Source organism: Hakea prostrata, chromosome 6 (genome assembly GCF_041222555.1).
Source record: "Hakea prostrata isolate BN-2017 chromosome 6, UWA_Hpros_2, whole genome shotgun sequence".
NCBI lineage: Eukaryota > Viridiplantae > Streptophyta > Magnoliopsida > Proteales > Proteaceae > Hakea > Hakea prostrata.
In genome coordinates this window covers 10,705,388-10,777,476 of record NC_142605.1, presented here as the reverse complement: position 1 = coordinate 10,777,476, position 72,089 = coordinate 10,705,388, and the positions used below count along the sequence as shown (strand labels likewise).

Here is a 72,089-nt window from a genome sequence, read left to right as displayed (position 1 = left end):
TCAGTTGGACTTATGAGCAAGACAACCTAATTGCCAAAGACAGCACTCATTGGTCGAGTGGATTGGTCGACTCCCTCGACCAATCGATCGACCAATGCGACAACAAGACCAAAACAGGGAATTGAAGGCCCAGATCAAATCCAATCCTAAAGGGGTTTTACACACAAGTCAAGTGACTTACCTAATAGGTAGAAATGCCTTCAAACCAAGATAGAGAGCACTCCAAGTCCATCAACTAATTAGATCTTCATCAGGATTCAGTTTCCATAAATAGAACCTCATCATCAACTTTCATGGATTCAAAGCCAGACACCAAGTCCTCTACTGGGATGGCCCAAAGCTGACTTCTTACTTTACTTCGGGTCATCGGACCTACAAATAACAAGGTTTCCGGGTCAAGGTTAGGGCTGGGTTTTACACCTCCGATTAGGGTCTGACATAACGGGACATCCTAGCCAAACACTACTAGACAGTCCTAAATATGTCATCCAACAGTTTAGGAAGGTGTCCAATGGGCATCTCCGGAAACATCCCATAATATTCCCGTAGTAGTCCTAGGACAGAAGTGTCAAAAGGAACACCTCACCTTTCCGAACCATACTTAAGCATACACAAGCATCAATCCATAACATCACATATATGGTAACTTCATATATGGAAAGAAATCAATAATTACATTCAACTTGTGTATAACTGGTAAGTAAATCATACACGAGTCAATTTAATATAAACAAGTAATGCTACTGATATCAAGACAGTACCACAGTAGTATAACATTATAAGAATCTAATTAAAGAAATAAATTAACAAGATTCAAATATAGAAACTAAGATATGCAATTTATGTTGTTAAGGAAGTAACCATCCTTACCTTTTATAACTTGCAAAGGAATCTTAAGAAATCAAGTAAGATATTGACAAACTTGAGAAGAAGGTCCTAGACAAGTGTATACAACATATTAGGAAAGATCCCTAAAAGAAAAGATATCAAAACATCCAAAACATACCAAATCTGGAGTTGCTGTACTCATTGGTCGATTGGATTGGTCTACTGTCCCAGTCGACCAATCAGTTGACCAATGGAGACAGTGGCCTACAAAATCAGAGTTTTAAGACTAAAGAACCGAATTTGGTGGTTCAAAAGGGTACTAAACAAGGGGTAAACTACATTGGTAGTATCCTAATATATAGAGGACCTAAAAACACTAATCGAATCAAGTTTTCAAGTTACAAATTAGGAAACAACAAGTTACCATAATTAGATTAATCATGGTTTTTGAAGAATTCAAGATACAAATCATAGACAAGAACAATAGGAGAATGAATCATTGATTTTGATAAAGATATCATGGAAGGCATACTTAGATCTTCAAGAAAATAGATCTAAGAACATGAATCTAAATAAGGAAACAAAACTTACCATAGATGTATCAGTCATGATTCTTGAAGAAAGCATGGTATGATAGAGGAGAAACAACTAGAGATTGATAGATCATGGATTATGTAAAAAAAACACATCGATTGACTACTAATATGATCAATATAATAGATCTAAGAACATCAGAATTTAAATCAAAGATAAACGAAGACGAGATCATGATTTAGATCATGATTCCTTCAAAAGCTTGCAATGATCATGATTACGGACATTGCTTTAGCCTTTAATCCTTAGGAAGATCATGAGAGATAAGTTCAGAGATGTTTGCAACAGAGAATGCAGCATCTCCTCTACTGTCTCAACTCAAAAAGGAAAGAAAACAAGGATGAAGAAGAAGAAGAGAGTGTAAACATACCTTTTTGTGTAAGAACACGAGTTTTGACGAAGATCCGTCAAGATAAACACCAAGGACGCAAGGGAGATGACTTGCAGAGGTCTTTGGTTCGTTCCAAAGAGTTTGGAGGCAGAAAATACGAAGTAGACTCGAGATTGGACTTAAATAGAGCAAGCAAGACCTAATTACCAAAGACAGAACCCATTGGTCGATTGGATTGGTCGACTGGTCCAGTCGACCAATGAGTCGACCAATCAGTTCAGCAACTTCGAAACAGGGAATTGAAGGCTCAGATCAAACCCAAACCTAAAGGGTTTTGCACACACACCAAGTGCCTTACCTAATAGGTAGAAATGCCTTCAAACCATGATAGAGAGCACTCCAAGTCCATCAACTAATCCGATCTTCATCAAGATTCAGTTTCCATAAATAGCACATTGTCATCAACACTCATGGATTCAAAGCCAGACACCAAGTCCTCCACTGGGATGGCCCAAAGCTGACTTCTTGCTTTACTTTGGGTCACTGGACCTACAAATAACAAAGTTTCCGGGTCAAGGTTAGGGCTGGGTTTCACAGGGGAGGGGAAAGAGGTTTCCTAAATGGATTGGGATTGGAAAATTAGGGTTTGGGGATGGGATGGGGTTGCCGCAAGTTAGGGGGAAGGGGAAGATGAAGGCTGTGATGGAGTGAAAAAGGGAAGGAAGGTAGAGGCTTTTTTTTTTTTTTTTTGGGGGGGGGTTGTGGGGGGTGTGGTTGACTTACTTGAAGAAGTAATGAGCTAGAGAACTTGAAATTTCTGAGAATTCAAAACAACACAACAGCCCAAGTTTCCACGATACAACATAAGAATGTGATAACTAGTCTTGAGACTCAGATTCTAACAATGATTCTATAATAACTCATCCTAGGATGATCCAAATTGCAAAACAAGGGTAGGTTTGGAATCCTTGTAAGAAGTGGATTGCAACTAAGGGAAGTCCTCTCTAATTGGGACTTCCAACTTGTCACATCCACCCAGCCGGTACCCTATCTGGAATACCCGGGAATGTGATCCACAGTCCAAGGATCAAGCATCGAGGGACCATGCCTCCCACATACGCGATAACACAATCATGAACAATGATAATCAAGGTAAAAGCAATAAATGACAGACATCATGAATAAGATAAAAACAGATAATCAGAGTGCGGAAATAAATGATACTAAGTGTATAAGTATAATCATAAGAATGAGAAAATGAGTGAAAATCACTCTCTCAAAGGCAACAGAAAAGTAGTAAAATCAAGTTAAGTTACAATCCCATATCTAAAGAGTAACTCAAAGAAAGTTAATTACATATCCCAAATGTTTAAGAAAAATCTAGGGAAATGGGGCACTAAGCAAGGGTTTCTTCTATCTTAATGATTGTCTCTTCAAAAGTGTGGACGAAGAAAGCCTAGCACGGCTGCTCCCTCACCATAGTGGGGCTAACCCTGGTATGTAAAGTAATCCTCTTCGGCACCAAAACTCTGATCTTCACCGTAGCTACCACCCGAAGGGTAGTATGAGGGATCAAAGTCCATCTCGTAGAGTGTGCCATCGAAGTCTTCAACACCTGTAGGAAAATCTAACAACATTTGCACAAAAGGAATGAGTTCAAAAGAACTCAGCAAGGCAGTTATTCCATAATTCATAATCATATAAATACAAATCATAACATGATGCAATATGATATGAAACACATGATGCAAATATGATTCTAACTCTATGAATGCTAGTCTCTATGGTAGACATGCTTTAAGCCATAGCACCATACTTCTTTGGGTCGGCAGTCACTCCCCCTCAACCAATTCCGTATCTTGGGACTGCCGTAGTAGTTGGGTAAAGTCCTCTCAAACCATGGTAAGGGATTTGGTCACCACTCTCTCACATCACCATTTGGTATAAGTATTGGCGCATGTCAAGGTAAAGCCTAGCCCAATGCAAGTCATCTACTCAGTCGTATCAACTCAGATCCAGATACGTCCATTCCTCGCCCCAGGCGATCCTTTCCCCGGTATCCTTCACACTAGACTCAGCGTAATCCCAGATTACGGACTCATCAACCCTATTGGTCATCCACAACTAGTAAATGGGAAGCTCTCACGTCCTCTCACGGGTTGGTTACCGGTCTTGAGCGCCCGTGAGCCCAAGTCTAGCTATTTGCAACCCTACCAATAAATGGCCCCTTTCGGGTATTCGTAGCATGGTTTATGTCCTCCCCCGGGTTGGTTACCGGTCTTGAGCACCCATCAAACCATACACTACCATGGGTCGTTTTGTCTCAATGCCCTTCCGATTCGGGTCTGACACGATAAGGACAATCCTAGCCACACAACTAGACAATCCTATGTATGTCATCCAATAACCCGGGAAAGTGTCGATAGGCACCTTCGGAGAACATCCCATACTATTCCCTCCGATGCCCAAGGACAGAAGTGTCAATAGGACACTTCCCAATTCCAAGTTATACTTAAGCAATCACATACTCAAGTCCATCATATCTCATACATTTGATACATCATCATGATAAAAGTTAAATCATAACATCAAAATGATCCATCATAAATACAAGTAACAAGAATAATAAATCATTATGACAAGAGTATATGAAATCACAATACTACTGTTCTAAAACATGTATAGCAGTCCTATGATATTCAAAAGCAATTAAGAGACTATGTTCACTAAGTATAAGCACCAAAACATAAGTGCATAGCCTATGTATTTATGGAGATAACCATCCTTACCTTATGTTGAGTTGATGACGAATCAAGAGTTACCAAGGAATGATCCAAGAGTAGTGTTAAGACCCTAAACAAACATAAATAAGAGATTAGAGAAGAAATCGGGAAGATCAGATGTTGAACGGGTCAAAACTGATTGAAGTTGCTGTCAGCAACAAGTTTGGTCGATGCTCTTGGTCGATGGCATCGACCAAAGATGATTGACCAAAATTGTCTTCGGGGCTGCATAATGGGTTTTGGGGATTTTGGTCCGAAATTGGTCTTCCAGGGCTCGGATCGATCCGGAACTTGGAGGGATGCTTAAGAACAGTATGAGGACACTACAAATCAAGAAATTAACATAATCTAATGGTCTAAATAGAAAACCCCAAATTGAGCTACTAAGTTCAATAGACAAGAATCATAGCATGGATTGAAATCAAGTGCATTTGCATTGGAAAGGCATGCATTAGCTAGGGGAACTTATAGGATTGAATTAGGATCATATGCTAGCCTTAAATATAGACATAGCACACTATATACTTCAGTTTATGATAAGAAAGCATGAAGTTAAGAAGAAAATCAAGGAATGCATATGCAAGGCTTGAAATGAGAGCATGGCATCGATGGACAAGGGAGAGAATCATAGTTTAAGCAAGAGTGAACCCTTGGAGTGATGGTTGCAAGGTTGCAGCACTATCTCCAAGGTTTCAACAGCAATAGAAGGAGTAGAAAAGAGTAGAAAAGAATAGAATAGAAAGTGAGAGTGATGAATCATACCTTGTAGTTGTTGATGGAGACAAGGAACAATGATTGACAATGATTTTTGTGGAATCTTCTTCACAAATGCCTAGGAGGTGCTTTGAGAAGCTCTCCCCATGTTCTCAAGATTGATAATGATTAGAATAGGGGTCAAAACACGAGACTAGTATAAATAGAATAGGGAATATTCCAAAGAATCATTAACTTCGAGTCTAGGAAACTTTGGTCGATGGTCTTGGTCGATGGCATCGACCAAAACAGAATTCAATAGAAAATCAAAATTAGTTCAGGGATTTGGAGGGCTATACTGGGTCAAATTGAGTGGGGTTTTCTTCTACATTTCAATCAAGAAGTCTAGTCTTGGGAAATACCTTCAGATTGTGCACAGGAGTCCATTAGGTACTTCAACTAATTCACTCTTCCTCGATGCGCAGATTCTCACTAAACACCAACAATGTACTCAAGTAAGGGGTATCATCGTCAATGTCCATGGGCTCGGACTCCGACTCAAAATTATCAATCAAAAGGGTCCACAAGTCTCTTCTACCATCGCTTTAGGTCTTTGGACCTATAAACAACAATGGATCCGGGTCAGGAACAATGTTAGGATAGGGCTGGATTTTACACAACCTTACTAGGACTCTTCAATAACTTGAACAATGAAAAATCAAATTAAAAACAAATAGTAGATTTTGGATCCTATTAATATACTAGATCCAACTAAAGGAAATAAAAGTAGACTAACTTAACAACCATGGAGTGACAATCAAACTAAAATACAAAAGTAGATTTCGGATCCTAGCTAGACTAACTTGAACTCAGGAATTTTAAGCACCAGATTCCTTTTTGCACAACTGAGACTCTCAAAGCCATTGCTGAAAACCGAAATTTACTTTAGTCTAGTCTACTTTATTCTTACATGATGGGGCACATAAATAATGGGGCATAGAGCCTTATTGTCACATCCACCCAGCCGGTACCCTATCTGGCATGCCCGGGATGTGATCCACAGCCCGAAGATCCATAGTCCAGGGACCACATCATCCACATTGACGATAACACAATTATGAACAATTAATATTAAACTAACAATTGATAATAATAGAATTCGGAAATGAGATACCAAAGGTAATCAGAGTGCTGAAGTAAATATCTTATCAGATAAATTAAGAAGGCAGTGGGCGGAATCCACTCCTCCTCTCGAGCGGAAAGTGAGGTCAAAACTGGTAAATTACAAATCCCAAGTTATGAAAATAAATTTAAAGTTATTACAAATCCTCCAAGTTTAATTGTCACAAAAGAAGGGGGGGGTGGGCAGCTACGCATAAGTCTCCTCCACAATAAATATGTTCTCTTCAATAGTGAAGACCATAGAGATCCAACATGGCTGCTCCCAAACTATCCCAGGGCTAACCCTGATACGCCGGAGGATCTGCTTCGGTACCGTCACCGAAGTCTTCATTGTAGCTAGCCTCCGGATAGTAGTATGAGGTATCCGGGTCCGCCTTAGGGAACATACCATCAGAGTAATCACCTGTAGAGTAGTCTAGCAAATATTGCAACAGAAAAGGAATGAGTTCAACAGAACTCAGCAAGGTAGTTATTCCACAACACATAAGCCACAAGATAATCATAAAATGATGCAGATGATATGAGACATATGATGTGATATGATTCTAACTCAAGTATGCTAGTCATCTAGGGTAGACATGCTTTACGTCATAGCACCATACTTCTTTAGGCAGTCTCAGTCACTCATCACCGGGGGGAATTGGGTCCTACATCCCTCTCGAACAAATCCATGGTTAGGGGTTTCGGTCACCACTCTCTCACATCACCATTTGGTCTAAGTATTGGCGCATGTCAAGGTAAAGCCTAGCCCAATGCAAGTCATCTACTTAATCATATCATGTCAGTTCCAGATACGTCCATTCCTCCCCTCTCGGGATCCTTTCCGGTATCCTTCACACTAGAGTCACGGATATTACTCACCGGACTCATCAACCCTATTGGTCATCCACAAATGGTAGACGGGAAGCTCTCACGTCCCCCTCACGGATCATTTCACTGGTCTTGAGTGCCCGTGAGCCCAAGTCTAGCCATTTGCAACCCTACCAATAAATGGCCCCTTTTGGGTATCCGCAATGCAATTTATGTCCTCACGGAGTGGTTACCGGTCTTGAGCGCCCACAAATCCACACTACTTGTAAAACCCAGCCCTAACCTTGACCCGGAAACCTTGTTATTTGTAGGTCCGATGACCCGAAGTAAAGTAAGAGTCAGCTTTGGGCCATCCCGAGGACTTGGTGTCCGGCTTTGAATCCATGGTTGATGATGAGGTTCTTTTTGGACGAATCCGATGAGATCTAATTAGTTGATGGACTTGGGTGCTCTCTATCTTGGTTTGGGCATTTCTACCTATTAGGTAGTCACTTGACTTGTGTGCAAAACCCCTTTAGGTTGGTTTGATCTGGACCTTCAATTCCCTGTTTTGGTCTTTTTCGCATTGCGTCGATTGGTCGATGGCCATCGACCATCCCTCGACCATGAGTCTGTCTTTGGCATTAGGTTGTTCTTGCTCTATTTAGTCCAATCTCGAGTCCACTTCGTATTTGCTGCCTCCAAACTCTCGACCCAAGACCTCTCGCGTCATCTCTCTTGCATCCTTGGTGTTTTCTTGCGGATCTTCGTCGAAACTCTTCTTTTGCATCAAAGGTATGTCTACTCTCTCTCTTCTCCTCCATCTTTGTTTTTCTTTCCTTTTGAGTTGAGACGTAGAAGAGATGCTGCATTTTCTGTTGCAAACATCTCTCAACATGTTCTCATGATCATCCTAAGGATTTGAGGCTAGACAATGATCTTAACCATGATCATTGCAAGCTTTTGGGAATCATGATCAAACCATGATCTAATCTTTGTTAAACTCCTAATCTGAATTCTGATCTCTTTGGATCTTCTATGTTGATCATGTTAGTAGTTAATTACTGTGTTTTCCTTCCATGATCCATAATCTATAGATCTCTAGTGTTCTCTTCTACCATACTATATGTTCTTCATGATGCATGGTAGTTACATATATGGTAGGTTTTATTTCCTTATTTAGATTTATGCTTCTAGCCTTATTCCATGAAGATCTATGTATGTTTTCATGATACCTTTACCCGGCAATGATCCATCCTCCTATTGTTCTTGTCTTTGTTTTCTATTTCAAATTCATCAAGATCCATGGTTGATTTAATTATGGTAACTTTTTGTTTCCTAATTTGGATCTTGATATCTTGATTGGATTAGTGTTTTGAGGTCCCCTATATGTTAGAATACTACTGATGTAGTCTACCCCTTGATTTGTACCCTTTTGAACCACCAATTCGGATTTCATATCTTAAAACTCTTTTTTTTTAGGCTATCGTCTGCATTGGTCGTCGATTGGTCGACCGACCAGTCGACCAATCCACTCACCAATGAGTCGCAACTCCGATTGGTCTATGTTGGATGTTTTGGTATCTTTTCTGTTAGGGATCTTTCCTAATATGTTGTATATACTTGTTTAGGACCTTCTTCTCAAGTTTGCCGAGATCTTACTTGATTTCTTAGGATTCCTTTGCGAGTTATAAAGGTAAGGATGGTTATTTCCTTAATTACATAGATAGCATGAATCTAGTTTCTATATTTGAATATCATAGATATGATTCCTAAATTAGATTCTTACAATGATATACTACTGTTGCATAACTTTGATTACGGTAGCATTACTTATTCATATTAAATTGATTTATGTATGATTTACTTACCAATGTTATAAAAGTGATTGTAATTATTGATTTCTTTCCATATATGAAGTTACCATATATGTGATGATATGAATTGATGCATGTGTATGCTTAAGTACGGTTTGGAAAGGAGAGGTGTCCTTTTGACACTTCTGTCCTTGGACTACTACGGGAATATTATGGGATGTTTCCGGAGATGCCCTCTGGACACCTTCCTAAACTGTTGGATGACATATCTAGGATTGTCTAGTAGTGTTTGGCTAGGATGTCCTGTTATGTCGGACCCTAATCGGAGGGGTATTGAGACCGAACGACCCGTGGTAGCAATGGGGATTCATGGGCGCTCAAGACCGGTAACCAACCCGTGAGAGGACAGGAATCACATTGTGGGGGCCATTTATTGGTAGGGTTGCATATGGTTAGACTTGGGCTCACGGGCGCTTAAGACCGGTAACCAACCCGTGAGAGGACGTGAGAGCTTCCCGTTTACCATATGTGGATGATCAATAGGGTTGATGAGTCCGTAGTCGGGGACTATGGGGACTCTAGTGTGAAGGATACCGGAAAGGATCGTCGGGACGAGGAATGGAAGTATCTCGGATCGACTTGATGTAACTAAGTAGAAGACTTGCATTTGGCTAGGTTTTACCCCGACATGCGCCGACTTATACCAAATGGTTGTGAGAGAGTGTGTTGACTTAACCCCCGCCAAGGTTTGTCCCGAGGGATGAAGGACCCATTACCAATCGGCTGCTCAAGACCGGTGAAATGATCCGTGAGAGAATCCAAGATATCTTAAATGGTTGAGGATGTGAGTGGACTTTCCTAAAGAAGTACGATGCTATGACTTAAAGCATGTCGCCAATAGAGACCAGCATACATAGAGTTAGATTCATTCATTCATTGCTTGTCTCATATCATATTGCATTTATGTTTGTTCCGGAATCCGCCATTTATGTTATTATGGATTTTTAACGTTTCGAGTTTCTCCGAAACTCATTCCTTTATTGTACAATGTTGTTAGACTATCCTGCAGTGCGAGTACTATGACGGTCCCTATGAAGAAGCGCAAGGCGAAGAGGCATATCTCCGGGAAGGTGATTGCGGTTACCACAATTACTCGAAGATCCCGCGGTGGTTATGCTCCGTACGATGCTTAGTCCGACCATTGAGTGGAAGCGTCCTTGTGCTATTTATGAGATTTACACTTACAAGGATGTTGTTTATAAAGTGGAGAACAATTTAGTTACCCAATGTACTTGCTACTGGGATTAGGTTTTGTCTAGTTTATTCTTTAGAGCTACTTTTCCGCTGGTTGTAAAGTGGGATTTTGCCTCACTTTACTTATCCGTTTGATACTCGATTATATCTATTATTCTGATTCATTTATGATTCATTCTTTCTTTATTGGATCTATGATTTATCTTCCGCACTTTTGTTATGATTGTTCATGATTATGTTATTGTTTATGTGGGAGGTTGATCACTCGATACCTGATCTTCGGGCTGTGGATCACACTCTCGGGTATGCCAGATAGGGTACCGGCTGGGAGGGCGTGACACTACTACCACGGGTCGTTAGATCTCAATGCCCTTCCGATTCGGGTCTGATATGACAGGGACATCCTAGCCATACATCTAGACAAGTCCTATGTATGTCATCCAATAACCCGGGAAAGCGTCGATGGACATCTTCGGAGAACATCCCATACTATTCCCTCCGATGTCCAAGGACAGAAGCACCAGTAGGGTACTCCTCAATCCCAAGTTATACTTAAGCAATCACATGTCCAAGTTCATCATATCAATTCACAAGATATAACATCATAGTAAACATTCGATTCATGACATTGACATAATTCATCATATATTGAAATTGATAAACATAATAAGACATTGAAATAAAACTAATGTAAACTCAAAGCTACTGTTGAGAGACATATGTAACAAGTCTAACATGATAAGAATATGAGATAGAGACTATGTTCATTAGGTTAGGAACACCAAGTCAAAATTTCACATCCTATGTAAATATGTCGATAACTATCCTTACCTTGAATTGGAGAAGAGGATGGTCCAAGATCACAAGCAAGTGGCCCAAATAGTCTTAAAACCCTAAACAAGCATATATGAAGGGTTAGAGAAGAAATCAGAACAATCGGAGATCAAACGAATCAAAACTAGGCAAAAGTTGCTGGACAGCAACTCGTTGGTCGATAGTATCGACCAACAAGCATCGACCAAAAGAATTTCGAACAGCAAGCTTGGGTTTTGGCTTTTTGGTTGCAAGCTGGCTTTTTGGGTTTTGGTCTTGATATAGAGACACTAATTATCAAGGAATTAACATAATCCAATGGTCCATTTAGAAATCCCCAAATTGGCATATCAAGGTCAAGAGTTGTTAATCATGGCATTGGCTATATCTTAATGCAAATTGGGGGAAAAACATAGTGGATTAGGTAGGGAATCACTTAGGAGCAATATTGAAATCATATGCAAGGTATAGATTAGGTTAATCATAGGCTTCATCTCAGTTTTGCTAAATAAAGCAAGTTGGTGAGTAATAAATCATGGAAATGCATGGTTAATGATCAAGAGGTAAGTAAATCATAGCAAGATCGGAGAAAACATCAATGTATAAGGTATAGAAGGCTCATGGCAAGGTGTTTGCAAGGTTACAGCACCTTGGCCATGGTCCCAACAGTAAAATAAGAGAAAAGATGAGTGAGAAAGTGACTAGGAGAGAGAGTCATACCTTGAGAGTAGAGCAAGAGAGTGGAAGTGAGTGGTTGGCAATGATTAATGGGGAAGATGCTTCACTATTACCAAGGAGGAGTTCTTGAGAGGCTCTTCCACGTTCTCAGATGTTGCAATCGTTGGAATAGGGCTCCAGTCTCGAGGAATAAATAAATAGAGTGAAGAATATTCTAGAGAATCTTTAAACCTGGGTTCAGCAATACTGTTGGTCGATACATTGGGTCGATAGTATCGACCAATTCATGTTTCTACAGAATTTTTTTCAGAATAGTTCAGCAACTTTAGGTGTGGACTTGGAGGGCTATACAAGGTCAAATTGCATGGGGTTTTCTCCTACAGTTCACTCAAGAGGTCTAGTTTCAGGGAGTACCTTTGGATTGTGCACAGGAGTCCGTTTGATATTTCAACTGTCTCACTCTTCATCAGTGCGCAGATTCTAACATAGCACTGATAATGTGCTCAAGGAAGGAGCAACATCATCAATGTCCCTTCTACCACCACTTCGGGTCTTCTGACCTACAAACACAACAATGTCCGGGTCGGGTCAAGGTTAGGTAAAAGCTGGATTTTACACTTATGACTTGCAACTTAAAATGGAAAAAGAACTCTTAAAATTAGAAATAATAAAATGAACATGACTCTCCAACAAACTCCTACAGACTCATTACGCTCTTAAAACTAATTTGACTCAAATGAAAAGACTGTTAACTAACTCATTTAACCTGATCTCTTTACCAATAAACAAACCAATGACAAGGGATCCAACATCTATATGACCCATCCCTAGGCTTATTTCCTAGGCGATAGAGGCTGGATCTTCATCAAAGAAATTAATGATTTTTACGTTATTTAATCTAATCTACGGTTTGCCCCCAGAAAATAAAATTCTGCTTTGGTCATCCAAATCAAGGGGGGAAAATGTCACTTTGTATCCTAGAATAATGTTATTTTTTTTTCTGTATTGAAGTTATTAAGGAATAAATAGGGCCATATCTAGTGTACAAGGCTTCCGTGGTTAGCAGGGTCTGGCGAGGGTCCAATGTGAGTAGTTTTTCCAACATTATTTAAATATCTAGGGTTTCTAAAACAAGCACTTTATCCTTTTTCTATCATTATGAAACTCTTGTAATAAAATCCAGAGGTATGCAAATTTTTACCAAATGATGTACTAACCTTTCCTTTTGTGAGTTTTTTGTTCTTGTACCCCAACCATATTTTCTTTGATTTTTGGTTAATTGGCTTGACTAGGACATGGAAGGGCTATTTGCTGCAAAGGGTCCTAATTACACACCAAAAAGGAAGAAGGCTGTTACAGATTTGACTAGAGAACGTCTGCAGAGGTATGTGGGTACATAATTGGAATAAATATAGGGTGTGCATACATTATGGTGGACCAAGTGGGGTTCGATCATCTGATTAATTTCTTCAGCATTGTGCATGTTATATTATACTAAGTAGTGATCTCCTTATCATCTGCTTTTGATAGTCACACCTCTTGTTTTTTTGTCTGTTCATGTGTCTGCATTTTCTAGAACCTACATATATGGTCTTTTTGGGACCTAAATCTATTCCTATGGCTTTCATGATTGAGGCACTTTTTAGAGTTCTTGGTCTCCATGTTGCACAACAATTCAGTGTCATATGTGCCCCTACCCTATGTTTTCACGAGATGTGAATATGAACTTTTTTGGAAGTAGTCATCCTTTTGAAGCCTAGTAGACTTCCTTTGATGCACAATTTGGTAGCCTAATTGATTTGGTGAGTTGAACTGTCAGTTCTTACTATGCTATGAAGAGTTGCCTAATAATTAAACAGCAGCTGCAACTATAGGCTTACTGAAAGAGCTACTTCCATTAGGCCAGTGTGAAATGTTGAAACTTGAAAGAGAGATGTGCCTAAAGAAGCATGCAAGCATATTGTGCATGCGAAGAGAAGAGAGATGTTTGCAATTACTACCAAAAGAAAGCCGCCCTAATTAGAATGTTGGAATTTGAGTAAATAGGGAGGTTTTGAAACCAGAATTAGATGTGGATCAGAGGGAACTACCATATTGCCTGCTACTGACTGGTCTAGGAACTCGTAGGAAAGGGACAACCACCATTCACTGGTGGGGCAAGAAAGTGGAAAGGTTGGGCTGGAGTTGCAGATTGACCCCTTATCCGAGAATAATGATAGGGCATTGAACAGGCAAGCACCAGTAGACAGGGATGCAACTCGGACTACACCTCCCTCATCTATATGCAACTCTACCATGAATGACACATGGTCTGTTGTATCCCCTCAACTACTACAATAAGGTATTGGGTGATGTCACATCCCTCCAGCTGGTACCCTATTTGGAATACCCCGAGGTGTGATCCACAACCCCGAAGATCAAGTTTAGGAACGATCATATCCACTTAGCACAATAATATAATCAAAAGGAAGAACAAATCATTGTATTCAAGTAATTTAGTATACAAAATCAAGAAAGGATCTCAGAAGGATCACAAAAGAATATCAGAGTGCAGATAACAAGATACTAAATCAAAAGACAACTGTAAAGTATAGCGGAAGGTAGGTCGAAATCTAAAGCAAGCTCTAAGCTAATACAAGTAAAAGGAAAAGTCTAGAAGAAAAGAGAAATCTAATCAACATCTTCCATTGGCTCTTCTTCTTCTTCAACCTTCATCTTCTTCACCTTTGGGTTGTGCTCTTGTAGCTTCAAGTCAGCATCTAGCTCACGATCCCATCGGCGAACAAGATGATGCCGGCTGCCATCAATAGGAGCCATCAATGTAGTCCAAAGATGAGTGTTGGCTGCCCCATTGGTCATAACCTTCTCTAGAGACTTTCAGAGCTACATCATATAAGGAAGGGTCCTTCGTACTGTGACATAGGTTCTCTTCCAGACCTGCAAAGTCATCTAAAGACAAGTCCCCCGAAGGGTAAGCTCAAAAGAACTTAGCAAGTATATCCCATTACAATAAGTATCTTCACACATAATCAAAGGCAAACATAAATGCAATGATATGAAACAATATATGCAAGTATGCTTCTAGCTCTATATATGTATGCTGGTCTCTATTGGTAGACATGTTTTAAAGTCATAGCACTATACTTTTCACATCCTCCCAGCCGGTACCCTAACTGGCATACCCAAGAGTGTGATCCACAGCCCTAAAGATCAAGTTTAGGAACGATCATATCCATTTCGCACAATAACATAATCAAAAGCAAGAACAAATCATAATGTTCAAGTAATTTATAATAAAAGTCAAGAAAGGATCTCAGAAGGATCACTATAGAATATCAGAGTGCGGAATAACAAGATACCAAATCAAAAGACAACTGTAGAGTATAGCGGAAATATACCCTACAAACACATGAGGAAGGTAGATCGAAATCTAAATAAAGCTCTAAGCTAATACAAGTAGAGTAAAAGATAAGTCTAAAAGAAACAAAGGAAATCTAATCCACATCTTCAGTCAACTCTTCTTGTTCTTCAGTCTTCATCTTCTTCACCTTGCGCTTCCTCATACGGGCCGTCAAAGAAATCCAAACCTGTAGAGAAGTCTAACAACAGATTGTACAAAAAAAAAGGAATGAGTTTCGAAAGAAACTCAGTAAGGCAAGTTAATCCATAACAACATAAACAACATGAAAGCAAACCATAACAAGATGCAATGCAATATGAAACAAATGATGTATGTATGCATCTAAACTCTATGTATGCTGGTCTCTATGGCAGACATGCTTTAAGTCATAGCACCGTACTTCTTTGGGAAGGTCCGCTCACATCCTCAACCATTTAAGATATCTTGGATTCTCTCACGGATCATTTCACCGGTCTTGAGCAGCCGGTTGGTAATGGGTAAAGTCCACATCAAACCATGGTAAGGGGTTAAAAGTCAACACACTCTCTCACAACCGTTTGGCATAAGTACCGGCGCATGTCAGGGAAAAGCCTAGCCCAATGCAAGTCTTCTAGTCAGTTACATCAAGTCAGTTCCAGATACTTCCATTCCTCCCCTCTCGGGATCCTTTCCGGTATCCTTCACACTAGAGTCACGGATATTACTCACCGGACTCATCAACCCTATTGGTTATCCACATATGGTAAACGGGAAGCTCTCATGTCCCCTCACGGATATAACTCACCGGTCTCGAGCGCCCATGAGCCCAAGTCTAGCCATATGCAACCCTCCAATAAATGGCCCCCACAATGTGATTCCCATCCTCTCACGGATATAACTCACCGGTCTTGAGTGCCCGTGAATCCCCATTGCTACCACGGGTCGTTCGGTCTCAATACCCTTCCGAATCGGGTCTGATATAACAGGGGTGTATCCTAGCCAAACACTACTAGACATCCCTAGGTATGACAACCATTGATTCGGGAAAGCGTCGATGGGCAACCCCGGAAACATCCCATACTATTTTCAATAATGTCCAAGGACAGAAGCATCAAAAGGATACTCCCCAATCCCAAACCAAACTTAAGCAAACACATTCTCAGAACAGTCATGACATACACAACCAGTAGTTCATCATATAAAAGAGAATGTAAAAGCAACATCAAATTAAGCAGTAATAAGTAATTCATATAACATAAATAATGAAAAAGATGATATAAACAAGTGCTACTGTTCCCACAGTAGGAGATCAGAATTAAAATACAATAACAGTAGGTAATCTCATAGTTTCATAGAGTAGAAACCAGAGAACAAGCAATCTATGTAGTTAAGGAATTAACTGTCCTTACCTTGATTATTGCCGAAGATAATCCAAAGATCAAAGAGATAGACACCAAACATGGCAAATAAACCCCTAACAAGCATAGATACAACATTAGGAAAGATACCTAAAAGATCAGAGAGCAAATGAATCAAATCGAGCGAAAATTGAAGCTACTGTCTTCATTGGTCGATTGATTGGTCTACTGACCCAGTCGACCAATCAGTCGACCAATCGAGTCAGTACGGGATAGTGAAAACTGTTTTGGCCATAACTTCTTCGTTTGAAGTCGGATTGATCCGAAATTCGAAGGGGAACTTCCTAGGATGTATTAGAATCATATGGGAAGATAAAATCATCAAGTCATGGTAAAAATATGGGTTCTTGATTTGACCCAAGAAACTAGGGTTTCAACCTTATGGTTCCCATAAAAAGGTTAACATCACAGGAGGGAGGGAATTGATGATTGGCCAATTACAACAAGAAGAATTAAAGAATATTGAATTTAGATCAACCTCCACATTACCCATGAGGTTTCCCTCACATGGGAGGTTACAAAAGGTTTCCAGAAAGATCATACAAGGGTTAGGGTTTCAAAGGTTAGGGTTTCAAGAATTTAACTGGCTGGGGTTGAGATCATGATGATGATCATAGATCTCAAGGAACAAGATGAGATCATGGAGTGGATGGTTGCAAGAGTGCATCATCTTCTTCCTGGTCTCAGCTAAGAACATATTAAAGAAATAAAATCAGAGATGGAGAAGAAAGAAAAGAGAGTAGACATACCTTTGATGCGAAAGGAAGAAGATTACTTCAAGTCTTGTGAGAGATCACCAAGGAATGCAAGGGAATTGATTAGATTAGGGTTCTAACTCATTCCAGAGGCTTAGGAGGCGGAGTATTCCAGAGATTAGACTTAAATAGAAGAGACAGGACCAAATTGGTAAATTCAGACACCATTGGTCGATTGATTGGTCTGTTGGTCCAATCGACCAATGAATCGACCAATCAGGACAGCAAGGTTCAAACAGGGATTCGGAGGGCTATACAGGGTCAAATTGAGTGAGGTTTTCTTCTACGAGTCAATCAAGAAGTCTAGTTTCCAGAGATATTTTTAGATCAAGAATGGGAGTTCATTAGGTCCACCAACTAAGCTCATCTTCTTTGATGCGCAAGCAGGATTTGACAGACATAGTTCAGCAACTTCGGACAGGGATTTGGAAGGTTATATGGGGTCAAATTGAGTGGGTTTTTCTCCTGGAAGTCCATTAAGAAGTCTAGTTTCGGGAAATATATTCGGATTGAGCAGAAGAGTTCATTAGGTATTTCAACTAATTCACCCATCTTCGGTGCGCAGATTCAGAACAAAACTGATGGCTCTCATGGAAAGGCTAGGGGTAATCAAGATTCACCCTAGGGAAAGAGAAACAAAGAATGCACAATATGAAAAGGTGTTGGGAAGTTTCCAACAGATAAAAGAACATTAGGGTCTCAGATATGGTTACCTCTCATAAGAGTTGGTTACCTCCCATGAGAGTTACCCATAATTAACTCTTACAAAAACAACCCAAGATAGATAAAGGAACATCTCATTAATATTTCAAAATCAAGAATGGAATTAGGAAGGGTCTACCAATGAGAGAAAAGAATGTAAATAAATTCAAAGGAAAGAAATCCTAATATCCCATGGGAAGACTAGGGAGAATAAAGATTCACCCTAGGGAATAAAGATAAAGAAATCATAATAAAGAAAGTCTTGGGGAGGATCCAATGAATTAATAGAAAATAGAAGGGTTGCCAATTGGTCCAAGGAAAAACAAGGATCAACTCCTCAATCATGAGGACACAAGGGAAGGTTATGGTAATAGTATGAGACCTTCCCCACAATCATAAAGATAGGTAGAAAATTCAGGGAAAGTATCATCAAGATTGTTGGTGGAATCAAATTCAAGAATCATCGCCATATGGCTTCAAGAACATAGAGTGAATTGGGGGATTCACTCTAGGGCTAAAAGAATTAGAGAAGAGGTCTTTACAGCAGTGTAATACCCTTCTCATAATCAGAATATCAGGAGTAGAGAAGAAAGAAAGAATAAATTAAAGAAGAAATGAATTGAATACTATCCTTTTATAAGAGAAACCGATGAAGAAATCAGAACAGATGTTTGAGGGTCTTCCTTGGCTTCGAAGGAGAGGATCTAGGGCTCTTCCCACGTTCTCCAAAGGCTTAGAACAGATTGTGATTGGAAAACATGGAGTTCCCCTCTTTTAAATAGCACAAAGAGTCCAAGAATTACTAGGATTTCACCAAACTGACCAAATTGACCCTACTGATTGATTGGTTGCCAAAAAGGAAGATCTAAAGTCCTTTCCACGTTCCATAGAGAGTTAGAAACCTAGTGGGAATGTTTACCACGAAATTAAAAGAAATAAAGCTTTTAAAAACCTTAAAAACAGAAAATTACCAAAATGCCACTGCCTGGACAACTTGTTCAAAAATAGGGATTTAATGGACCTAACTTCAATATTTTTGGATGGGCTTCTTTCAACGCATCATACTACTTACCTAGTATGGAGGGATGTCTTCAAACCAGGTCCAACTAAGCTTTAGGTCCATCAACCAAGTTCTTCTTCACCAATGAGTAGTTCAACACCAAATCAATTAAGGTTTCCATAAGGAAACACCATCATCAATATCCATGGGTTTTGGGTCAAACACCATATCTTCTACTGAGATGGCCCACGAAGACATCATCCCTCATTTTGGGACATTGGCTCAACCCTAAGAGAAAGGTCTAACATGGCTTCCTAAGATTTTCAAAGATAGTAAAACTGAAATCACGGTCAAACTTCAAAGTCAACATTAAACAAAACTGAAATCACGGTCCAACTTTAAAGTCAACATTTAAACAAAAATGAAATCACGGTCCAACTTCAAAGTCAACATTTAAACAAACCCTTCTTTACCCAAAACAGATAGGGTGACCTGGCTAGGTTTGGGCTGGATTTCACAATACTCCTTTGAGTGGGTCTCAAATCACTCTTCCCTCAACAATTTTGGTATCTTGGGTTCTCCGGTGGTAATTGGGTCCTGCATCCCTCTAAGACATTCCATGGCTGGGGTTTAGGTCACCGCTCTCTCACATCACCATTGGTCTGAGTATTGGCGCGTGTACAGGGTTAATCTTAGCCCAATGCAAGTCATCTACTTAGTTATATCAACTTAGGGTTGGATACTTCCATTCCTTGCCCCCAGTGATCTTTCCCAGTATCCTTCCCACTAGGGTCATCGTATCCTATGGCTACAACCAACTCGGACTACGAACTTATTAACCCTATTGCTCATCCACAAATAGCAAACGGGAAGCTCTCATGTCCTCTCACGAATATAACACGTCGGTCTTGAGCGCCCATGAGCCCAAGTCTACTACTTGCGACCCTACCAATTAATGGCCCCCACAATGTGATTCATGTCCTCTTATGGGTATAACACACCGGTCTTGAGCGCCCACAAAGACCCATTGCTACCACGGGTCACTCGGTCTCAATTCCTTTCCGAATTGGGTCTGATATAATAAGGTATTCCTAGCCAAAAACTGCTAGACCAACTCTAGGTATGCCAACCGTAAGTAGTCAGGGATGCAACTCGAACTACGCCTCCCTCATCTATTCAGTTTTTCCCAATTTCCAGACAGACCGGATGAAGTGTTCACAATGAAAATATAAAATGGACTATTTATGGGTCCCAATGAATCATCCCTCGTTGGAGGCGTTTTGGCCATTCTACCATTGGATATACATAGGAATTGCTTGGATTAGCCACCTCAAATTTTTTTTTATCCAAATTCAACACTCTTCCACACACCAATACTGATACGAACACTAGTGGATCTCTCTTAATTTTTAAATGTTTTGCCAAACATATCGGCATTGAGCTCGGTTTTTTATGGTTAAGGAGGGCTTGATGCTGTCTACCATGAGGGGGATATGATCGTTGGTCGTCGAATCGATTTCCTAGAGGCGATTACTTGCCTCTTCACTTGTAAGGGCTTGGGTAGGAAAGCATACCAAGCCAAAACATCATAGTTTTTTTTACGTTTGAATCACTTACTGTGGTGTGGCCTGAAACTCATGTTGAGCCACTTAATTGCTCAAAATTATGTTTTGGGGCACTAAGTGAAATTAATACCGTTAAGCTCAATTAACTTTCACTATTAAATGGCCAAAATACCCTCTCGTGAAATTAGAAGAGACTAATGTACTAAAATACCCTTGTTTCTCATACCATACCCATAATAGGGGACCTTAAACCATACATCCTGCTGCCTCGGGACGGCTGCACTTTACATCATAGCAGCACGATCAAATGGAGGGTGGTCGTAAACGCTTAGGTGGGAAGGAATTCTCCCTTTCACCTTGCCAAAAATCACCCACCACCCATTGGCTCCATGACATAAACCAGCAACCACCAATAACCCCCCGGCCAATTGCCAGGAAATTAACCCCGAAGCTTTTGGGATATAAAGGGGTTGTAATCAAGATTTAAAGTATCAGGATATCAAGTATCAAATCAATCAGGGAGAGATATCATCTTGTATCAAGTATTGTATCATACTAGCCAAAACATTTTAGTGCAATCCAACAAAGAGATATGTTGATGTTTATCATTTGCACCCAACATGGATATGCATGAGCTAGTAACGTGTGAGATACTTTAAGCCTCTGTTCTAATCAACATAAAATCTAATCAAGTGAAGCGCCGGTTTAGCATTGTCTAACGCAATCAACTTCGACAAAGATTAGATTCCCAAGATATTTAATCGCATCAATACTTTCTTGGCACAGGACTAGTTGCACGGTAACCTTCAAGCTTAACGAAGTTACAACTACAAATACCATGAGGTGTCGTAGTTTTAAGCTGCTGCATTGTTAAGTCACACTTCCTATTCTATTATGGCTAGGGATAGTTACAGTCAGCAAAGTAAGAGTTCGGTTCCTGTTAGTTTAATTGTAATCTGAGCATCATAAATGATCTCTAGTGTCAGATTCAGATTTATCACAGCTTTAATTGAGTGATGGGGGAAAAGATGTGAAGCTCTTCAGGAATGCTTTCATTTGTATCATATATACGTAAATACAATATGACTTTGGTGAAAAGGAATGATCAAAGAAAGTAATCGAAAAAAATGCCACCTGTTGACATGGATTCCCATTTTGAAGGGGATCTGTTCTAATTACAATCCCATTCAATCCACCGAGCCACTGCATGATTTGAATCTAATCTGAATCTGAAGCATACCTCTTTGGTCCCATGTCTATTTGAAGAGCAAAACTATCATTGCTCTTTCTCTGGTCTGGATCACCTGTACTTCCCAATCTCTATCTTCTTCGTAACTGCACGTTGACCGTGATAAATGAATGCATCGACAATTCCAGCAACTGTGAACATACCTGAAACAGAAGGAAAATTTACACCCCTTATTCTCATGGGAACAGCTTGGAGTGCAGAAAAAAAATGATTATCTCCTAAGAGATAAAAGGAAACCAAAGAGAAAGGGGAGTGGGTTTCAATGTATCTTCTAAGATAGATCAAACTATAAATGAGGTGATCCAGGTGACTTTCCTTTTCATTACTAATTTGGTGAGGAGTTATGTCAACCAACTGTTTTAAGTGTTCATCAAATTCATTCCAAGGTTTACCAAAAAAAAAAAAAATTCATTCCAAGGAGCGTTCAGAGTAAAGGTATTGATCAACATGGGTTTACATATGTAGAGTGCAAGCAGGGAAACGCCCAGCCTGAAGCTGGTATGATTCTGTAAAGGTGATATTTACAAGCTAGATAACTAAACTAATATTTCTTACTGCTCCCCCCATTAGACTATTCTCACCCTTACCTCCAACAATGGCACAGATATTTGTGAGGAAGTGCAACAGTGACTCCTTTTCTTCAGTGAAGGTCACCTGCAATGTTCAATTATAAGACCTGTAAGTGTTCAACAAAGGACAGGAACAAGACCTGCATTTAGGGAAGGGAAAAATAATACGGAGAAGTACTTTACTGCCTTGTTCCTTCAGAACTTCTAAAGATAAGGGCATAAGTTAAATGCACATTATTTGTTCTCTGACCAGAATTGGGAGCCGAAACTGTCTAAATTAACTCAGATTTTCTGTCAATAGAGGTTATTTTAAATCACTATCATGGGTCAATGTGATTCAAGATTCCAGCCATATTACTAAGCAAGATTATGAAAGAATTTTTGTATTTGTTAAGGTTTTCTTAAGAGTTAGTATTCTACAGAAGTAAGGTTTTCTCTAGTTTCCCCCTCCCCCATAATGTAAATTCTTTTAGCATGAACCAATTATTTCTTCCATTTTTAAGGGTATCTTTATAGTAAAACTCTAAAGTATCTAGGTTATATCATAAATAAAGAACGATAAGTAGACAACATAAACAATTAATTATGGTAGATGAGCCGGAAGTGCATGCGCTAAGTATTTTGCATGATGCATGTTTCCTTTAGAACTCAAAAGGAATGATTTAAAAAACGATGTATGGAGCTGAGCCTTTAGCAGGAAAACAATAAAATATAAAGAAACTTAAGAGTCTTTTTTGTATCAATTTTCATTCTCATGTTTTGACAAAGTTTTATTTTTTGCATGTCTGATATCTAGGAACCTATTCTTATTATTTAAAAGAACAAAAAAAAAAAAAAAATCTCATAATCCATAATAAACTTTTAGTCTATTATGGAATTTGAGCAAATATTTATTCTTATCATTTTTAGAGTAGCTCTAATGAGCATGTGCTCATATGACCTGAAAAAACAAGGATAAGAACATCATTTACTCTAAGATAAAACATATCCCTCCCCGCCTATTTCTCTCTTAAATTCCTTAACCAGCTTGCATCCTATTTGAAAAATATTACAGCACTACACTATTTACAGCATTTCACCTACCAAAAATATTTTCATTCCATAGTTTATTCTGCACAATAGTGACCAAATAAAATTTCATTTTTTTTTTCAAAAAGGATTTTTATTATTGATTTCTTTTAATAGAGAAAAAATGATAATGAAAATTGATACCAAAAAAAGCCTAAGAGTAGCTGAAATGAGGAAGTTCAGGTGGATGAGTGGTGAAAGTAGAAAGATAAAATGAGTGGTAGGAAATTACTGCTAATTAGAATTAGCTCTGATACTTGAGATGGCAAAGAATGCACAACAAATGGAGAGGTGATTTTATTAAGATTCAAGGAGGCAAAAAGTCAGGCATAGGCCTAAAATGATTTTAGTAGAAGCTGTGAGGAATGGCATGCATAGCTTAAGACTTGTAACAAGTACGGCTTTGAATGGAACCAATTGGAGAAAAAGGATCCATGTAGTCAAGCAGGGTTAAGACTGACTTGAGTTTAATTTGTACCTTTAGTTCTGGGTCTTTATAAAGGTAAGACCTAGATCTTATCCATGTCTGTCTAAATCCAGCTCATAATTATACCGAAGATTCATGTAAGGAACTGGATCTCACGAGGATATGTATGCATTTGATCCAACCTTAAGGATTGAATTCTAAGATTCAATCAGGGAAGGGATATTGGTCAGAATGGATCTCATATCTGACCCGCTCCTTCGATGCCCTACTTGTGGAACTAATGATTCCTATATCCTTGATGTTGGTTCATATCCTATACTTAAACAATTCAATCTGAATGCTAAGAAGCACAATTCCTCTATTCTATTGTTTTTCTTGGTTCATTCCACTGTTGATTTGGTCAGCAAAATTCTTCCAAAGCCTAGGGTTTTCAATCTGCCACTAAAAAAGCAGCAAGTAAACTCAGGCAATATGCGACCCTCCCTTTTATTGTCCTAAATCACCAGGGAATAGTTTGGTGAAAATACTGAAGGAAAGAAGAAAATAAAAATTCAGAGTCTGATGTATGCTTCTTTAAGTGTGATGGTCCAAAAGAATGCATGATGCTTCTTTGATAGTATGAGACCAATGACAATACGTGAACTGGCAATATGAAAGTTTTCTTCAAGTTCTCTTACCTGTCTATACTTGTTTCTTCAGATACTTCATTTAGTAAAGTTTCTGATTTTCTCAATTCACTGGTTCATTCTAATATAACAGTAGAGTTCATGGTGTATAGGCTATCCAAGGTGTTGAAAGGGAACTGATTGCAGAGGACTAAAAACCCCTACCTACATGACCAAGGCGATACCAGTTGCCAGGGCATAGATGCCAAGGCTGTCATGGCATGCCTCGACAACTATCCGTAATACCCATATAAATCAATCCGCTATTCTTCATTTCTAATGCTATCCATCATATATTTCCAGATAATGCCATAAATAAAGCACAATATTTACTCTTCAAATCAAATGCTAACTTGTTTTCTTTAATTTCCCATAGCCTGTATTTGACCAAACTGAAAGCTTGCAGAGGTAATCTTGGGGGTTAATAAGCACCACAAGAAAGCAATATGTAGAACTTCCATTGATCGGCCCCCTTTTTTGCTTTTTTTGTTTTTTTTACCCTCCCTTGGGTGCACTGGGGGGGGGGGGGGAAAGGGGAATACAAACTCATTCACCTTTATTGGAGACAAGTCATAAAAGAAGAAAACTCCAGGAAGGGATTGAGTATAACCATCTTCACTTCGGAAATGCTCAGTCACAGAAAACTGCAAAAAGAAGTATGGTTCAATTTAATATAGATGCCACAAAGAAACAATAGAAATAAGATTCACCAATCAACAACTTATTTGTTACCTGGTTTGAATTGATCTCGTGTCCTTTTCTATTGGTGTACATTGTTGGTACAACCTGAAAAAATTAAGATCATTCATGAACTTGAAGCAACAAAGCAATCCACACTAACAACATGGAGAAAATTTCAATCGAAACCTAAGTTTCGGCCCAGCCAAAAACCGAACTTTTCAGGTTTGAACTGAAATTTCGGTGGAAACCTGGTACAATTTTAAAAATTTTGACCTAGGTTTCGAGTCTTGTATGACCCATCATTTCATCTAATTTCTTGCCTTCTATCTATTTGAAACATAATAAACACAATAGAACTAGCATTTTGCCCAAAAAAATCACTCAAAAGTCATCATTCAAGTATACCAAAAAATGATTGGTTCCTACGAGTACAAACTATATTGCATACATGCATAGAATTATCAGCATACATGAATTGTTTGATAGAATGGTTATATATACAAAAAGTCAACAAAATACAATGACCAACTATATCAAGTGATGGAGTCTCACTTGTATTAAGTTCAAGCCCATATATCATATATACATATGTATTTTGAAATTTAGAAAATAGTTCTCAAATTCAGAAAATGTTAAAAATAGTTGCAATAATCAAAATATAAGTTTAACAACACAATCATAGATCAATAGTCCTAGACTATACATAATTAATTTCAAAGCAATACAAGATCATTTAAGGCTTGAAGAAAACAAAAATGAAAAAATGGGAAGTTTGGAACTGTTGGGTATGGCTCATGCTTTACATTTTGTTGTGGACAAGTTTCCTTTGTCGTTTGCGCTTAGGTCCATGAATAGATGTTGTGGCTCAAAAGGTGTTTGAAGGCAAAAGAAGAGCAAAAGACGTGTTTGAAGGCAAAGTAGTTGTGAAAATTAGGTGAAAATGGGATAGAAATAAAAAATAATAATAATAATAATAATAAAAACCAAGGAAAAACAAGTTTTAGTGTCGAAACCTATGAAATTTCGGTCGAAACTTGTGAGATGGTCAAAATTTTGGAAATTTCAGTCAAAACTTTGGACTTTAGGGAAATTCTTGGAGTTCGGTTTCGTTTTCATTTTTTGCGGATACTTTGGTCAAAATTTCCGTAATTTCAACCGAAATTTATACCATGAATAACGAGTCAAAATATAGAGTTACTTTTGCATAATTAAAAGCTATATTACCACAAAGCAACTGAGCTATTCAAGCTCAAACGTGCTGAAATTCTTAAATGATGGTCTTTAACTGAGAGACTTAACTATAGTTTTAGTGCTCACAGATTAGAACCCCTTTCTTACTACTTATATTAGGAGACTGAAACAGGGAGGGAGATAAGATGACTACAAATTTGGAGGGTCAAAGTAAAACTATGTTCTCTGACTCTGTTGTGTGTGATCTTCTCCAACACAGTCTCTATAGGGAAAATACAATGCTCTTCACCCCTCCTCTCTGCATTCATCCCTCTAACTCCTATCAGGCATCTGCCCTTTGGAACTTCCTCACCCATTTTGGTCTGTTATCTGCTTCCCTTCTCTTTTCTGCTTTCTGTCCCCCCTTCCCCCAACTGAAAGTAAAGGGGCATGGTGGGCCCATGATATTTGACCATGGGTGCAGATGAATTTGGTATTTATTTATTCAAATACAGGGAAAAAAAAGAAAAAAAAAAGAGCAGTATTGGGAAACAACTCACCTTGATAAAATATTGGTACATGCCAGAGGATGTCTGTTTTGTCCATGATATGCTGCAACTCTCAGAAAAACAAAACAGATTAGAACATTCCACTCACTTTTGTGATAAACGAATTTCACATAATGAGAAGAGGATTTGATGGGCAGGGAAAGCTTAGAAAAAGTAGAAAATGATGATGATCAAGTATACTAATAATCAATTAATCAGGGCATGAAATACAACTTTATACGAAGCAGTTATAATTTAGCTAGCTAAACAGGATCAGTCTTACCCATCAAGGGGATTGACAATGCCAGGAATCTCTTCCCCAAAGGACAGATGGTTTATTTTGTGGCTTATCTGGTGTCACAAAACTAAGGCATGTTAACCACCCCATGTACTTGCAAAATCACAAATATAAGTAGAAGCCCGCAATATTTTCACCAACACTAATGGAAGACTCCAAAGGAACTTCCCCCAGCTCAGTTCAGCTCCTCACATTGTAATTTGACGTTTGAATTTCCAGTAAATCAAACAAATCAATGTTTGATTGGTGAAAGCTTTTCCCAGGAGCAAAATGAAAATTTCCAGCCACTTTATTAACTTCCAAGAATCCATGGATGTTGCATCCTTCACCTTCTTCCTCCTTAATTTTTTTAATGAACCCCTCCCTTTTGCACTGAAAAAACAATCATACAAAAGATTCTCAGCAGCTAATCCTAGAAAACAAAAGAAGTTGATATTGAAGCAGTGTGGGAACAGATGAAAACATTCTAAATTTTCATGTTTGCATAGCCACTTCAGAAAATGACAAACCAAAATGTGATGATCCAAACTCATCAAGATTGCTATGTTGTATTAACCAGATATATGTATTAAAAAGAATCATGTTTTCTGTTACAAGACAACCAAGAAACCATAGGCAAGGGAGCTGAAGTGTTCATAATATTTTGCTTACTAGCCCATTTTGTCTGAAGGTCCTCCAGTAAGCACTCTTTTGTGATCCAACCCATCAGTCAACTTGATGATGAAGTTGCCATGGTCCACGCGTTACTCCCCACATTTTCAAAATTTTCTAATGGATAATTAGCTACCTGTCTTACCCAGACCTTAACTGTAATAGACTTCCTCCATGATGGATAAATTCTCTTTTTAGTTCTCCCATGTGATCACAGGGGGACAGTTCTACCATGAAGCTATCAGCTGTCTAATGCAACAAAAATCATCCAAAATGAGTCCAAAGTACATCATTACATAAATTTACAGTTCACAGCCCAGATGACCAGCCTAATTTTTGAGTTGCCTATTGCATTAGAATGATTCAAGGTTCGCATCAAACTCAGTACCCAGTATCACCAGAAAAAATCTGCAGAGATCAGTGAACTTATTCTTCTAAACTTCCATGACACATTTATTTCTATAATATGATTCAAAACATACTGGACAATTTTCATTTTCTATTATTGCATAGTTTCTAGTAGATGGATTCATTAACAGATCAAGTCATATCTGATCCCTCTTTTGATGTATGAGTTCACAGTTGTACAGTATTCCAAATCAAATGTGGGATATTGTTTAAGTTGATTGACTTCAATTAGAGAGCAGTTGTCAACTGGATATAGTACCATGCGGAGTCCACAAACAAGTTTCATCCCAGTTAGTCCATGTTTCCAAAAGCAGTTGTCGCAACTTTGCTAAGTTGACTTACTTGCTGAACCAAGCAAAATCAAGGAATAAATCTATGATGATCAATAGACTCAGTAAACGAGAACAGTCAGTGAAGTTCTGAATTGTATTGGGAACTTCTGCACTAACAAAGAACTCTGACTACCATAAGAACAAATTTCATGAACAAAATTAAGACCACCAAAGATGCATGCAAGGATATACAAGATAAAAATATGAGCATGATCATGCCATTCAAACTTCATTAACAAAGAGTCTGTTCACCCAATAGCTAGAATGGTCTGGTCTAGTCGCTTGTATATTGAAGTTATTTCAAATCCATCTATATATCTTTGTGACCACAGGTCCCTTTTTTTCTTTTCTCCTCATAAAGTTACCTAATCATCTTTTCAGTTAAGCTAGATCAGTTGGAGCCAATTTTGTTTTTAACTCTTTATAGACTTCCACTAGGAAAAAGGTGTAAAAAAAAAAAAAAAAAAGACTTCCCATTTACCTGATCAATCATGTCAAAATTTGATAGTTCCCATCCATTTATCCAGTAAGCTTCTTGGACTTCTTCACATGAGTTACAGCACTGATCATCAAACTGTAACCAGAGGAGGGAAAATGAAGAAAAATACATTAAAAAACTATCATTAGACTGCAACACAAAAAGGAGAAGGGGGGACAAGAAAGGGAAGGACTCAATTAAACTTATGACTCAGTATGATAACAGGGGCGTTTATTGTTGACATTATTGATAGGGCTGGCATTAGCACAATGGTCGGTGGACCACAGTTGTAGCCTGAAGTCAAGGTATCAAAAGAGCCTCTCAGCAAAAATTATTGGGGTAAGGCTGTGTAGGAAAATTGCCCCCTTCCCTCAGACTTTGCTTGTGTAGAAACCTTTGGCATCGGGTTTGCCCTTTTATATTGATAGCAAAAAAAAAAAAAAAAAAAAAAAAAGTTCAGCTCCCAGTTCAGAAAGAAAAAAAAAACAATCAACATAAAGTTTCATTACCTATAGTCTAAATTGTCACACACATGCCAATTAACTCAAAATAGCTTTCACCAAGGTCTGATATTGTTAGTTGTATGAGAAATAATATCAGGTGTAAGAGAATATAGATGAAAAATAGGTATTGTCTACAACTTTTGGTTTTTTCTCACACATGGGGATGGATGAGATTGGGTAGCCTTCTTTGATTCATGACTCTAAAAACCACCTAATGATAGGCATTCTTGACCACCTAGAACTCTGTATTGACGACTCAGATAACTTAGTCATGGCATATATACCATCCCTAGCGTTAATTTATCCTAGATAGAGAAATGAAACTATTGCCCTTAAGTATATCAAAAGTTAGATACCTATGTCAGTCTATTCCAGATTTCCAGGGCTCAAGAACCTTGTTAAATTTATGGTTTGAAAAATATGTCTGAGAGTTAATAGGATATCTTAGTCACCGGCATATGGCTTTGTTATATGAGATGTAATTTTACCTTTTTCCAATTTTTAACCTTAATATCCTTAGGGAGCCATATATAATTGTCATCTATTAGTTAATGGGGAGTATAGAAAGTGAAGTGAATTCTCTCTCCCTATGGTATTGTCTCTCAACTCTTTTCTTCTTTCTCATCTCTTCTCTTCTCCTTCCCTCATCCTCTCTTCCTAGTTTGCTTTTTTTGTTACCTTATTTGAATCAATCCTTACCCAGTTCTTAACTCAGTATCAAAGCAGGTTTGAAAGTCAAGTAAGCTCACTTTCCTCTACACCTCTCTTTGAACCCTAGAAACAAAGAGGGTTCCAGTAGAGGCTAGACTATGTAAGATACTATATGTAGAAGCTTTAATAAAGTTCTTTTTGAATGAATCAGCTTTAACAAAGTTATTTCTCCAACATGAGGTTTAATGTAGGACATTTAAAGTTACAGCTACTCTCCTGTTTGGTGTGTTAGTCCCCAAGAGCATTTGGTCTGATGGCCTTCATGTTCCTTCCTTTCTAATCATCTGCATGCCCACTCATCTTCATAGTTCTGTATTCCCTGTGGAAACCTCTACACCTCAGGCTCTTTCTTTCTATGTTCCACTTAGGGTATTTGGGTGTGTTTGCTAGATCCACATCGTCACGATAACACACTTATAAAACCAGCACTGAGAATAAGGGAAGAATAGGAGAATTAAGAGCATGAAGGGGAGGGAAAGTCGTGGAAGATGCAATCTGTCTCCCACAAAATACTTTATTCATAAGTCAGGGTTCAGGAAAAGTTTCCTAAACCAGATTACTAGCTATACAGAAAGAAATAAAATAGAAAGTAGAGAATGCTGAGACAACAAGAGTATACTTACATTCCAAGTAACCAAGGGAAAAGGGAAAACTAAAATTATTGTACATGGTCCAAGTGTAACCCCTTGGTATTACAAGGCCATCTACCCTTACATAGTATTTGTTAAAATACATCAATAAATCAGCTCAAAGTAAACTAGATCCTAAGGCGATCTAATGCATTTTTTGTTGTTATTCTTCCCCTAACTATCAAGGGGTATAAGCACCCCCCCCCCAACACCAACACCACCACCATAAGGAAATGCTCTATCCAAAGATGTCACCTTTTTTGAATCCATCCTTCTTTTTGCTCCTACATGTCCTCCTCAAATGGAGAATCCTGGGAGTGAATTGGCTGCCGATGTCATTACTTTACTTTCATCTTTGCCTATCTTCTAATCATGTTTGTGTTGAGACGAATAGAATATTCTAGGCTCTTGTTATTGTACACGTGTCTCATATCTATGTGCTTGTATACAGTATATAAATACTGTACTGTTCATTCATTATTAATCACAAAACATACACTTCTACATGGTATCATTCGCCATTCCTCTTATGAGTTCTGATCCTCTTTCTGTTGAAGCATCTGGTGCTTCTCGATTTCTTTATTTCAAGGTGTTTGATATTGGGAACACAAAGAATTGGATGTTTCTAACCTTAGTCCTCTTTGGATTCACGTCTAAACTTCCTTCCTCAGTTAGGTTAATATTCCTTTCCATCCATTCCAACTAGACTTTCTTGTTGCCATTCGAAAGGTAAAGACTAAAGAGAGGTTGCACTGAACCCATACCCAGGTTTGTTTCCTATGATGCTATCTCCTACAACTGTTGCCTTTTCTAGTGCTCTTTCCTTCATTACCAAGAATACTCTGAGGTGATGTCCAAACCAAAGTGGAAGTAAATCATGTTTTAGGATATAATAGCCCTTGAAAAGAATGGTAATTTGGAACTACTTGACATAGGGGGAGAGTTCCAAGTGGATGTAAATGGGTCCACACAATTAAATACCTGGATAGCAATGTAGAGAAATATAAAGCTAGGTTGGTAACAAAAGGGTACAGTTAGATGAATGGAATTGATAATCAATAGACATTTGCTGCTCTGCTGAGGACAACATGGTAAGAATCGTCCTATTGGTGGCTGCCAATAAAGATTAGCCATTGTATCAGTTGGATGTGAAGGATGTCTTTTCTCCGTGGCGATCTACAAGAGAAAGTTATATGCAACCTCCTCCTGGCTTCAGGTTTTCCTCAGCTGAAGGGAAAATCTAGTCCCTAAAAACAGGCAATCTGTGTACTCAAATAGTCGTCAGCTAAAGCTTGGTTTGAGTGAATCAGATATACCATTCCAGGAATGCGTATTACCAGAGTCAGGCTGATCAGACTTTGTTTGTGAGGCAACTTAATGATACTATCACATCTCCTATAGTCTATGTGGATGAAATCGTGCTGACTAGGAATGATAAGGCTGACACAAATACATTGAAATCTGACAAGGCCCAACAATTTGAGATCAAAGACTTTCCCTTGCAGAAGTACTTCTTGGGGATTTAAGTGTCAAAATCAAAGAAGGGGTATATATTTGACAAAGGAAGTTTAAGTGGAAGCAATGAAAGAAATTGGGATGTTGGGCTCTACATCGGGAAAAAAATCTCCATTGATAAAAATCACAAGCTTAGTGGCAATTGTGTTACTCCTCTTATAGATGTGGGGAAGTACCAGAGATTTGTGGGGAAGTTTATCCACCTGTCTTAACTTACCCCGGTATCACTCATTCAGTTGATGACTTGAAGTGATGAGCCACTTTATGCATGCCTTGGGAACTTGGATGTTGTTTACTGCATCATCAAGTACAGTTTTTGATAAACTATCTATATTGAGTTAATACATGGGTGGTGATATAATTACATGGAAGAGCAGAAAACAACCTGTTGTAGCTAGATCCAGTGTAGAAGCAGAATTCAAAGGAATGGCCAATGGATTATTGGATAGTGAACTCATGTGATTAAAATGATTAATCAAATATTTGGGATCTGACATTGAAGCACCTATGCAGCTGTGTCGTGAAAAACAAGGCTTTTATTAAATATGGATTGATCCTGTGCAACATGACCAAAAAAAAAAAACAATGAAGTTGACTAACACTTCATCAAAGAGAAGATTTATTTTGGTTGCATTTATTGTGTGTTTGTTAAGTTTAGTTATCAATTGGCAGATAAATTCACCAAAGGTCTTCAAGCCGGGATTGGGAATGTCTGGCATTTGATCTCCTTCTCCAGCTTGAAGGGGGAATAGGGACACTCTTGTCACTGGTTTATGGTAGTCTTATCTTGAGTTGTAAGTCTATCTTATGTGTCTTTTTTACACTTTACTTCCCATGGAAGGAATATTCATTTACCATCTATTTAGTTAATTGTCAGTAAGGGGAGAGAAGTCAATTCTTTACTTACAGTTCTCTTGCTCAATTCTTCTTGTCTCTTCCGAGCTCTTACTTCTTCTTCCTCATTTAAATCAATTTGTATTTGGTTTCTAAATAAATGCATGATACATACATCTAAACTAGCTCCCTCTTTATGAACCAAATAGAAATCCAAGGCAATGTGTTGTGAATAAAGGCTTGACCACATTCAGAGCATCACGTTTAGAACTGTAGCCCCATTTAAGTTTTCTTCCACTCCAGTGCTTGTCCTTTCCTCTTTATGAGATGCTAGATATAAAAACCAACTGCTTCTTGTTAGGTTTTAACCTGCTCTTCAATCTACAAATTTCTCTACTAGAATTATCTTGGAATCTCATAAAATAGGTGCAGGTTTGAAACCCTTCAGTCCCTTTCCCATGGAACTTGAGTCATTCATCTAACATTGCAGATCTCTTGACTTCTGTTCCATGCCAGCTTATACATTTTAAAGGAGCTTTTCTTATCATATTGTCCTCGAAAATGCAAAAGCTACAGACATCAGTACTACTTCATTGAGAAAAGCTTTTGCCTGTGCATTCACTTGGTTACTTAAGATCTAATACTTTGTAACTACCACACCTTTTTTATTGAATCGAGAGCAAACTTTCTCTTTCTATATCATATCCAATTAACATACTCACTCTTGATCATCTTAGCAATTATTTAGCACCAGCATGCATACCAACTAGCAGAATATGAAGTACATTAATTCAAACCATAAGTAGGAGTTATCTAAAGACAGATTTTCTTGACACTAAGAAAAGTTTATATTTGAAGGACAAATCCAAAATGATAAAATACCGCTGCTGCTCCAAAACAAGAACCACAGTAAGCCTCATTGTGATCAAGCCTTCCACCATGCCTTTGTAAAGGCCTTTCAATCTGTAAAGAAAGAAAAGGAAGATCTAAGATCTTCAGGTTCAAAAATAAAACATAATATCTTTTTCCAAATATGAAAGATCAGGGAAATTACATGAGATTATACAGAAATAAATCAGATAGTGTAAAACATGTCAAGATCACACAAATACTGAATGGTTCAAGTTTCAACTTGTCCTTGATGTTTCTGAACACAACCTGTCTCGATGTTTTTGAGTTAGTAAGACAGCTGAGTCCAGAACAAGGCAACCCAAGATTAAAGTAAACAGAACCAGAAATGGAATCAGTTGGAATCAAACCAAAATTAGCCTGCACTCAAAAAATTGAATCAGGGAGTAGAACACAGATTTACAAAATCGATTTGAAATTTGACAATAATAGCCTAACAAAGAATTGGCAATTCAAAAAAGGTTGCAGAATCGGCAGGAATCATGATTGGGCTAACTGATTCCAGATCAAACAGGGCAATCCACCTTATCTGATTCAGATTACTTAAACCATGAGGGTCACCATACCCCAATATATGGATGAACAATCTAGGAAAGTGACTATCAAGGTGGCTAATGAAAATGTTGATTTGGTTTTGACAACTGGAACCTTCTTTACAAAGAATCAGATTCTTGAATCTGTTAAGCTCTCCATATCTGATAATGGACTGAACTTGCCTTTGATTGGTTTGTGGTCCTCTTATCAGTATAGAGAAAGTTATGGTCACAGAAAACAACTTCATAGAGTTCTGAAAACAAAAATAGTTATCTTGGTACAGAATTTAACAGTCAAGATTTGAACTGACAAAAGTATTTCTTAGTAACATAAGTTGCCAAATCAGAGGAAGAAATTGTTTTTCACAAAAGAAACAAAAATGCATTTATTAAATAATACCACAAAATGGATTTAAAACAAGCTCATATTGTGATGGAAAATAAGAAACAGGAAACGATCAGTAATTGCAAGATCAATGATAAGAATAATGCAATCTATCTCATGTCAGTTGCATATCACTCCAATTTTAGTAATTGTCTACAAAGATGATATATATACACCTGATATTTATATTCTTTATGCTAGTAATGATAGTTGTGCCCTAAATGTCATAGGTGACGATCCAAGCACAGAAAAGCAAGCTACAAGCTCAGATGATGCCAAATAGTGGGAGGAGGCTATGAAAGATGAAATGGACTCCCTAAATAAAAATAGAACTTGGAGTTTGGTGAGACTACCTATATTATCGCAAAGCAATTAGATGCAAGTGGGTGTTTAAGAAAAAGGTTGGTGCAAATGGGGAGATAGAACGCTACAAAGCTCGGTTGGTTACAAAGGGATACTTTCAGATAGAAGGGGTTTGACTATGGTGAGGTATTTTTATCTGTTGCAAAATTAAATTCCATAAAACTTGTTTTATCTATAGCAACTACATATAATTTGGAGGTGGAGCAGTTGGATGTAAAGATTGCATTCCTCCATAGTGATTTGGAGGAGGATATCTACATAAAGCAGCCAAAGGGGTTTGTGGTCAAAGGAAATGAAGACTTAGTGTGCAAGTTAAATAAGTCTTTGTATGGCCTAAAACAGTCTCCTAGGATGTGGTACCAGAAATTCGACTCATAAGTCTTAAAGCTTGGGTTTGATCATTGTGATGCTGATCATTATGTCTATATAAAAAGGTTAAAATGTAATTTTGTTATTTTAACCTTGCGTGTAGATGATATGTTGCTTGTTAGGAACAATATGAAGATGATCAGTACAGTTAAAGGACTGCTAGCAAGCAGTTTAAGATGAAAGATTTAGGCCCAAAAAATCTAAAATTGGGGATGCAAATTAAGAGGGCCTTGAAAAAAGAAGGTTTTGGCTGAGTCAAAAAGAAATATATTGAAAATGTTTTAAAGAAATTCAATATGTCAGATTGCAAGCCAGCGAAAACTCCCATGCCTACAGGTTGCAAGTTAGCAGCTCTCCAATGCCCCAAGACTAAAGAGGAGGAAGAAGAGATGGCATCAATTCCATATGCAAGTGTTGTTGGGAGTTTGAGGTGCACCATGATTTGTACTCGTCTAGATATTGACCAAGCAATGGTAGTATTGAGTATATATATGTCCAAGCCACGGAAAGACCATTGGATGGTAGTGAAGTATGTGCTTCATTGTATTTGCGGAACATCTAATTTTGAGTTATGCTATGAAGGTATGAAGAGCTCAAGGGGACCACCACCATTAGAGAGCTATAGTGCTCTGTGGATGTTGACTAGGGAGGTGACATTGATAGTAGAAGATCTACTAGTGGAAATGTTGTTTCCTTATTTGGTAGAGCTGTCAGTTGGATAAGCAAGAGGCAGAGCACAGTTGCCTTATCTACTACAGAGGCAGAGTACATGGCTTTGACACATATAGTCAAAGAAGTGATTTGATTGTGTAAGTTGTGTAAAAAGCTAGGTTTTACACAAGGTGGAGTGACAATTGGGTGTGATAGCTAGAGTGCGACATTCTTGGCCAAAAACCCAGGTTTTCATGCAAGGACCAAGCATATTAGCATACAATACCATTTTATCAGAGAGAAGATTAAACAAAAGGTTGTGATGCTGGAGAAAATTGACACAAAAGTAAATAATGCTGATTTTCTTACCCAAGCAACGGTTCAAAGAAGTTTGAATGGTGTACATCTACTTTAGGTTTAAGGAAGCATGTGAAGCATTTACCATGTTGAGTATGGCTCATGCTTCACATTGTGTTGCTGACGGACACGGGGTATATATATATATAAACAAAACATCTGACATAGTTGTTTTGAGAAGAATATAGTGAAAAACCTAATATTGGACGTAGCCTCACATTGATGTGAACCAGGGAAAAATCCGTGTCTCTTTCTTTCTTGTTTTCTATTCTATTGTGTGTGATTGATCACTCTAATCCTAACAAGAATGGGTTGAAATCCTTCATTTTCTAGTTTTAATTAGGAAAAAGTTGTTGGAAAGTAGTGGAACACTTCAGAGGAGACAATTTGTTGAACCATTGGAAGATCTGTGGAAAGATTTGAAGTTGAAGGTATATCACTATATTCAAAATTAGGTTAGGGCTTTAATTTGTATAAGTTGCAGATTGTAACCCAGTCTATAACCTTATGGACTTGGACTTAACTTTTAGTTTTAAATTATCCTAATTTATTTTAGAGAAATAATTGACTCTCTTGTGACAATCTTTTGAAAATGTAAGGCTAATACTTGGTAATTTGATTTCAAATTTATACATGTTAGACACCATTGCCAATGTACAATCTCATAAATTTTTTCCCTATTCGAAATTTTAATGAAATATTATTTTTTTAAATTACAGAAAAATTAAGCTTTTTTTATTTGAAAATTCTTTAACATTTTTGAAAGCATCGTTTTTATTTTAAAATTTAGAGCAAATTGCACTGGCACCCTATTGAGAAACACAATTTTGGTTGAATGGCTAATTGATCAATGTAATCTCAAGCCCTCTATTTATAATTAAGTGGAAAGTACACTATTACATAAATACCCTTACTTGGGTAACAAGAAATAGAAATTTACATGAATAAAAACTCTAATAGAATTGGACTCCTAGTAGAACTCAACCAACACTCCCCTTCAAGTTGAGGCATAGATATTAGTCATGCCTAACTTGCCTACAATAGGAAGGAAATCTCTTTCTTTCAAACCCTTCGTGAAAACATCTACCACTTAGTCTCCGGACCTCACAAAAGGCATGCAAATAAGCCTTTGTTCCAACTTTCCTTTGACAAAAAACCTGTCAATTTCAATGTGCTTAGTTCGATCATGTTGTACTGGATTATTAGCAACATTAATAACAGCCTTGTTGTCACAATATAGCATCATAGGGTTTGGAACTTGGACTCCAATATCTTATAGCAAGCCTTTTAACCATAGTAGCTCACAAACTCCATAGACCATAGATCTATATTCGGCTTCTGTAATGGATAAAGCTACCACATTCTGTTTCTTACTTCTCCAAGTAACTAGATTACCTCCAAAAAAGGTATAGTAACCTAAAATTGACTTTCTGTCTGGAGATCCCGCCCAGTCAGTATTAGTGTATGCTTCTACTCTTAGATTATCAGTGGGTGACAAAAGTATTCCTTTTCCAGGAGTTCCCTTCAAATATTGTAGTATTCTGGTGACAGCCTTCAAATTAGATAAATATGGATCATGCATGAATTGGCTCACTATTCCCACGGCATAAACGATGTCCGACTTGGTGTGGGACAAGTAAATAAGCATCCCTACTAGCCTTTGGTATCTTCCTTTGTCCACTGGTTCTCCAACTTTTTCTTTAAGTTTAGCTCCAGCTTCAATAGGGGTATCAACTGCTTTACACCCCAACATTCCCACTTCTAATAATAGGTCTACGACATACTTTCTTTGGGATATGAATATACCCTTCTTTAATCGAGCCACCTCAATCCCTAAGAAGTACTGTAACTTCCCTAGATCTTTAATCTCAAACTCTCTGCCAAGAAAGTTCTTCAACCTTTGAATTTCTTTACCATTATTCCCTGTGATGACAATATCGTCCACATAAACAATGAGAAGTGTGATGTTAGTACCTGACTTCTTGACAAATAGTGTATGATCAGCATTGCTTTTCTTGTACCCAATAAAAGTCATTGCCTTCAAGAGGCGTCCAAACCATCATCTAGGAGATTGTTTTAACCCATAAATTGACCTCTTCAACCGACAAATTTTCCCTACAGTATTGTCATCGGAAAAATCATGTGGGATTTCCATAGAAACTTCTTCCTCTAACTCCCCATGTAAGAAGGCATTCCTTACGTTTAGTTGGTGCAGGTTCAGTCTTTTTTCACAGCTACAGACAATAGGACTTTGACAGGTTTAGTTTTGCAACAGGAGCAAAAGTCTCTTGATAATCAATCTCATAAGTCTGCGTAAACCCCTTTTACGACTAGTCTTGCCTTCAACCTGTTGACTAATCCATCCATGTTTTGTTTAATCACAAACACCCATTTGTAGCCCACTAGTTTTTTCCCTGGAGGAAGTGTAACCAGCTCCCAAGTATCATTTTTCTTCATTGTTTGCATTTCTTCTACCATAGCTGCCTTCCATCTCTTATTAGCATAGGCTTCCTGCCAACTTTTAGGAACATATATAGATGATAGAGAGGATATAAAAGCACGGTAAGAGTCAAACAAAGAGCCATAAGAGACATATTTAGCTATGGGATGTTGAGTACAAGATCTGACTCCTTTTCTCACAGCAATAGGAGGATCAAAAGAAGATACCTCAAGGGGAATAGTAGAATCTGATTCTAAAGCAGGAGACTGAAGTGGTAACATGTCACCTTTCTCCACCTACTTTAGCCGGTTGTAATTCTTCCTCTGATAAGTCTGCACCTCCTTATTCTGATCAATCTGGTTTTAAAAGACTTCAATGGTGTGCCTCACAAGAGTGGTCACCCCCTGGCTAGGTTCTCCATATGGTTCAGAAAATGAAGGGGGAGAATTAGAGTCCTCAAGTATACTAGCCGAAGTCTCCCCTTTGTCAGGAAACCCTTCTTAAACTCTTAAGTTGTGTTGGTGTGTGATAAAAAGGTCTAGAGTTGGAAAAAACACCTCTCCTCTAAGACTCTCCCCCTGGAGAGGTGTATAGTAAGAGGAAGACTCACTAAAAATTACATCCATGGATATAGTGGTTTTCCTAAAAGGAGGATGATAACATTTGTACACTTTTTGAGTAGCAGAATACCCCAAAAATATGCAGCGTAGGCCGTAGGGAGCCAGCTTACTCTAATGGGCTATGATTCTGGCATAACACACATATCCAAAAATCTTTGGGGGAATAATAAAAAAATAGGCTCCTTGGAGAATCTCATTAGGACATTTAAAACCAAGTATCCTACTGGACATCCTATTCATAAGGTAAGAAGCAGTGAGGATAGAATCACTCTAGTATTGGTTAAGTACATTCATAGCAATCATAATTGAACGGGCTCTAAAAGATGTTGATTCTTCCTTTCGGCAACCCCATTTTGGGTTAGCCGTATCAACACAACTGGTATGGGGAATTATGCCATAGTCAGAGAGATATCTCTGAAATTCACCATCAATATACTATGTGCCATTGTCACTGTGAAGGATCTTCACAGTGGCATTGAATTGAGTTTTAATCATATTATGAAAATCACAAAGACATCGAAAAACCTCATTTTTTTGTTTTAAAAGATTAATCCATATAACAAAGTACCTATGGCCAGTAATAGACACACGTTTGCAGGGGCCCCACACATTAGTATGAATTAGCATAAATGGAATAGATTTTCTATTATGAAGAGAAGGTAAATAAGTAAAACGAGTCTGCTTCGCAAAAATGCAGGCTTCACCAAAAAAATCATCCTTATTACAAGAGGAAACCAAATGAGGAAATACTTTCTTAAGAGTTCCTAGAGGGCGGTGATCTAGCCTACGGTGTAATTGATGAAGGTTTAATATTACCGAATGGACCTGATTAGAAGATGTAGTCAAAGCAGAAGTAGATCCTCCAATCGGCTAGAGGAAATAAAGTCCATTGTCTAGTTTACCACATCTAATTTTCTTCCCCGTGACCAGATCCTGGAAGACACAGTAAGATGGGAAAAAAATCACTTTACAATTCAAGTCATGTATAAGACTATTGATAGAGAGCAAGTTATTAAAGAAAGAGGGAACATATAAAACTTTAGACAAAGAAAGTGATGGAGAATGCTGAATGGTCCCTTTTCCAGTAATGGAATTAATAGGAGCCATCAGAAATTCAAACTTTATCCTTTCCAGAAGTTGGAGAATATTGTAAGAAAAAGGAGGATAAACCTCTCATATGATCTGTGGCTCTTGTATCAATGATCCAAGGAGTAGAAACTTAAGAAACTTGGAAGCCTGTAAAAGTTTTACCTGTAGTAGCAAGGTAAGAGTTGATATGGGTAGTAGAGGAAGCAGTGGTAAAGGTTGTACTGGCAGTAGAAGACTACAGAATATATCGCAAATTAGTTAACTCCTCCTGTGAAAAACCAACGTCTGTAGAGGGTGTTATGGAAACTATTTTAGAAAGATTAGCCTTTAGTTTTCCCTTTCTTTGTGCCCTTTTTTGTTAAAATTAACAGCTTTCCCATGCAGCTTCCAACAATTGGTCTTGGTATGATATGGTTTGTGACAGTGCTCACACTTGACAATCTCCTTAGCCAAATCAGATTTAGTGCTAACAGACTGTAAGGCTGACTTCTCCACAATAGGAGTATGAAGCATGGCTAATCGACGGCTTTCCTCACACTGAACAAGGGCATAAAACTATTCTTGTGTAGGGAAGGGAGAACGACTCAATACTTGCACTTTGATTTGATCATATTCTACATTTAAACCTGCCAAGAAGTCATATACCCGAATTTTGTCAACATGCTTCCTATAAGTAGCCACATCATCCAGATTAGTGGGGTGATAGTCCCTACAATGATCCAATTCCTGCCAAAGAGATTGCAACTCAGCATAATAGTGAGCCACAATCAAATCCTTCTGTGTAGTCTTATGAAGCTTCTTCCGTAGCTCATAAACTTGTGCATCATTCCCCAACTATCCATATGTTTTACTAGTAGCCATTCAGAATTTGGGCTGCAGTATCAAGTAATAGGTATCCACGAGCAATAGTTGGATTCATGGAATTCAAAAAAAATGACACAATAAGAGAGTCATTCGAGATCCATTTATCCTGTAAAACACCTGTGGTGGTAGGTTTGATAGTGGAGCCCGTAATGTATCCAACAAATCCTCTTCCGAAAATAGTTAAGTAAGCAGATCAAAATCAGATCAAATAATTTGTTCCATCAAACCTTACCGAAAGAGGATGAAGAGTGGGATAATGTTCGGAGCCAGGTGGAGGCGTAGTACCATCAGTGGTTGCCATGCCTAAAAAAAATGTCTGCAATTCTTCAATCTTCACCCTTTCAAAATAACTGAAACGTTGCAGAATGGAATAGGTGGACCACCCTAACGCCAAGAGACCAAGAGACCCTTGAATATATGAGAGAGCACAAATAGGATATATGCAAAATTGCAATTAGACCCCTGGAGATATGAATAACTGCAGATAGCCCCCTGGAGATATGTATAATTGCAAATAGGCCCCTGGAAATATAAATAATTGTATATAGCCCCCTTTAATATGAATAATTATAGATAGCCCCTGGGAATATTGATAATTCCATATAGGCCCCTGTAAATCTTGAATTCTCAATATATATATATACACACACAATTATAATTAGACCCCTGGTTTGGTCCATGATTTCAATTCAATGGTTCAAGGGATGGTTGAAAGGGGTTTATAACACTTTATGAGGTCTCGTTTCAGAAGAAGAAAAGAAGGCGGAACCAGAAAAAAAAAATAAAGATGGTGGAAGGAAGAGAAGAGTAGAGATGGGTCGAGAGATGGGCAATGAGTTTTCAATGAGTCTTGGGATGGATTTGCGATGGGTTTACGATGGTTCTGCGATGGTTACAGAAGAATAAGAAAATTTCTGTGATGGTTTCAGAAGAGAGAAAGAGAAAAAATCTGCGATGGTTTAAGAAGAAAGAAAAAAATTCTGCAATGGTTACAAAAGAAGAAGAGAATTCTGCGATGGTTTCAGAAGAAAGAAAGAGAAAAAAATTTCTGTCATGGTTTCAAAAAAAAGAAGAAGAAATAAAGAAATTCTGCGATGGTTTTAGAAGAAGAAGGAATGAAAAAAAAACATTAGAAGATGGGTTCGATTGTGGGCGATAGGAAGAGAAAGGCAGAGCAATTGCTGAAGAAGATGAGGATGCAGCGGATGGTTTGGCAATGGAGCAGTTGCAGCGGCGGTGGAGGTAGGTTTTCTCTTCCTTATCAAACTTAGGCTCTGATGCCATACTGAGAAACACAATTTTGGTTGAATGGCTTATTGCTCAATGTGATCTCAAGCTATTTATTTATAATTAAGTGGAAAGTACACCATTACATAAATACCCTTACTTGGGTAACAAGAAATAGAAATTTACATGAATAAAACTGTAATAGAATTGGACTTCTAGTAGAACTCAACCAACACACCCCAAAATGGAGGTCTTAAAGCATTGACAACCCACTTTATGTTTAAAAAACACAGAGACCACAAAATTTGATTTTCATTGGATACATTAGTCCAATTTGTCACTGAAAACCATTAAGTCATTGTTTATTATAGGAATATTTTTTGAATTGAAAGAAAATAAAGAGTGATTTAACGGTTTTCAATGACAAATTAGACTAATGTATTAATGAAAATCAAAATTTGGGATATCTGTGTTTTTTAACATAAAGTGGGGTGTCAGTGCTTTAAGGCCTCTATTTTGAGTGCCGGTGCAATTTGCTCTAAAATTTATGAACCTCATGCTTTATGCATTGGTTAGGTGCTCACCTTGTTGAATGTTGGGTACAAGTTCAAGTTCTGGAAATAGGGGAAGAGTTGTCTCTCCTCAGACCCCACTAAATGGGAGAGGCTTGTGCACTAGGTACAAGATTTTTTTTAATGTTTTGGAATTTAAAATTGAAGTTGATGATAAATGTTACATTCGATGATTTTTTATATAAATTATGAAATATTATTAATTTAAAATTTTTTAATTTGTTTTTAATTATAAAAATTATATAAGAAGGATACAGTGAATTGTTGTTGGATGGCAAGGACTGATGTTACATATTGATGTTACATTTCATTATTTTTTTTATATAAATGATGAGATATTATTATTTCTAAAATTATAATTTATTTCAATTAGAAAAATAATATAAAAAGATACGGCTTAGTTTTTGTTTTAGTGCAAGGATCCATGTGGCCAACCCCATTTACTTGGGATAGCATTGAGTTGTTGGAACATACGAGTTAAAAGGACACAAAAAAAAGGATATAGCAATATTATTGTTTTGGCTGTCCTAATAATTTATGCAACTTTGTCTTGCAATAGTATAAGATGATTGCATAATTGTTGATAGTGGAAGTGGAGACATAATACAGAAGCATAGAAATAACAAGAAAAAGGTTGCATAGAGTGGAGTGGCACCTGCTTGGTGGGTACAAGTTAGGCTAAAACATGGTGGCTGCCTTCAGAGTAAACAAGTATTAGGTTGAGATACCTTGGCCTTAAGACAATTTTATGACAACAACAAGAAGAAGAAGCATTATCCCACCTAAATGGGGTCGGACATGGATTGTTGCCTTCTAATCAGCTCAGTTTGCGCCATACTAAATACAAGGCCTAAGCTATGCATATCCTTACCACTTCTCTTAAGGTTATCTTAGGTCTACCCCCAACTATTCTAATTTCCTCAATCCAGATTAAATCACTTCTCCACACTGAGGCATTTATAGGCCTCCACTAAACGTGGTTGTGCCACCTCAAACAACTTTCTCATAACTAATCATTTATCAGAGCTACTCCCAGACCAGCTCTAATATGATCATTTCTTATCTTATCCTTCCTACTTTGGCTACTCATCCATCTTAGCATCCTCATTTCTGCTACATTTAATTTATCTACAAGATAATTCTTAACAGCCCAACACTCTGCACTATACAACATAGCTGGTCGTATGACATCCTATAAAAAGGAGCTCGTCCCCCATTCCAAATGACATTTGTTTCACTTGGTGATTCTTATTCTATGACATCAAGACCAGCTTTGGCATCGACTTAAGCTTCAACTTTGGCATGACACTTTAGCTTTCAAAGAGACCAGCTTTGGCATCGACTTAAGCTTCAACTTTGGCATGACACTTTAGCTTTCACTTTGACTTAGGTTTCGACTTTAGCTTTGGTTTTCTCTTTCTTATTCTTCATCTGAATCCTATTTCTTCCTCCTTGGAGCTCGATCACACAAGACCCCCGGACCCACCTCTCCATTTCATCTACCTTACTTTAATTCTTTGGGAAACATCATCCTCTATATCACCTTTATAATTTATGACTGAGACAAGGTACCTAAATAATCTCTTTTGAGGAAATTTTATACATTGAAAAAAAAAATTATGGTAAATATTACTTGACAAATGTAGAATTTTATATGACATAAAGTTTCTCAATAAGCATTGGAATGCTTTCAACATGTCAAGTTTTAGGAAGTGAAAATTTTCAAGGAGAGTTTTCCAAACCAAACAATGAGGGGAATCAATTTCCACTACAATACATATACCAAGAGAAGAAAAGACACAGACCTTTGGTGCACCAATTCCATCTGGTGTTGACTCAATCACATTGCTGAGATGATCGACTCTCTTTTTTATTATGTCATGTTTCTACAATAACAAATGTTGTATTCACATATTTCTTAAATAGGATGCAAACAATAAGACCAGAAACAAAAGACAAGTGATGTAAAGAAAGAGTTTTTTTTTTAGGTTAAAAGAAAGAGTAAGATAAACATACTATATTATAGTGCTGCTCCCCACTGACATCCATGGCATCGACACTGAGAAGGGAGCATGCAAGAGACGGAAAAGTCACATCAAACTACAGAAAGAAGATAAATTTATCCAAGTATTAGTCCTTGATCAGGGAAGCACAAGAAGGAAAAGATAAACTACAGTAATGCCTCTTATTAAAAGAAAATGACATTTTGTAGAATATTCAAAAACTATGTATGTGCATCCAGATGGGTTAACAAGATAAGGACTTGAATAACCTTCAAGTTGATTAACTTGTAAAGAAACAAGTCATGTGGCAGATATCACTCAATTAGGACCAAAACGTTATAGAAATAGTGGATTTTTCTCCAACAGGTTTTCACAAAGTCAAGATAAAACCATATGTCAGAATTGTGGTTCCACAAGATCACAACCCTTATAAACAACAGGAAGAGAAGGGGAGACATTGGATAAACATTCAAATTAGCAGGACTTAGAAGAGCTGGTGGGAAACAGACAGAGAAACGATGAGAGATAAAACCAACTTTTTTTGAAGAAAGAGGTGTGCAATTTTTTTGAAGGAGAAGGTGTGCAAGGAATGGCAAGAGGAGAATTAAAAAAAGGCCATAAGTGACAGAGCCTTGCATCATGCATCACCCACAAAATGAAAAACAGGACAGAGCCTCACTTCCCATGAAGAAGGCCCCTCCAACTATACAACCCATGCTTTCTAGTAACAGTGGGAATCCCAATTAGTCTTCCACAATCAGTCACCTCTAACCCAAGCAACATGTTTTTTAACACAATAATCAGACCTCTAGTTTGCATATTGATGGCAGAAAGAGTGAATTTGCAAGATGACTACTACTCCGGCTCTTTGAACAGTATAAAAGCTCAAAGAAAAAGTGCAAGTTTCATAAGTCAAGAGAACCTCAAGGCATATTTAAGAAGTGGAGATGTGGAGGGACACTACACGTGAAAATTTTATCTATTTCTAATTCTCTGGATCATGCTTTGGAAGAATGATTTCCCCCTCCCTTATTTTGTTCTTCTCTTCTTCCTTTTTTCTTTTTTTTTTTTTGAGGGGGGGGGTGGTGAGTTCATCTTTTTCTTTTATTATAACAGTAACAAGAAATGTTATCCAGTCAATGTAATTGCACAGGGGTGAATTCTCACAAAATTCCAATAGATACAAGATGGTATTCCTTTCTGATACAATTTGTCACTTTCTACATGATTATCATTTTCTTTTTCTCCCAGCTTAATTGAAAGCATCATTAGGGATGTTTTATGGGAACTTGGTGAGAGGAGAAGATATCATCTGGAGGATTGGGAAAAGAAAGAAGTATGGTAGATGAGGGGTTAGAAACTGGTATTGTGACAACGAAGAATCAAATGTTGTAGTCAAAATAGATTTAGAGGTTTGTGATCAAGCATGAGTCCTTTTGGCATGAGGAGGAACCAACTATCTAGTCAATTAAGCCTTCAGATGTTTCTGACTCTCTGCTACATCACCTTTACAAGGAGCATATCAAGATGGCAATGGCTGGTTCAAACTTGAAATGACCTAGTTCCAGCAGAATTGATTAGGCACTAATCCGTTGGCCCACCCTGCATACCCCCTCCCCACAATTAACTTCTATCAACAGGATGTCCCTTACATGCTTAGGAAGTGGAAGGCAGAAGAGGATGGAGCAATATGTAACGGCCCTGGATTCATTTATTAATGTCATCCCTAAACAGGTTGTCATGCCTTCTTCTTCTTCTTCTTCTTCTTTTCTTTCCCCTTCTGGCTTAAAATTTGATTCACCGTTTATTTTAATGGGCCAAAAATGAGAAGTTAAAGAACTGAAAAACCAGAAAGCAGATAACAAATAAAAGAGAAACCTAGTTCAAGAGGTTTCCAATATGGTAGGATCTGGGAGGGGGAAGCATATGCAACCTTACTTACCCCCTGCTTTGCAGAGAGGATGTTTTCATGTTGAAGCCATAACCAACAAGCTGCAATAGCACAACTTAACCAGTGCACCAAGGGATGAAAAAGATTTCACAATTCCTATCCTATGATGAGATATTTAAATAAAAGGAGCCCTGAGGAATGAATATGCATCTCCACTCAATGCGTAATACCAAAGGATTATGGGATTCTAAATCTGAAGGAAAGAATCACCATGGGGCCAGGTTCATGGAATAAGCCATGCTTATCTTAATGGTGCTACTGGAGGGGCAGTGTCAAGCACCATAACAACTATGGAGATCCCTTTAGACATTCTCAAGACCATATCACACAAATAGGTTATAAAAATAAGCAGGGTTTTTTTTTTTAAATTTATTGACAAATCCACAAACACGAGAATAAATCCTCAGAAAAAAGAAAAAAAAACATAATGCATCATTAAAACAATAAATTTCTGGGGGTATGTTTGCTTAAAAAAGGTAGATGTTTTTTATATAAAGACACAAATTAACAGCCGGCCACTAGCTGTAAAGAAAAAAAGAAACGATGAATCTAAGCAACAAATCTGTCAGATATTAAAGACATAGAAGCATACTGACTGACATTAACACGAAGAGTTTCTCCTCTTGAAGTATCTACTGTAAGTTTAGTCTCTGTAACAGTGTGAAGATAGAATCCTGCATGGCAAAAGAAATATCGCCATCACATTTGCAGCAAAAACTTTAAACCAACGACTTCATCAAGACGTGTATAGTCAACCAGGTGACTAGAAAAACAATGACAAATAAGTCAGAAACAAGAAATAAAAAAGTCAATAATGAAATAAAAATGGAAATTAAAGCCTACGAAATTCACTTCCATTTAATGAAATAAAAATGGAAATTAAAGCCTATGAAATTCACTTCCATTCCACACTCATCAACTTAATTATCCCCCCCCCCCTCTTTTAGCTGCAAATGGACAGGAGGGATCACAATTACAATCAGAAGATGTTCAGTTCAGATAAAACAGTTGGAGTCCCCTTTCATCTTCCATATCAGTTGTTTCCACAGTTAGATAAAAAAAAATGTGGTCCAGAACTTCAATTTATAGCTGCCATTGGACCCTTTTGGGAGGGGGGGGGGGGGGGGTTTAATGTTTTTTTTTTTTGTGCCACCCACAAGGCCCCGGGGTTAATAATGTTTCCACCACCCCCCCCCGCGGGGGTCGCCCCCCCCTTGCCCCCAGGGTCCGTGTTTTTTTTTTTTTTTTTTAATTAATAGGTGGTCTTTTTGGGGCGGTTTATATATTTTAGTAACCACCGCATTAGTAGCAAGTCGGAGTAATTCATTCGCACGGCAATCTCTCAGAAACAGCGCTCCATCTCTCTCTCCCTCTCTCTTAGAATCGCAGGCTTAGATTTTCTTCTTTGCTAGTATTTGATCTTCATTCCATTAATCCACGGCATTTGGGTTGTGGATATTATTCTCTTTCCCCGTGATTGAGGAATCTCGCCGGTAAACCTTTGGTGGTGGAACGAGAACGTGGATCTAGACTTCCGCTGTGAATACTTCAGTAAGGGAAATTAGGAATTTTTTCCCATCAATTAATTGAATTGAATTACTTTTGATGTATTACCCACATTGGTATCGAGCCATTGGTTCCCACGTTTATTGTTCCTCCCCATTGTTTAATTTTATTGTATGGATCCAATGGGAGGATCGAGGGTTTAATACGAAACCCATGGGAGAATTGATAGGGTTTTTGGAAACCTTTATTTTTGATTCGGATCCAGTGGGAGGATCCTCGTGAATTTTCCTAATGAAGATTTGCATGAATTGATAATCCATGATGATAATTTTTGTTAATAATTATTGTTGGATTTTTTTCATGTGTTTTTGGATGAATTTTTGTAAAAAAAAAAACGTGATTTTCCGTTTTTTTTGAAAAAATTCCTTTCAAAGAAGAGAAAAAAATCGTTAAATGGGGAATTGACGTCTGGTGGGGGGCCTCACGTACGACGATCTCGAGAAGGTGAGCCATCTCGGAATCCGTTTGGTCACGAGCCGACGGACTCTCGGATGGTGCGCCATCTCGTAATCCGTTTGGTCGCGGACGACTCTCTCGCGTGCGCCGTCTCGAATCCGTCTGGTCCGTGATGCCGAGGACGTCCGTCTGTGTGAGCGGCAGTCCGTCTGGGCTGATGGATTCCGGATGGAGAGCCGTCTTAGAATCGAGCGGCGGTGATCCTCTTAGAATCCGTCTGAATTTTTTGTCCAATTTTGAATGTGTTTCTATTTATTGGACATCTATGGCTCACAATCTATGTGATGTTTGAGCATTAAGGGCCTAATGGGGCCTAGTGGGAGCTAATGAGGTAGAAGTGTTCGTGTGAACCACCTCATAGCTTTAACATGATTGCATGTTTTATTTTGATAAAACTATTTTTTTATTTATGGGTCTATCAATCATGTTTCTTGCACGAATGAAGTTAGTGTATAAGTCTATGTGGGTTTGCATGAGAATTTGATTGAATGTTTTTTTAGCATCTCTTTTGGTTTAAGTGCTTATCCCATAGGTTGACTATGCTAGTGTGATTTTTGTTGCATGAGTTGTATTTTATGCTAGATTTATTGAACTCATTCTTGTATGTAATATCTCTAGAAAATGGCTGCTACCAAGAGCATTGTTGCCGACCTCACTAAAGGAGATAAGCTGAATGAGAGGAATTATGACCTCTCGCACCAAAGGTGCAATATCTCCGGAAGAGCAGGATATGCTAGAGACCATAAACCGGACCATGAACCCACCCGAGGAAGGTACCACCGCACGATCGCAGGGACCTTGATATATACAATGCTTGGAAGAGGAAAGACCGGGTAGCCGGATTACAATCCCAGCTCCATGAGGGATGACCCGATGCTTCGTTATGAGAAGCATAGGACTGCAAAGTCTTTGTGGGAGGCCGTGAAGTTCCGATGGAGGGACTTCCACCACAAGAGGCCGCCAGCTCGACTCACTTTTGACGTTATAAGATGCGCCGGTCCACCATGGGCAGATATAACCATCATGTCTAACATGATTAGTGAGTTGAGCGCATGTGGGCGCCAAGACCGATGAGGAGCAAGTCTCCCATCATCTCTTGCCAAGACTTGGGAGCATATGAAGATCTTCTTGACTCTGCCGATGAGGTCAAGACTTTCGATCAGCCGCCACACCTTGAGCTTGTGAGGATCGGATGTTGGCCGATACCCCTCAAACCGATGTGTTTGCTGCTGCTGCACTAGTAAGAGTGCACTTGCGCAGAAGAAAGCTCAACCTCCGGTCCAGCAAAGTAACCGTGGGAACAAAACGAGTGGGCCCGCGTTCAAGGGGACTAGTGCTGGCAGAAGAAATCAGCTTTGATTTGCTTCAAGTGCCAGCCTCATTTTGCTCGTGATTCACCGAGCAAAGGTATGTCTGTGTGTTATACCTCATCTTGTTATGTAACAAGTTCTACTATGCTTGCTAACTAAATCCTTTGTGGATTGTTGATTCGCATAACACATAACAAGGAACCTCAGCTTCTGGAATACCGTCTATTCCGAGGAGCAAAGATAACATACCTCCTGGTTCTGGCATGCCTGCATTAGTTTTCGTGCCTCTTCTCCTGATGTCTATGCTCCCTTCGCATCTTTTTCTTTATTTATCTTTTAAGACATGGTTTTAGAATTGTATTTGAAAACAATTCTTTGGTTTTTATCTTGATACTTTTGGTTATGGTTTTCTTGATAATGGTTTCATTGTATTGGATACAATTGATTATTCATTTAATTCTAGTAATGCTTTTGTTTGCCAAAATACTGTGTGTATTGATTCTAATTTGTGGCATGCTAGACTAGGACATATTGGCTTAGATAGGATGAACAGTTCAAGAGAAGGTCTCTTGGCCAAGGTTCACTATCCGATTTGCCAACCTCGTGAGTCATGTCTAGCGAAAAGCAACTAGAAACCATTTAAAAGGCTTTGAGGCCTCTCTTCCTTTAGAACTTATCCATTCGGATGTGTGTGACCCATGATGTGCATACTAGAAAAGGACAGTCATATTTCATCACATTCATAGATGACTATACAAGGTATGGTCCTTTATCTAATTTCTCATGTCAGCTCGAATGTTTTAGAAATTCATGAGCTTGGTTGAGAATCCTTAGATAAAAGGATTAAAACTCTTAGAACGGATAGAGGTAGGAGTATCTCTATATGTTCAAGGGTTATGTGATGAAAGGGGATATCTAGACAACTCACTATTCCAGACTCCACGATGGGGTTAAGGAGAATAAACCTTCTAGACATGGTGAGATTCATATGCAATCTCCCATCTCTTATTGAGATGCTTTCCTCCCTATTCCTCACGTTCCACCATCGTTCCTTCCACACCATATGAGTTGTGCCCTTTTTCTTGATGTCTTGTTCACTCTACTTCTCACCATATGAAGCTTGACCCAGGAGAAAGTGTATCTTTGTGAGATATTCAACCCTCAGGGACATGTCTTCATTGGACTAGATGGTGAGAGAGCCTTTCTGATGCACATTTTAGAATGATTTTCCATCTCTTTCAGTTACAAGATCATCATTCTTTGAGATACAGATATTCTTGTCACTCATCTTCGATATGACCGGTTCTCATCCTTGTGGGTGCTGTTCTCCTTACGTGCATCCATGCACTTCCCTGTCCGGCTAGTTCCTCCCTTCCTGGATAGCCCTGGTAACTCCCGGAGATCGCCTGAGATGATTTCACTGGCATGACCAAGTCGCTCTTCTCCTCATGTTGCTGGAGTTGTCTGTTATCATTCCGACTTGTTGACTTCCCCTTCAGTGGGTTCTCAGATCAAACTGGTCTTTGGAGATTCAAGCTCTTTGTGCTGGCTCCACGAAGGCTTGTTTACTTTTTTGTTTTTGCCTTTCGCCTCATACTCCTTGTTTCTTGACTTGCTTTATCTTGTCCTTTTCTTGGGACTTGGAAGAGATCTTTGGATCAACCTCGGCTTTGAGCACTGGACTTGGCGCAAAGTGTGCTTAAGAAGTCCATATATGCTTAGCAGCATCTAGCGATGTCCTTCACCGCTGTTGGTTTTTCCATGCTTGGGCCCCTGTTTCCAAGATCATATATTATGTCTTCCCCTCTGATGCATCTTATGGCTAGCATCGAGCTTTGAAACCATTCAATGGTTGTCCTCCGTTTTGATTGAGCTTAGCAGCTTGTCTTGTGTCGTTTCTGGCAAAAGATTCCTTTATCTCAGAGACCTATTTGCATTCTTGACGAGTCCAATCCCCCAACCATTATACCGGTTTCTTTCCTTTTGGTCCTAGACTCGAAACCAGATGGAGAGTTCCATATTCCTCTCCTTATTCCTATGATGTGTACTGGCCGATTTTTTTCTTTTTAGTTCCTCCCCTCCTCATATTGTTCTCCTACTCTTTGTTTCCGTCGTTTCTTTTCTTGTTGCCCCCTCATGCGCATCACCTCTTGCTTCTCCCTTTCTTTCCCTTTTTCCTCTCCTCTTTCTGCTCCTCTTTTTGTTCCTTCTCATTGTGATGACATCCAAAGAGGCTGCCCTTGTCTACCGTGATAGTACGGCAGCTCTTAGCTATGTCAAGGACCCCAAGTATCATGGGAAGACCAAACATATACAATTGAGATATCACTTTGTTAGAGACATTACATCAAGAAAGAAAGTTGTACTTAAGCACATATCTACTAGTTTGATGGTAGCTGACCCTCTTACCAAACCTATATCCAAGGATGTTTTTATTTCTCATGTAAAATCCTTGGGCTTGCGAGATTGTGACTTATTTTTGTACCGAGACTTTCTTATTAATGAATAATATGAGTTCATTCCAGCATTTTTATTATTCACTTTCGTGTGATTGTGTTTCTTCTAGCATAAAACAACATATGTCAATAGGCAAGAGAATGGCTCACTCACACGAGCATTCGCCTCCGGCGCCTTGGAGGCGAGCAGAGATGAGACGGATTGTGAATGACTTTGTGTAGGTCAATTCATAATCATGATGTCGCCTTGATTTGGAATCAAGATGAGTTTCTCTATTGTGAAGAGAATCGACATGAATGTTCCCACTATTCATGTTGCCTATATGAGCTAAAGTGCGAGTACTTTATGTGGCGCTAGGGTGGCGATAATAAAGTAACTCGGGTTAGGCGCAAGGGGTTGCGACTGGACTAAGACCCGTATGGTGTTGAGATGGACATACGTTCTATTGTATATAGAATGCTCCACCATAGCACATATATCATACTATGTGTGCTTAGCGATCATTGGAAATGAGAGGATGGATCCCTCGCTCCTCTCATTGTGTGAGTCCTGGACCTTATGGTCCATTAGTGTTCTTAGTGACTTTCGACGACATCATGAAACGAAGGGTTGATGTGGCTACTTTGGGGTGTTACCTATGGTCATGATAGATTCGACCTAAAGGGGCACTACCGGGAAAGGAGTCAATCCCGAGTGTAGTGATGGTCTGGGGCGAAAGGAAAGGTTTGATTCAACCGCACCCTAAAAGTGTTTGCTGGCGCCAACCGTATGTGTTACAAGAGTGAACATTTTAAGGACAAGAAGGTGATCTCTCGAGGGATCGAGATACCTTTAGTCCGGTGAGTTTGAATAAACCTAGGACACCGTGTTATACTAATGCTTATTTGATTTGTTTCTATGAGTGATGTGCCATTCCGGCCTTCGGGAAGGTTTCTAGTTTGGGGCTCACGCGTGCGGTATATCACCGGTCGCACAACCCATTTTGCCGATGATTGTGGATATTAGTGTCCTGGGACACGTGGGTCTATGTATCCGGGATACATAGTGAAGAGATCAATATATATGTATATTTGGGATATGCATGTGTGTCTGGGACACAAGAGGTCTATGTTCTGGGATACATAGCGGAGGGGGGGGGGCCCGGGGGGGTTGATTGATATGGTTTTTTTCGGCGAAACAAGTGTGGCCGGGGCCCACACAAAGAAACACCCCCCCCCCCCCGCGGGGGGGGGCTGTGGGAATTTATTGATTTGATTAATAAATTAAATGCCCAAGGGCAATATTGGAAACTCACTATTAGGGCGGTTACAAAATAGGTTATATATTTTAGTAACCACCGCATTAGTGAGCAAGTACGGAGTAATTCATTCGCACGAGCGATCTCGAGAAACATGCCCCATCTCTCTCTCCCTCTCTCTTAGAATCGCCAGCTTAGATTTTCTTCTTTGCTAGTATTTGATCTTCATTCCATTAATCCACGGCATTTGGGTTGTGGATATTATTCCCTTTCCCTGTGATTGAGGAATCTCGCCGGTAAACCTTTGGTGGTGGAACGAGAACGTGGATCTAAACTTCCGCTGTGAATACTTCAGGTAAGGAATTTTTTCCCCATCAATTAATTGAATTGAATTACTTTTGATGTATTACCCACAACAACCTTCAGAAAAAGTTATTAAATATGCAATGTGTGATGATTCTGATGGCAACATAGAAGGGAGTCCTGAAGGGTAGCTCTAAAATTTCATAAGCAGGCACCAAGCAGGGGCTTGATCTCTTCTTTAAAACAATTGGAAAGTCTGAGTTAAAGAGCATTAACATCAAGTGTAATGGTAGGAGAATTAATCAGAAGTACAGGGTTGATTAAACAAGATCAAGAAGTAGTGCTCTTGAAATCAAAGAATTTCAGGATCAGTATCCTAATACATATGAGTCCCTGACAACACAAATCTGGGTTACCTTCTGAATTATTCACCACTGAAAAAAGTATCAGCTAACACAAGAAGGAAAGATCTAATAAACAAAATGGTGCAGTAGATTTGATCCTTTGGATCGTTCACACTATTAGTGGGGAAGCCCAATTGGCAATTGAAGTCATAGAAATTGAGGAATATACCCTAGGGTAGCCCCCAACTTGTGATCTCCTAAAAGTGCACTGCATGTAATGAACACCTACAAAATAATAGGGGCAGGCTGCAAGGGATTCTATTGTCAATGTAATACTGGGTCATGGCTTTGTACCATGTTGAATTCAACTCCAAAGCCTTTAGCTATTAGGAAGACAGGCAGGATTGACATGGCGGATGAGATTGTCCCTCCAAGGTTGGTCACATACAGAAACCGTTAACAAAGATTTTCTAAAAGATAATACCAATAACCACATAGTTAATGAATTTCATTTCCCAAAAAAAAAAGACTAATAATGGAAAGTCATGATTTCAGGTCCATGTCCAAAAATGAGCATACCAGCAATTCAAGAAACGGTTGGAGGTCCTACAAAAACGTCCAGTGTATCAAGAAAACTAATAAATATGAAGAATGGAAAAGATTCTATGATCATAACACAAAACAGCTCCAGACTACTCAAGCTGACAGTAGCTGATTTTTCTCTTTAAGTAACTACAACAGCAGAAATAGCGACCTAGGATTCAAAACAGCAGCAAAGGTAGCAATAGTGACAATGCAATTTTGTTGCAGCCCATGCCAAAAAAATCAAAAGAAGTGTGTATTTTATCTGTTCAATTCAAATTGGAAAACTATGACTCATTAAAACACTTGGAATCATTAAAAACTCCTGAGATGTCTTAAACTTGACTAACTTAACAACTTGAATTCAAGAAACCTAGTTGTCCACTGGAACGAATTCTAAAATGATAAAAATTACAAAACATGACTTAGCTATAAAAACAAAAGTAGCTGCAACAACAAAGACACTCAAATTGAACCCAATGAAGTACAATTGCATCATCTCCAATGCAAGTTCAGCTCAATTCCAGCCTTACCTTGATATAACCATTGATCATTCTCATCAGGCAGCCACCACAGGCTCCTATTAGGCAAGATAATGCTAGAGAAGCATATTTGATGCAATAAAGGTACGCAAGTAGGAAGAAGAAGCTGGGCCATTAGACCCTGGTTAAGGTCCCAGAACCAAGTACATAAAAATGGACATGTGCATGTAATAGACCCAGCCAAAAAAGTTGATTGTCAAATTATAAAGGTATGCAAGTAGGAGGAATTGCAATTCTGGCAATCAAATTTTTTGGGTTCCCTATAGTGTCTATTTGATGAAAACTCAGACACAACAGCAGGCGGATCAGCTTGTGAGGTGGAGAATGCAGTAGAGAGTTTCTCAAATTCAATTAAAAGATCTTTGGTTGTCTCTAGTGGATGTAAGCATTATGTGAAGTATCATGTTAAATTACTTATTTGGTTTTGACTATTTGCTTGGTTTCTTCCTCGTGGTTGTCCATTCATCCTCAACAAAATCCATGTCAGACACCAACACAAATACATGATTGAATACACTATGGACCTTACACTTAAATTGAATTTGGGATTCCCGGACCTTATCAAACATTTATAATGCAGGTTATTAGGTCACTTCAAAAAGCATGTTTCAATAATTGAACCTAATCTATTCAACAGAGATGTTATCCACCACCCTGTGTTCCACATCTATGTTTAAAGATCCTCTGATCCTCATATGTCAATCACACTATTCTAAGAAACTTGGGTTACACTTACACAACTAAAACTTATCGAGGTTACTAGCTACAACAACAATACTGAACTATGATATGTTGCTCTAATGCAAACTTTATTGGTAATTAGCAGGAGTAATGACATTACTAGGCGTAAATTTGGCTGTCTGGAAGATAGCTACTCAAAATTGAATAGCTTCTCTCCTATCCTCTTAGGCCGGATTCTATAATGAGATATCTTCTGCTTAGCTAATTAATTAGCTATGGACTTATTTAATATATAGGTTTAGAAACTATGCATAGATTTTTATTTTCATTTTATTTTGTTAATGACACGTATCCAGGCCAGCCTTACTAATCCCAAATGTCCATACTGAACCCACCTTCACTGAAAACCGTGAAGATCACCATACAACACAATGTGATTGGCCCCAAAGGTATGAGGAGTCGAACTCAGAACCTCACACTTTCCTGGACAAAGGTCCCTCGCCAACTCAGTGACTTGTTTGGGGTTCACATAGGCGAGTTTTAGCAAAACATTTACCTTCAAATTCAAAAGCAATTCCTATATGCAAAGCCAAAAGATAATGCAAAGATCAGTTCTTTCTAGTCTAGCATTCAAATGACATTACTCAAGAATCAAAGTAACAGCAGAAAGCAACCTTTCAGCCCCTTAATGAAGACCCATTGTCTGGGTCCTGCAATACGTCTAGGATTATTCCACGACACTTTCTACCACAACACCATCAATCAAACAAAAAGTTTGAAATAAAAATAAAATGCAACCAGAATAACCATACCAGAACAATTACATTAAAAGAAGTAAAGATAGAAACTTACTAAGCTCTGATATGAAGAGAATTAGCATGACAATAGAGGAAACCAAAGTGACAACTCCTCCAGACAGAGTTTTAATAAAGAAATCTTCATTGACCTTCGGGTAAGCATCGAGATTCCGAAGCTTGCCGAGAATCTCCATCTCCTCCCCAGAAAACAGAGGAGAGAAAATTTGTCAACTTGGATTTCTGGAGAACCCAAAAAATCCCAACGTTGTTAGGGACCTATAAGGATATGAAGAAGGAGAAGCTGAGACATCCCAACCTTTCCCTCTCCTGTACGAGCAGAATCTCTGGGTCTCCATTGTTTTGACTCCGTACCCAAATTAGAGCCTAGTTGAATTGACATGAACGCGATCCCAACACCAGTCCACCTTTTGCTCTTTTTCTGGTGGTCCATCCCTTTTCTCTCTTTGCCACTGACGAAGTCCAACCTGTGTATGGAATCTGGATCAGCTACTTGCATGGCGAAAAAAAACAAGGAAAAAATGAAGATTGTTATTGTTAAATTGGACAAATGTCATGAATCTAATAATGTTGAGTTAAAAAAAAATTCTTCATGTAAACAAAGATTGGGACTCAATCTTTTCTGTGATAATAAATATATAAGTTGCCTATTAGAGAACACCCAAATGTGGCATTATTAATGTGAACGGAATAGGGAGTAGTCTGAAAATTTTCCTACTTAAAGGGTGAGATTTGTTTGATTTTACAGTCAAAATAACATGTACATCCACTACCAGTCATTCATATAATTATTTAAAAATTAGAAGAATATACAAAAATTGGAAAATAATAAAAGAATCACATATGGATGAATCAATGAGTTCATCTCATTAAATGATTCTTTTTTTTTTTTTTTTTTTTGGTAGGAAAGAAAAACTTTATATATGTAACTGAAATCCCCGCGGGATCTTACACATTAGAGAGTCAAAAAGTAAAATCCAAGATAAGAAAGGGGGGGGGGAGAAGTGGTACAAGAAACGGTCATGTGAGATAGCCGTTGATTTAGCAAGTGCGTCAGCTGCAAAATTGGCTCGCATGGGATGTAGGTGAATGAACAGTCTGGAAAGGAAGCTGCAAGCCTGAGGATATCAGTGATGAGGTGTGAGATTTCCAGCTACCGCATGATGAAAGCTGCAAAAGAGTGAGAATCAGCGATTGGTTGTCGCTCTCCACTTGGATATGGGAGATCCGGAGGTCGAGGGCAAGACGAAGACCATGACGAATGGCTAGTGCCTCGGCAATTAAGGAGTCCTGACAACCCGTGCCCTAGCCAAAAGCAAACACAACCTGATTAGAAGAGTCGCGTGCGAGTCCACCAATGCCCGAGCGTTTCGGATCGATAAAAGATGAGTCGTCCACGTTTAGTTTGATCCTGCCTGGAGGTGGAGGTTCCCATCTGAACAGTGGGGAAGTGTTCCTAGGTGAATGAGAAGCGGAGGGAGGGGTGAATGCATGGATCGCATGATGTAAACGCGTCATGACATCCTGAAGCTTGGGAGGTTTAGAAGAGTGTATAACCGTGGTGTAATAGCCCCAAAGAGCCCACAGAGTGATAAGGGAATGAACAAACTGCAGTCGGTTAGGGGAAGGGCAAACAGAATGGATGACAAGGTCTTGAAGTTGGAGATCAAAAGGATGTGAGTGATCCCATTGGTGAAGGTTAAGGGTATGCCAGAGATGGGATGTGAAAGGGCACAAGATAAAGAGATGATGTGCTGAGAAAGGATGATACCCACAAAGTCCACAGTGGGAACGTTACAGCCTCTCGCATGGAGCAGATTGGCCGTGGGTAATTTGCCTAGAAGAGATTTCCAGAGGAAAAGGAGGATTCTAGGGGGAAGGGGGAGATGCCAGAACTGAAGCCAATTAAGGCGGGGTATTGAGGAGGAGGGGGAGAAAGATGAAGTTGCCAATCTGATACCTGAACTGACAATGAAATTGCCTGAGGAAGTGGGTTTCCAGATGTAGCGATCCGCTTGAGAGAAGAGCGGGATAGGGATGTTGAGAATATTGGCTGCAATATCATCAGGCCAACAAGCCAACACCTTATCCCTATTCCAGGAAGCTGTTGTGAAATTGATGAAGTCAGAAACTTTAAGAAGAAGGGAGGTTGCTGGAAAGCATCCCAGATCGGGGGGTTGATTCGAGACCCAATTGAGATTCCAAGGGCTTGCTTGGGAACCGTCCCCAATTTGAAGGAAAAGTCCTTGACGTAAAAGTTCCCTCACCTTAATCAACGATTTCCAACCCCATGAAGCAGATGAGGGGGAGGGCGCTTCGAGGAAGGTACTATCCTTAAAGTACTTGTGCTTCATCAAACGGCCCCATAGTGATTGGGAGGGGTTAAGTAATTCCCATGCCTTCCGAGACAGAAGAGTGAGGTTAAAGGCTGCACTGTTTTTAAGGTTGAGACCACCCTCTCTAGTCGAACGACAAATGAGATCCCAAGAGATAGTGTGAACATGCCTTTGCTTGCCACTTGACCAGAAGAAGTCCCGAGAGAGCTTGTCAAGAGTATTTGTGATTGAGACAGGAAGCTGAAAACACGACATAAAGTGACTGGGCATAGCAGCTAGAGTGGATTGGATAAGGACCTTTTTCCCCGCGTAGGAGAGGAGGTTAGCTCTCCAGTGTTGAAGTCGGCTATTGACCCGAGTAAGCAAAGAGGCACAATGCTTCTTCTTGATCTTCCCCGAAATTAGTGGGATCCCGAGATAGATGTCCAGCTCCGTTGAGGGGGTAATGTGGAAGTGGGAGGAGAGTGTACGCTTCATTGCTGATGTACTTGGACTATAGTGTGCACGTGTTTTTTGGATATTGAGTTGTTGACCTGAATAAAAACAATATTCCTCCAGAAGCTGATGGAAGCAACGAGCCTCAGCAGAGGTGGCATGTCCAAACAAAATTAAGTCATCAGCAAAGGCCAGGTGCGAAAGACGCTCACCTCCACGCTAGAGCTGAATTCCATGGAGCTTTTTGCCTTGTAGGGCCAATTCCAGATGGGATGTCGAACTTCTTGCACAAAGGACGAAAAGATAGGAGGATAATGGATCTCCCTGGCGAAGGCCCCGTGATGGGGTAATTGGCGGCAAGGGGGATCCATTAACCAGGACCGAGAGTTGTGTGGTAGTAATACACTTCATGACCCATTCTATCCACTGTGGAGGGAATCCAAAATGGCGCAAAGTAGAAGCGACAAAACTCCATTCTAAACGATCATACACCTTGCTCATATCGAGCTTGACTACCATGAGGCCTTTCTTATGAGTCTGGATTTTATGCATGAGCTCGTGGGCAATAAGAATATTGTCCTGAATGTGTCGGCCCTTGACAAATCCATTTTTCTGGAAGAAAATGAGATGTGGCATGATCTGTTTTAACCTGTTCACCAATATTTTGGAGATGATTTTATAGGTCATGTTACACAGGCTGATAGGCCGGTAATCTCCCACAGTTTCAGGGGTATCAACCTTCGGAATTAGGGCAATGAAAGTGTGGTTGACCTCGGCTTGGAGATGTGTGGAGTTGAAGAAATCCTGCACCATGTTGCCTATGTCACCAGCAAGATGCTCCCAAGAGTGTTGAAAGAAAATACCTAGGAAACCATCCGGGCTGGGGGACTTGAGGCCATTGGAACCGAATACCGCCTCTTTAATCTCTGTAGCTGAAACAGGTTGAAGAAGAAAAGAGCAATCCGCACTTGTGACCCGACCCTGAACTGAGGAGAAATAACTATCAGGACAAGCCATGTGTTGTGTGGAGAAAATTTGCTGATAATGTTGATGGAAGGCTTGAGAGATGAGCTGAGGATCAGTGAGGTGGAGACCCTGATGCGTAAGAGAACATATACGATTCCGCGAGCGGCGTTTCAGAGTCGACAGGTGGAAGAAACGAGTATTTCGATCACCGCATGTGTGCCATTGGATACGCGTCATTAAATGATTCGAGAAAACGAATAGATTGACTTTATTTATTTGTTAGGAGAAAATTGTTTAATTCAAAATATCTACTAGACTCTCGACATTTTAAGCTTATAAGCCTCTGAAGTAAAAAAATCCAATAGAGGATTGCTCTCCAATTATATATTAGATGGAAGAAACATTGAGCAACATTTTATTGATGTGTGAAAGTATGGCATTAGTGGTCCAATCCACCGTTGACGAGCTGTTATTTAATATGGGAACAACGGCTAAGCAATCGGATAGAATGGTGGTTTTTTCCCCTCCAAATTAGGAGCCTTAGCTAGTAGGGTAGCATCCTAATAGCCTTTGCCTCCACGGTCGATATGGAAAGTCCTAAACTCCACTTGCCTTTTGCAGTGCAGAAAGATCACCTAGTTCCCAATACTTACAGGGCTGCCGTCGATCTGCTCATCCTTATGCCAAGTCCCCTCCACAAAGACTTTGTAATGTCCTGGTTGATCATGTAGGATGGCATTTGAGGTGACTTAGCTTGATTTTGGATGTAATAAGGTTGATGGACTTAATGCAATACTTTCCATCACTAAATTTATCAAGTTTATCATTAATTTAGGTAAATTTGAGTGCTATTTGACTCAGAAAATTTATGATCATATCAATTTATAGCCAGACCTAGTCTATATGACTCTTGACTAGGCTGTTAAATTATTCAACCTAGCAATTTGCCCAATCAATACCTAGTTTTCCAAATATAGTTCCTATAAGTTCAGTCTATTAACCCTTTGGTTGGGGAACTGGAGGGGTTTGTAATGAGAAAAAGAAATTAAAGCCCAACAAAAGAGAGGGGAAAAAAATATTACATCATGTAAGTTTCAAGAAGCTGATATAGATATAGATAACACAAAATTATCATTCTCTTTAATGACTACTTTCCAGCAAAAGGAAAAACCAACTTTGTTATCCACATTATGGCCAAACAGAAAAATGAATAGAATTAAGAATATACAAGAGTACTTAAGTGGAGTTCCAACCATGGATTGATTCATGGTGGCTAGCGTTCTTGTTGTGCACATAATGTGACCAATCGTTTTTAAGAATGGGGAAATCAGACTTTTCTCAATCTTTGGATGTTTTGGTGACACTATACTAGGTTCTCTTACAATCCCAGTAACTCACTTACAAGTCAAGTCCAATGTCTCTATATCCTACCTCTTCTCTCTTGTTTATCTAATGAAATGCCTAAAGTCTCTTTTTGTAATTTCCCTCAACAAGTAGCTTACTTGGTGTTATATCAATTCTTGTTTAGACTACCGAACCGGTATGAATTGTTCGGCTTGGGACAACTAGTTTCAACTCGGATAAAAGAGTTAGCTAGCTACATTCCGGTATGCACTTTCTAGGAAGATGGTTTGTTTATGGAACTACCCTCATGGGTTGCCACATGGAGATTTTAACATACTAGTATAAGCTTGTGGTGAATGTCTTAATGTCACTTCTCAATGAAAGTGACGAGTCGTTGAAAAACAGCCTATTTCTATCTACAAGGTGTCAAAGCATTAAATTCAGCATTTAATGCTCTGTGGTTATACATTAAATGCTCCATACTCATCAAGGGAAGCACCAATCCATCCATTTCTTCCTGGGTGTTGCTTCCTTACAACTTGTTTAGAGTTTAGGAGGGAACATGTCACATCTAAAGCCCACATAGGTCAGAATCAATGACAAATCTAGGGGAAGGTGCATCAAGCCCTTAGCTACTCCCGCAAGTTTGGCGCCACTCTTGATCTTGGCCCTTCATTCAAACTGGAAGGATCTGATGGTCAAAGTTTGTCTTCTCCAAGAAGAACATGGTATTCACCTATAAGAGTAAAAACTAGAAGACCGGATTCAGTAAGCCAAGTGAGCCTTGCATTTATCCTCCTACAACTACCCAAGAGCACTGATACTCTTCGGGCAATTATTCCTCTCTACGAGGATTTGTGTTATCTAGGATCTGACTTTACCATCGGAGGTGGCTTCCCGCCCCTAGAGGCGGCCCACTCTCATTGTTTTTCTTATTCACAAATCCCTTATTCGAAGCATCTTCGGAGATTTTGGAGCGACATTTGGCACCATTTGTGGGAAAAATGTTATCGTTTTCTCCCTCGTGCTTCACACTACTGAGTAAAGATGGCAAGAGATAACTCGGATAACAATGGTTCTAAATCTTAGGGACGTCCACGTGTGAAGAAGGTGAATCCCCACAAAGATGGTCCAACAAAGATACCTCTAACTTGCTAGTATGAGAGATGCAAGTCCCTGACCATGGAACTGTTTTCAATATCGGTCTTCCCTTGCAAGGAACGACCTCTACCCCTATATATGATCCAACTCGAGCACAGGCTCTTGAGAGAAGGATGATGGACATGATGAACCCATTCCAAGCCATGGTGAACCAATGGAGTCAGCTCATGCCTCCAAAGGCCCTACTGTAGTTCTACTTGAAACAGTGGTACCCTCCCCCCATCGATCAACAAGACGGGGCCCAGGGAGATGGAGTAGCTTTGCTCCCCACTAATTCAATGAGGAATAGAGAAGATGATTGTAGAGGGGCCACCATGGGGGAGCCCATCACTCTGTCGTTGGAAGACTTGGAGCACAAAATGAGAGACACTCATTTCCAAGAGCCATGGCTAAAGGTCATCAAGCTCCCAAGGCCAAGAAGGCCTTGAGGGAGCATTCGACTGATTCGAGTGTCTCCATGTCAACAAAAGGAGGACGTAAAGCACCTCAAGCAGTAAGAGACAAAACACTTTATTAGCATATCAAATATACAAACACTATCTATATCAGCTAGACAAAAAGGTCCCTGATGAGATTCAACTAGTCCTCACCCTTTCGTTTTAGAAATCATGGCTACTTCTTTGCTTATGATGGAATTAAAATGAATGATATGTGCCATCGGATTAGTTGTTCCATCATACGATGAAGGAAGGAATAAGGAAACACATAACTACCTGGTACTCTCGTTTGCCAAGACACTCCATCCACAACTTGACGGAGTGGGGTTATGCTTTTGCCACTGGCTTTAAGAGTGGAATAAAAAAGAACAACAAGGAGGACTATCACACCCCACCCGCCAGTCTCGGTTACCCGTGGGAGCGAACCATCACAAGATCCACGGTCTTACCATCAATAATAATAAATGCAAGTAATAGATAATCATGAGCAAGAATAAGTGCAATAATTTATAGAAAAAATTATAGGGAGTCCAAATACTCCAATAAAATAATAAAGGAAATAATCAATGATCAAAAGAATAATGAGTTCAACGGAAGCAATTCAAAAGACTAAATTAGTTTCTTTCCAGTTTCTTTTTCTTTGACTAAAAACTGGTCTTCTAATTTAGCAAGGAAAGGGGTTCTCCAGTTCTTCTCCATACAATCGGCAAAATGTCTGGTAACCTGTCTCCTCCGTCCATCAATGGGTGCTATAAGCGCACTCCATGCACTCACAGGAGCTCCCACACAAGCTATCTCCATGTCCCACTGACGGTGCCACATCTTCTTCATATAAGAAGGGTCTTTCATACAGATCACTTCCAACTTCCAACGTTGGGCCACCATCTGTGTAGTTTATATAATACATACAAGAAAAGGAATGAGTTCTGACGAACTCAATAAGGATAACATAATTCTCATCCATATATCAACACCATTAGAAATGCGTATATGATATGTATGATATGCAAAAGTATAAATGCTACTAAGATCTAACTGTACGAGTCTCTAACAATTGACATGCTTTAAGATATACACCAGCCCTCCTCTGGTAGGTCTAGTCACTCTGATCCCTTATGGACTGGATACCTCTATTGGGATCTTGGGTAAAGGGGTAAGTCCACAACTGGCTCACAAACCATGGCTGGGGTTTAAGTCAACTCTCTTACCACGACCATTGGCATGAGTAATGGCGCATGTCGAGGCTTTTAATCCAATGCAAGTCATAATGGTAACACACTACATGAAGTCCAGATACTTCCCCTATGGCACCAACCAACTCGGTTCTGTATCCTTCTCAACCTAGGAATAAGAACCCTCACGGACTGCCTACCGCTATTGGACTCCACTCCCTAACCCTATGGTTATCCACATATTGTTGGGGCAGAAAGCTCTCATGACTTCTTATGACATCTGGTCCGCTCCTTGGACGTCCATGAGCCCTACCCTAATTGTGAAACCCAGCCCTAACCTTGACCCGGAAACCCTGTTGGTTATAGGTCCGACAACCAGATGTAAGGCAAGAAGTCAGCTTTGGGCCATTTCTGTAGAAGACTTGGTGGCTGGATTGAAATCCATGAGTGTTGATGTCAGAGTTCCATTTATGGAAACTGCACCCTGTTGAAGATAGGATTAGTTGATGGACTTGGAGTACTCTCTGTATTGGTTCGAAGGCATTTCTACCTACTAGGTAAGTCACTTTAGGTGTGTGCAAAACCCCATCATGTTTGGACTTGATCTGAGCCTTCAATCTGTTTTGGTCTTGCTGTCTTGATTGGTTGACTGGACCAGTCGACCAATCCAATCGACCAATTGGTTCTGTTTTTGCTAATTAGGTCGTGGCTACTCTATTTAAGTCTAATCTTGGGATTACTCCGCCTCATCTGCCTCCTAAGCCTCTGGAACGAGTTAGAACTCCATTCTAATTGATTCCCTTGCATCCTTGGTTGATATCTCGCAAGAACTCAAGTAATTTCCTTCCTCCTGCAACAAAGGTATGTCTACGCTCTTTTTTCTTTTACATCTCTGAATTTCTTTTCTTTATTATGTTCTTGATTGAGATCAGGAAGGAGATGCTGCATTCTTGCAACCATCTATTCCATGATCTCATTCTATTCTTTGAGATCTATGATCATCGTCATGATCTCAACCCTAGCCGAATTGATTCTTGAAACCCTAACCCTTGTATGATCTTTCTGGAAACCTTTGGTAACCTCCCATGTGAGGGAAACCTCATGGGTAATATTTATGTTAATCTAAATTTGATCTTTCTATGGTTTTCTTGTTGTTATTGGCCAATCATTATTTCCCTTTCATCCTATGATCTCAACCTTTTCATGAGAGCCATAAAGGTTGAAACCCTAGTTTCTTGGGTCAAATCAAGAACCCATGTTTTGATCTTGTTAATAGCCAATCAATGTGTTTTCTATTATAACCTATCAACCTCTAGTTCTTTATCCTTGATCATACCAATGTTTTCTTCATAATCCATGATTAACCTAATTAGGGTAAAACTTTTTGGTTCCAAATTGGTAACCTGGGAACTTGATTCAATTAGTGGTTTGATGTCCTCTATATACTAGTATGCTGCCATTATAGTTTTCCCATGATTTTGTACCCTTTTGAACCACCAAATTCGGTTCTATTTTCCCAAAATTCGGATTCTTGAAGGCTACTGTCTCGGTTGGTCGACTCATTGGTCGACTGGGGCAGTAGACCAATCCAATCGACCAATGAGTACAGTAACCTCATTCTTGGTCTGTTTTGATTGTTTTGATATCTTTCCTTCTAGGTATCTTTCCTAACATGTTGTATACACTTGTTTAAGACTTTCTTCTCAGGTTTGGTCAAGGTCTTACTTGATTCCCTAAGATTCCTTTGCGAGTTATAAGGTATGGACAGTTATTCCTTAATTACATAGATCGCATACTCTCTGGTTTCTACCTTTTGAAACTATGAGCTTGTTTACTGTTCTTATATTTTATACTTCTGATGTACTACTGTAACTACAGTAGCACTTCACTTATGTTTTCTTTTTATTATTTAAGCTTATATGAATTGCTTATTACTATATTGTTTAACGATTAGCTTATGCTTTTACATTCTCTTTTATATGATGAATTGTTGGTTGCGTATGTCATGACTGATCTGAGAATGTGTTTGATTAAGTATGGTTTGGGATTGAGAGGTGTCCTTTTGACACTTTTGTCCTTGGACATTATCAGAAATAGTATGGGATGTTTTCGGGGTTGCCCATCGACGCTTTCCCGAATCATTGGTTGTCATACCTAGGGCTGTCTAGCAGTGTTTGGCTAGGATGTCCCCGTTATATCAAACCCAAATCGGAAGGGTATTGAGACCGAACGACCCGTGGTAGCAGTGTGATTCATGGGCGCTTAAGACCGGTAACCAACCAGTGAGAGGACAGGAATCATATTGTGGGCCATTTATTGGAGGGTTGCATATGGCTAGACTTGGGCTCATGGGCGCTTAAGACCGGTAACCAACCCATGAGAGGACATGAGAGCTTCCCGTTTACCATATGTGGGTAACCAATAGGGTTGATGAGTCTGTAGTCCGAGACTATTAGGACTCTAGTGGAAAGGATACCGGAGAGGATCTCCCGGGGGAAGAATGGAGGTATCTGGACCTAAGTTGATGTAACTGAGTAGATGACTTGCATTGGGCTAGGCCCTGACATGCGCCAGTACTTAGACCAAATGGTGATGTGAGAGAGAGGTGACTTAACCCCCAACCATGGATTGTCCCGAGGGATGCCGGACCCACTACCAACAGGAGCCGAGTGACTGACCTACCCAAAGAAGTATGGTGCTATGACTTAAAGCATGTCTGCCAATAGAGACCAACATACATAGAGTTTAGATGCATACATATATTATCTGTTTCATATTGCATTGCATCTTGTTATGTTCTGCCACATGTTATTTATGTTGTTATAGATTAACTACCTTACTGAGTTTTATCGAAACTCATTCCTTTTTTGTACAATCTTTTGTTAGACTATTCTGCAGGTACTGATTACTATGAAGAACAGTACAATGAAGCGCAAACCGATGAAGCGTACTACACGCAAGGTGTTGGCGACAATCAAGATTACTCTGATGATCCCTCAGGCGGTCACATTCCGTACTATGATTAGAGGCAACGCGAAATTGGAACATCTCAGTTGGATTGATGAAGTCCACTATTTTGAAGATGTCATCTATAGGATAGAAGACTCTTAGTTTAGTTATCTTTCTTATTTTCATTTGTTTCAGTTGTTATTCCTTTTAGCTTATACTACATTTCGTTGTATTTGTTGAGGGAGTTTCCGCCTCTCTCTACTTCTTTTGATATCTTCGGATATCTGGTATCATTTTCCGCACTCTGATTATATTGTTTATTCATTTCTTGATTTGAATCTTGTTTATAATATTTAAACCTTGATTATTTCCTGTTTATGATTATGTTATTGTATATGTGGGAGGATGATTTCCTCGATACTTGATCTTCGGGGCTGTGGATCACACTCCTGGGTATGCCAGTTAGGGTACCGGCTGGGGGGATGTGACACTAATGTACGCAACCCTACCATTGCACGAACAACAGTGGACCATTGAATTTTCGCACAGACTGGTTCTTGCTGTAGGATGAATCAGAGTCACGTCATCATCGTCACGGGTCATCTGGGTAGTAGTATGTGGGGGTACCTAGCCATGCAACTCTAGACTCTCCCTAGGTATGTCATCCAGTAGTTATGATAGTGCTGGAGACATCAGTGAGCATGTGTCCCATACCACAGCTCTCTGATATCTCAAGCCAAGATATCCCAATGGAATACTCTTTCCATTAGAACCACAATACTCCAATCATCATCATACCACAATTATAATTGATAAAGTACATACAAGAACATTACAAACAGCAAGTATACAATAAGATCAACATGCTTTATACAGTTACAGCAAGGTATACAATTAAAGAATAGTAAGAAAAGACACTTCTCTAGCATGTTCAAGTCATTGCATAAAAATAAGAGTGTATATCCTTACCTGTAATTAAGTAAAAGCTCTTTAGAATGCAATCCAAAAATAATTAGTAGACTTTTAGTAGAAACAGAGAACACCTATAAACAGGAATAAAAGATCATATAAGTCAAATGAGTCAAATAGACCAATAGCCAAAAGCCGCATACTTACTGTGACCCCACTAGTCGCTTGGCTCAAGCAACCGCCTTGAGCAACCGCCCCAAAAATAGAAGGTTTCCAATCCGAAGCTCAGGCTTTTGATCATCCAATTTCAATCCGATTTTTGGATGATCTCAATCCAAATTTCAAACTAAACACATCTAGAACCAAGGGGTAAAACGAAACCTTAAAATCAACGCAGATCTATCACCCAAAATCCTCCCCTTGATTAGATCCATCCTTTCCATGAATGTAGGGATTCGTTTTTGGACAAGATCCCATCAAGGACGTTGGAAAAAGAGCTACAACTAACCAATTGGGTTACCACTAACAACATGGGTATGGGTTAACACCAATCAGAAGCTAAAGGAAGAGAAAGGGTGAAAGAAGATCCAATTACCTTAACCAGAGTCACCAGATAAGAAAAGGGAAAATCTCCAGATCTCAGTCCACGCTCTACTCACCTTTCAGAGTGTCTCCACTGCCTCCTAATCACCAAAAACAGCAATCCCGAATATAATATTCGTTAATTGGGCGAGGGTTGCTATTTATAGAGGTCTGGGGGAAAATTAGGGTAAAACCCCGCAACTAGGACCAAGCGGTTGCTTGGTTCAATCAACCGCCTCAAGCAACCGCCCCCTAGTACATTGTTGTACAAGGGTGCTTTGCTCAAGGGGTTGAAACCCAAACACAACCTAACCCTAAACAACACATGGGGGAGGTCTTACCTTCTTTTCGGACATCTCCAAACACCACTTGCCTTTTACCAAAGGTCCAATTTCCAAACAAGGCAGGTTCTTCATCAAGAAAATCTAGATCCATGGGTTTTGGATATGGATCATGGACTTCTATCCGGACACTCCACAAATTAATCCCACTAGACCTTTGAGTTCTTGGACCTGCAATACAGATTTCGGGTTAGAAATACGGGGGTTGTTACAAGGACAACTTGTTGGGTTTAAAACAAGCTCGTTCCAAATCAATCCGAGATTTCATGACTCGTTTCAACAACATCTCAATCCTGATTAAAGATTTGGATGACAAGGTGGCTTTCACTGCATTCAAGAGAGCAGTCACCAATGAGAAGTTGGTCACATCCATTGTGGAAAGAAAGCCCTAGACTTTAGTTGAATTGCTAGGTTCGGATATGAGATGGCAACTGTTGAGGAGATCCTGGAGGCTAATCGAAGCGATTATAAGGATAGAGATAAATCCTTCAAGCAAAGTAATCGAGAAAAAGATTTAGACAAAGACCCCCAATAAGAGAGCAAAAAGAGAAACAAGAATGGAGACGCCGACAGGTGGATGATGAAGACGAAGAGGCCTTCACTCCTTTGAATAAGTCATGATCAGCCATTTTGATGCAGATCCGAGACACCAGTTTACTAAAGAAGCCTGAAAAGCTACATGCTAGGCTAGAGAATCGGACAAGCATGTCAAGATACTGTCTTTATCTTAAAGACAAAGGGCATCATACTGACGACTACCGTATACTCAAAATAGATATTAAAATGCTAATTGTCAGCGGTCACTTAAATCAGTTCATCAAGTTTGGCCATGAAGGAGAAAGGATATCACATCCCCCCAGCCGGTACCATAACAGAAATACCTGGAGGTGTGATCCATAGCCCCGAAGATCAAGTCTTAACAATCATCCTTATAACAACCCCCGTATTCCTAACCCGGAATTCGTATTGCAGGTCCGATAACCCGAAGGTCAAGTCGTGTTAAGTTTTGGAGTATCCGGATTGAAGTCCATGATCCATAACCTGAATCCATGGATCTGGATTCTCTTGATGAAGAACCTGCTTTGTTAGGAGAGTGGAATTCTAGCCAGGGTCAAGAGATGTTTGGAGATGGCCAGATTGAAGGTAAGACCTCCCCCATGTGTTGTTTAGGGTTAGATTGAGGTTGGGAATCAACCCCTTGAGCAAAGCACCCTTGTACTGCAAAGTACTAGGGGGTGGTTGCTTAAAGCGGTTGATTGGGCCAATCAACTGCCCCAAGCGACTGCCATGGTCTACTTGTGGGAATTTGCCCCCTGTCCTCTATAAATAGCAAATCTCGTGTTTTTAACTCATTATTATATTTGGGATTACTGCTGTGGACGGTTAGGAGGCAGAAGACACGTGTTGGAAGGTAAGGAAAGCGTGGATTGCGATCTGGGTCTGTTTCCCTCGTCTGTTTGCAAATCTGATTGAGGTAAGTGAATCCCCTTCACTCTATTCTCTTCCTTCAGCTT

At 39.2% G+C, this 72,089-nt stretch overlaps 1 protein-coding gene across 1 annotated transcript; it reads right to left on the bottom strand.

The window, feature by feature from the left end:
- Positions 1–21,274: 21,274 nt before the first annotated feature.
- LOC149012229 (uncharacterized) lies at positions 21,275–58,596 on the bottom strand. Its single transcript, XM_089159813.1, has 13 exons — positions 57,981–58,596; positions 48,251–48,324; positions 45,713–45,796; positions 45,502–45,582; positions 34,200–34,280; positions 29,129–29,221; positions 27,449–27,628; positions 27,242–27,309; positions 26,971–27,022; positions 25,292–25,345; positions 25,114–25,203; positions 22,418–22,484; positions 21,275–21,973 (listed from the first exon to the last, which is right to left on the bottom strand). The coding sequence occupies exons 1-13, from the start codon at positions 58,117–58,119 to the stop codon at positions 21,882–21,884; spliced, it is 1,155 nt and encodes a 384-aa protein (XP_089015939.1). The 5' UTR covers positions 58,120–58,596; the 3' UTR covers positions 21,275–21,881.
- Between the last annotated feature and the right edge of the window lie 13,493 nt (positions 58,597–72,089).

What these genes read in the sequence shown, in the direction of transcription:
- LOC149012229 (XM_089159813.1), bottom strand. Translation starts at nt 58,119, where the DNA reads ATGGAGATTCTCGGCAAGCTTCGGAATCTCGATGCTTACCCGAAGGTC. An exon ending in GAGAAACTCTTCGTGTTAAT is followed by an intron (nt 45,797 to 48,250) that starts GTCAGTCAGTAT and finishes TTCTTTCTGTAG; the next exon opens with TTTGATGTGACTTTTCCGTC. An exon ending in GGGAGCAGCACTATAATATA is followed by an intron (nt 45,583 to 45,712) that starts GTATGTTTATCT and finishes TTGTTATTGTAG; the next exon opens with AAACATGACATAATAAAAAA.